This window comes from Mangifera indica, chromosome 10 (genome assembly GCF_011075055.1).
Source record: "Mangifera indica cultivar Alphonso chromosome 10, CATAS_Mindica_2.1, whole genome shotgun sequence".
Taxonomy (NCBI): Eukaryota; Viridiplantae; Streptophyta; class Magnoliopsida; order Sapindales; family Anacardiaceae; genus Mangifera; species Mangifera indica.
The window spans coordinates 6833704-6905792 of record NC_058146.1 but is presented as its reverse complement, the minus strand read 5'-3'; the positions used below and the strand labels follow the sequence as shown (position 1 = coordinate 6905792).

Genomic DNA, 72089 nt, shown 5'->3' with positions numbered 1-72089 from the left:
CTAATGATTATTTGTCTTCATTTACAAAAATTAATTAATTAATTAATTAATTAATCATTATCATGTCAATTATTTTGTTAACACTTAAAACGTACAAAAATATAAGTCTGACTTTGACAATTGGCTTCAAGCCACACAAAAATGGGTATTTCATAAGGTATTTAAGATTTGGAATAATCTTGGCGAGTATATTAATATTTCATTTATTTTAAAATTAAAATAAAATAAGATTAATTTTAAACTTGAGCTAAAAATAAGGGGAGATACTTAATTTTTTTTTTTTTTGGGTTCGAATTTTACAAATATGATATACATATTAAAAATAATTAATAAAATTCGAATCATAATGGGTTTCTACCATATTTGGAATGGGATTCCGTGTTAATTCAATTATCAGCCTTCATAAAACTGGTCAAATTAAATTTTAAATTAAAGAAAAATATTTTTGTAAAAAAAGGAAATAGCTTAAAGTTATCAAATCAATAAATAATTTCATCGTTCCTTCACGACACAACAAGCTATATCCAGCTTGCAATTTGCGAATTTGTACTGCAGCTATAAATATACCATTATTCCCAAAGGCTATTTTGGTAATTTTCATTACTACCCTATTCTCAAAATAAAAATAAAAATGTAATTTTTTAGCCTAAAAGAATTCATATATAAAACCTTTTTAAGGGTTTTGGAAAATAGTAAAAGATAATAAAACTTTATATGGTCCTAAATTTATCAATCTCCTTTTAAATTTAATATTTTTCCCAAAAAGAATAAGGTAACCCTTTAATTTATTAGTAATTATAGTGAATTTGCATTCCCAATATTATGCATGTGAATTAACTTCAAAAAATGGAAAAACAAAATAAACAAAATAAATAAACAGCTTGAATTTGCTGTCCATCAGGGCTTTGGGTCAGCTTCACCTTTTGTTGACAACAACCTGACTTAGCCGAGAACTTATCTTATGCACAAGAGTCCAGTTATTAAGCATAGAGGCTTCCAACGATTTATCCTTTATGAATAATATACACTTAATTTTAATTATTTAAAAAAAAATAAAAATTGGGGGAGAAAGAAAAGAATTCTTCTGTGAAATAGACGTAAAAATAATGTTGTCAATGTTTGTGATTTGTATATATCAAATAAAAATCTTTAGCATTATTTATATTGATGTGATTTCTCATTTTTAACCAATGTATATAATTTTAAGTTTTATATAAAATAAATTAAGATAACAACGATTAAAATTTAACATTTTATTTATTTATTTATTATATTGTATTAAAATACAAATTAAAAAAAAAAAAAACAGGGATAAGAAAATGAGATATAGTTTTTAATTGTTTAGGAATCACTATTTGTTTTGTTTTTTTGGGCGTTTGTCCCCTTCTTTTTACATTTTTTTCCTCTGTATTTTATACAACTCCGTGAGGAAAAGATAATTCAAAATTATAATTCTTAATTCAGTTTAAACAGAAAAAGAAATACTGCAGGTGTTTGAGACACCTTGGTAAGGAAGGTAAATATACCTTCTTGTTTGTTACGCGATATTAGAATATTTGTAATAGTTTTTGAATCGATTTTGATCGGAGCATAGTCATTATCTCAATCTAGAGAGACCTTCCTTTTTCTCTTTGAAGTGTTAAGTAGGAATGATCTAACCACTAATTTCTTGTTGAAACATCTAGAGTTTATTCAAAGACGAATCTCAAGTAGGATTACTGTATAACAATTACCCTTTAATTCTTATAGTACGAAGAGAACTTCAAGAATTTTCTATTGCAAAAGAGATTTTGTTATGTAGAAATTTATAATTAAATTTAGAATATGACATGCAAGTTGGTGCTATTATGTCTCCATATGCTTCGAGCGATATATCCATCTCATTGTTTCACTTACTTAGAGAATACGATTGGACATGCATTGGTTGCATCTTAGGATCGTTGATATGTGTTTGTAGATTAGCTCGAATTGATAGGATGAATTCTCTTTCACTCTTGTGTTTTTGTTTATAGAAGGAAAGAGAGAATGACCTAAACTACACACATCACATAAGGTCTTTTCTCTTGATTTCTTCTATATGCATCCTCACAAGTTCTCTGCAAGGTTTTCCTTTATGCAGATGAAAGTTGAGGTCTTATTCTAAGTCTAATGAAGACATTTGGAACCTGAATCCTTTATTGAAGAAAACGAGATAGAAAGTGATCTTCGCATTGACTTTCTAAGTTCATTGTTGGGTGGCTTATGTTTACCTATTGCTACACCCAATGTAATTATACACTTTCATAATCAGACATGGAGGTCTTTGCCATGATGACTTTTCTTATATGGGTGTGTAATCATCTTTCCATGAACCTTCACAATCCTAGTGCATATTTCTGTTTTGGTTTTTGCGTCAAACTTTATTTTGACTTCTCTTCAGGAAGCGATATAGGAAGTACACTCACCTTATTGAAGTAGAAGTTAGATTGCAAGTGAATATTTTGTTGAAGGTGGTTCTTATGTCTTATGCATTTCTATGTAAAATTCTCTTGTTGCATAGCGTGTTTTAAAGGCTTATATTGTACATTTATAGGCTTTCAAGTTGTGTTATCTTATTGGATAATGAGAGGGTTTGACATGAAGGTAGACCATGGATTCGTATAAAAAGTTCCTACTTATAAGGTAGAACTTGAATGACTTAGAATGGGGTTACTATATATCATATCTCATCTAAAATGGTCAGAGAAGAAATCTAAATAGAAATGTCAATACATCAAAGGCCTATGCTTGGAAACTTTCTTTCCTCATTGATTTTGGTAGAAGGTTCCCGAGGGCGAGTCTAGAGAGTGACTTCAAATTAAAGAAAAGCTCAAAAACCAAAGTCGGGGTGATTGTCATCTCTTCTTATTTATGGAGCCTTTTGTGCACTAGCTTCCTCTAGAGAGAAAAAAGGTAGGTCTTGTCAAAGAGGTTTGCTACTTCATCTTCCTTTGTATTGGTAGACTTTGTATCTTAATTCGAGTCACTTTGTGTACTTGTGGATTGAATGTAGTCACTTGTGTATTTGCGGATCAAATGTTTTTGCATATATAATTATAATTGAATTTATTTAAGTAATATTCTCGATATTTTTATCTTCATCTATTTTGTCACCACTCTTGTAAGGATTTGTTTATACACCTTTTTAAGAGATGAATGAGCATATATGAGAGATAAAAGTATGTTCAAATATGAGAATAGCTTGTGAAGGGGTAGTGTAAATTTACATAAAAATTAATAGGATTTTGGGGTGCCCCCTACTTATAAAAGAATAACAATGCATTATGTTTTTAAGAATAATTAATAGGATTTCTTGTCACTAACAGATATACGTAATTTCAATCTTTGCACAAGATAAAATACAATAGTAACAGTTAAAATTTGAGAAGACTCAGGTAAGTCTACTATGATGTATCAAAGATACATGAAAAAAAGGAAAAAAAAATAAGATACCAAATTTTTAGCATGGTTTGGTGTGATGATCGGAATGTCTACGTTTACGGTATTGTTATTGATATGAATATATTATAAGAAAGTGATAATTTAGTGATGTTTTACTGTTAAAAATACTCTGAATTACTTAAAACTCACCCATAAACTTTTTTTCAATTCATTTAAAAAATGTTAGGAGAGATAAAATTTTGGAATATATTGGGTCCCTGCTTGGAGTCATTGAGTAAAGCGATAGAGTTGTGAAGTGGACAGCCTAACATGAAAGAAGGCTAAAAAGTTTGTAAATTGAAAGGGAAAGAAGGTAGCTTATGACTTTTACACAAAGCTTCTCGGAAAGATGTGCCCAATTAAAAAGTAAAAAAAATTGTTAATGTTTGGTGAAAGATTTCAGTAAGATTTAGCTAAATCTTATCTTTGCTTCTTAGCTTTGAAGGATCGATGACATAGCATTGACGTCAGTGCTAGAAATCAATTTAAAATGAGTTTAATAAATATATTTCTTAGATATTATCAAACAATGAATATTTTTAATTTTACATTGCAATGGATAGGCCGGACTGGTTTTGACACAGTCTATCATGCCGAGTTTAAGATTTGCACAATTGTGCATTTTTGTATTGGATTAGCCTGAAAAAAAAGAAGAAAAGAGGTTCATGATACAACCTGTGCTACAATGAGACTATTTCGTGTAGGACTTTTAATGAGTCAACCTGCGAGTTTCTAGTGGGCCTGTTAAATATATATATATTTTATTTGTTTTCAATTTTTTTTATTAGATGTTTTAAATTTCTTATACTAATATTTTAATTTTCCCCATAAGAATAAAGATAAATAATTAATAAATTTAGATTATTCACATTATTTTTTGGTTTTTTTATAAAATTAATATTTAGAACATTAATGAATACTTTTAGATTTCTCATGTAAATTATTTGGATTCAATATATAATAATAAATAAATAATAAAAATTTTAAAATAATCAATAATTTTAAAATATAATTATGTGCAATATCGTATTGGACCCCCACAGGTCGTGCCAAAAAAAAGGGGTTCAACTTGGGCCTCAAGCCGACCTGGCCCTAACATATCTGTTTCTAGTTCATACATAGTTTTATAAGTAAATAATTTTGAAATAATTTTCTTTAGATAATGCATATTTAATATAATTTTAATTGAAATTTTCCAAATCTAATGAATTTACAAAATAAATTCATCAAAAATAACAATAATATTATATATAAAATAATTCCTAGATCTGTATTCAAAAACCATGATTTAAATATTCTCCTAATTTTCTAGTTTCAATTTATCATTTTAATCAAACAAAAATATTGAAAAGAGTTTTAATTAAAAATTTAAAATTCTAATGAATCACGAAATAAGTCCATTCAAATCCAAATAACAATATTACGCAAACAAAATAAACCCTAAATCCATGTTTATAGATCATGATTTACAATCCCCCAATGTTCCGATTTCAACTTTTTCATCTTCAAATTTAGATTAAATTATACATAAAATTAGAAAGTGAGATCAATTAAAAGAAAGGGAAATTAATAAAAAAGAAGCCCATTTTGTTGGGGCTAAACGATATTTGTCAACATTATATGCATTTTTCAAATATAGCCATGTTCAAAACGTAATAAGTAATTTACTTTCATTTTTATCTTTGAAAACTTTTAGTCAGACTGTTGTAGAAGTGATCAATCATATATTGTTATTTCGTCAATTTCTACTATTTTATAACTAATTTTAATTTTAAAATAATTTTTTACTTCAAATTTATATTATTATGGAAGATTCATCTGATTCTACATTATAATTTGTCAAAAACTGATTAAAACCAAATGTAGTGTAACACCCTGCCTCAAAATCCTGTCTCTTAAGGTAAAATGCTGCTTAAACATAACCAATAATCATGCATATATAGTAATTTAAACATCTAAACATCCAAAAATTATTGAAATAACCTCATGTATAAATAATCATAGCAAATAATATCATAATCCCAAGTGTCAACACTAACCAAAATCAAATAAACATTTATGATGTGTGTGTGCTGAAAATAAAAATCTAAGTTTAAACAATAATAATAACATCAAATAAAACTATCATATGGTCTACAATAAGTCTGTCCATTTTATGTTGCTTAATCACTAGCTGACTATCTCATAATCGTTACGCCTATGTCTCTCACCTGTGAAATTAAAAGAAAGAGGTCACACCAGCCTTGAACACTAGCATGAGCACAATATGAAATATTTTTATGGTGAAAGGGAGATGAGTTCTCAACCATTCATAATATCATTCTCGATTGATCAAACTCAATTAAAGTAGGGAATCAACACCCTAATCATGTGACTAATCTCTAAGGCTATTTATGTTCTAGTTATCCTACTATAGTTGTCAATTGATAGACTAACGGTTATATAAAAAACACTCAATGGATGCCAATTAATAGACTATATATGTTTTGACAAGTCTTAAGCCAATCAACAGACCCTCAATCCCAGCATGCATACTGGTTGATACCAATTGACAGACTGTCTTTTACTTTATTTATAAGTATATGTCTATATCATGAGTACCCTCTTATATCAGTTTATCCTCATATATCCAAAGTCTTATGTCTCATGAGTATCGACATGTCTTATATTTTATGGAATATCTATGTCTCTAACGATATTCAATCACTTGAAACTATAATTTTATTCATCTTAGTTGTTTCTCACATTTATTGGGTGTACATGCTTCTAATATTCATTCCCATACAAATTCTCTCTCTTAGGAACATCTCAACACTTCAACATAGCTATATTTCTTTCTTAACTCGATCAGAACATTTCTATGCATGGTTGCTCATTAAGCAGTCATGGGCATCCATCATTCATCTTCTGCATAACCATGCACTTGACCATGTACGAGTGTGCATTAATCCTTTGAATGAACGATCACAACCATTTAGTTAGTCATCCATGCTTTCCTCAATGCATGAGTGTGCATCCTTCGTGTGTACAACCATGCATCCACTCTTCATGATAATTCTACTTCTTCTTACAATTGTGCCAACTATAAAAGGTCTTTTTGTTTTTTCACAATGAGGTATGGTCATGCATCCCCTTCATGCATGAGTGTACGTCATGAACTTTGATTTCATGATTCAGTTCAAGAGTAAACGTATTGATATTCTGCATGATTGTCCACAAAAAGATTCAAGTTTATGAGAATTTTTATACAATCATGCACGTCTTGGTGCATGAGTGTATACCTGTTCTATAATCTATATTCTCACATTGATGCACGATCATGTCTGACTTTGGCATGGTCATGCATCATATTATGGGGTTGAAATTACAATCACTTGTTTGTGTTCCCCTTTTTGCTAATACTAACACAACAAGAAGCTATCATTAAATGTCCAAGGCATAACAATCTTACCAAAAACACATAACATCATATTTTTGACAAACTATTTGTCAACTATGTATAAAGATGCATTCATAATAAAATTAGGTTTTTGCAATATTAATCACTGGTGTAATTTAACACATCTTGATATTCATTCAACATAGTTAAGATCAAACCACAAGCATACAAAGAATCCATTGACCATTGCATTTTCTAGAAATTACAGATTTCTCATGCTTTCAATTTATCCATTACAACAAGTCATATAAATAATAATCAACATCAAGTTTCAACCTCTTTAGCATGCTTATAATCAAAATTTTGACTCATCCTTAGATCAAAATCAAGCAAGACAATTCTAGAATGAAACCCGTACTTAAATTTTTTCCTCTTTTTCAATCACTAGAAAGCTTCTTACTTTTGCCAGAAATCACCACCATGGTTACTAGAAGTTTAGAAGCATGGAATCTCCTACTTATTTGATTTCCAAGCAAGATGAACTTGTTTATATTAACTCTATTTTATCCTTGTCAAAAAATGTCGTGGTTGGCCAAAAATATCCTTTGTTGGTTGGATAAGAACAAAGAAAATTTCGGGTGAGAGATTGTATATGAGAAAAGTGACTAAATCATATCTAGCATACCACTTTATAATTTTTCAAGTTGTAATCCTTAGAAGGGCATTCACTCAATGTGAATGGTTGTTTGCCCATTTAAAATATTCCTATGCAGCATTTTATTTGTTTAGTCCACTTGGCACAACGTGAATAGGAATGCATCTTTCATGCATGGTCATTTGACAACTGAAAATTCATATCTTTAATACTTAATCATTTCCAACAATATTAAATAACTTAATTAAGTGTAAAAAGATAGAAAAACCTTTGCTATGTACCTATGGGTGTCACACATCATCTTCATACCTGGTGAGGTGCAAAACAACAACAAACATAATGACATAAACACATATTTTATTTGCAAAGGACCATAAAATATCATCATGAAGAACACTCTTTACATTATCTACTTTCACAAAAGCGTTAGATTATGAGCTTCCCTCATTTATCATACTCAAGAAGAGATAATCAAGGATGATTTGTGAAGCATCTAAAAGAAAAATTCATTGAAGACTTACAAACATGACTCCTCTGTTTATAGACAAGATACATCCATCGTGGTAGTTCAAATGACAATGGAAGACGTGTCGGTCATACCATAATGCAAACAATACATGTCCAATCATATTCAACAAGAAAACTAAAGTGAAAAGATTGATAAACCAGTTAAAATGTACAAGATTATGATAACATTAGCTTGCATTATCCAAAAATATGATAAGATCTCCATGTGGCAACAAAACTCCTAGAGTTGCAGCAAAACTCTTATAGTTTTTGAAGTCCTCCACAAACTACAAGAACTGGGGGGCAAATGTTATGAGATAAAAAATGAATGGTACTAAATCAACCCTCTCTAAGTACAAACGGATGTAGCAGACAACAAATCAACTCTTCAACTCAAAATCTTAAAAATGAGCAACTAGACAATTTGAAATACGTAGAGGTTTTTTAGCTGTTATCAAAGAATGACATAGACTAGATCTTATATTACAACATCTTCATAATGGTATCTAATAAGATGCTAACTTTTACTTAAATGTCCTATCATCAATATTGATACAAATTCATCAATTTAAATTCAAAATAATGGGTTGAGTCTCGAAGAAAATGGACAATTTAAAAGACCCTTTTTCCCTCCAAAATAATCTATATATAAAGAAAAGGGGACGATAGGCAATAAGAAGAATTCATGTACTACACAAAGAGAGAAGTGAAAAATAGATAGAGAAAACAATATTGTATCATTTTTGTATTACATTACAAACTAGCGAAAACACTATAAACATCTGCATTCCAATCATTATATTAAACCACATAAAAGTTTTGTTATCGTATCTCTTCTTTTACTCAGTCTTCACTTATCTTCATATTAATTTTCATAAGTTTATAGTATACTTACCCAAGTGTTTTTAAACTTTTATCATTGCTAACATAACCTATCTTATGCATAACTTTAAATTACGAATAACTATTAGTGAAAAGAAAGTGCATCAGTAATATTTATTTATTTCATCTAGAAAATTTTAATAGCCAAGTCTACGTGTGTCTATCCAACAACGATGCACATTAAATATTAAAAATTTTAAAATGTTATAATTAGTTGGAAATACAAACAACCCTTTCGCAAAAGAAATCTTGTGCAAAGTTTTGGATCATCTTGGCAATTATATTTTGGATGGAACATTATTAGATTCTGACACTGACTCAACATAATCAATCAAAATTATTTATGCTCAATAAATGAATGCAATAATAGTCTTAACCTGCAGACCCTACATATATAACATCTCCAAAAGAATATAAAGTGTCATAAGCAACTTACAACATGCAACACTACAGACATCATTGAACTTCAAACTTTAAGAACCTAAAATACAATTGCTAGGACTCTTTTCTTCAACCTCCAACCATGACTTCGTCCGGCAGAATCTCAGTGTTGACAATCGGTCCATCACTAGGAGCAGGATGTTTCTGGTTTGCATCCTGGCATTCAGGATGGACCGAAGATTGGTTCTGGCTTTCTTCAGGTTTTCCACTGCATCCTTCCAGGTTTTTGTTCCCCACAGCTTTTGCGGTCTTCGGTTTTGACTTAATAGCCTTTGGTTCAGATTTCGCTCGTGCAGTATCCTGCGACTGAAATTTAGTTTGAGACTTCCTGATGGGAGTCTTCGAGGTGGTGGAGTCTTTGTTGAAATTTGTTGTGATCCCCTTGGTGGAATTGCTTGGTTCTTGGTTCACTTCTGGGCTAAGAGAAGACTCTCCATTTCCCAAAGAGCCGTCTTTTGCAGCAATCGAGCTCTTATTCCTCCCAAGCTTTGGCGATTTTGCACGTGTGGTTGGTATCTATGTCATAAAGACACATATTGAGTACAATGTTAATAAACAAAACAAACAAAAAAGGGTGCAAGAAAATTGAAAATTTGCTAGATATGCTTACAAAGGCAAGAACAAGTGTTTCTGAGTCGGCGTACACTTACATTCCTGTTTAAATCTTCATACTAATTGCAAATCTAGGCCCGTGACATGATGAACAAACAACATTACAACATCATGCTAGAACCAGTTTCGGCTTTAAAGATAATTCTTAGCTTCCTATCTTATCAATCGTTGTATTGAGTTGTTGGCTGTCAATCCTTCAGCCAACAACTATAACTTTCTATCAAAAAAAGAAAATGAAAGATGCAAAGTTTTGGTATATATAGAAGCTTTCAAGTCTAGCTGCAAATGACTTCATTTTGGCCGGGTTTTCAATTACAAACTTCTGGGAATTTTGTAATGCAGAAATCTTACTTTACACTATCTGTTCCATGGTTTATCACATAGATATAGAGAAATGTGAGGTACCTTCTTTAGTTCAACTTTTGGAGGAGGTTCCTTGTAAAAGCTTGGCATTGGCGCAGCTTTAAATGTCAAGCTCTTCCTCAGTAGCTTGATCTCTGCCTCCTGGTTTTCCTGAACAACGCCAAGCAATTTTAAAGATTAATCGGATTAACATGAACAAAAAACATAAAGGATAGACTAAGACAAAAAAATGTTCTTTCAAGCACAATGCAAGGTTAGTCACACTACCTTTGATTTTGCTTGCAAATTGCTTTTTTCCATTTCCTTGGCATGGATTTTCTCTTCTAGCTTTGAAAAGAACTGGTGAGCAAAGACCATAGCACAATTATTTTAGCATTCAGTATAATGAGGTAAATGCATTGGTAAAGAAATTGAATAAATATAGACAACCTCCTTTCGTTTTTCAGCACGTTCATCCAACATGAAGTTGAATCCTCTGCTGCTCCTCCGCCCAGTGGCACTCCTGTTTCAAGTACAGAAAACAATAGACTGATAAAAAAACGAACACTACAAAATAAGAAAACCAACACAAGGAGGTAAGATAAGAACAGTACGAGGTAGTGGAATGGGTATCGTCATCTTCTTTGTTCGAAAATGCAGTTGTTATAGGTTTTGAATTTTGATCAACTGATCTGCAATCACGTAAGATGTGATACAATTATAATAGACAGACGTCTCTTTTTACTTAAGTTTCTAAAAATTATTTAGCATAATGTCAGCTACTGATAGAAGAAGATTGGCATATCTATGCAATAGATGAAGAAGACTTAACTGGGAAACTTCAGGTGGAGGACATTTAGCAGCTGCATTCACTGCATCTGATTTCACCGGCTGATAAGCAAACACAAAAATGATTAAATTAAACAGAAGTTTACTGTATGTCATATGGAAAAGATGAAGGAAGAAATGAGAACATAAAAGCTTACTGCAGGTTTGTGAATGCTGGCATGAGATGCTAAACTAGTCCGCCTGGAAGAAACTCCACTGTTTGTATTCATTTCCCTTGAGTCCATTCCAGTGGATGCCCGTCTGTTGGATTGATTCGAATGGGAAACTGAAGTGACTGTTTGATTGACCCCAGAACCCTGAGCTTTTGCCCCATTTGCTCGTGCATTTTTTGTTGCGTTCTTCACTGGGTGTCCATCAATGCTCCTCTTCATACCATCTGGACGAGCTCCTCTTGCTGGATACGAAAGACTCTGAGAAAGGACTGGCTTCTGGATATGAGTAAACGGAGCTCCGCCTTTCAGATCTGTTTTATCCTTGGCCATTTTACAGGTTTTTGAATTACCACCATTAGTAATGCCAGGTTCCTGAAAACACTGATACACAAAAACAAATTCAAAAGACATACTTTTTATATGACAATAACTAGTCACAATCGAACAGATCAACAGAAGAAAATGAACAAAAGATTCAAGGTACCTTCTTCAAGGGTTTTGAGATTTTACTTTCTGAAACACCTTCACCATCTTTTGCATTCTGTTTTTCTTTCTCTGTTTCAAGAGCAGACCCTTCTACTTGAATTTTCGCGGTCACAGCATTCTCCTCCTCCATCACAACACCATTATCAGACTCCATTCTTTAACAGAATGTTACAGGAAAGAAAACCAAGACCTGAAAATTTGCAATTGCTATACCACCTTAAAGGTTGCCTTAGTGAAAATGTTGAGTGACTTGAAACAATCACCAGAAACACAGTTAATGTGATATTCTTTTCCCATGTGTATCAAATTAATTTCTATTTTTCTGGTTGCTAAAAGATCCAAAAATCAATCTTACACATCAGGAATCAAAACTAACACAATTAATAACTTAAGATTCAAACTTTCATTCCCACTTTAGGTCACATTATCTCCAAATCAAACAAGAACTCACATTAGAGATCCAACAACTTGAACAAGAAAACAAAGCAAAAACTTAGTTTTGTTCACTAAAACTTAATTAAGCAGAATCTAAAAATAAAAAATTCAAGTAATTGGAACCCAAGAAAGACCATGAATTGAAATTTCAACAATTAGCTTAAACTCAAATTCATCCATAATTTGCATATTTTTCCACTTGAATTCTATATCATTCTACTTCACATAAAAAGACAAACCCAATTTAAGAAGAATATCAAGATTCTACAGTCATTTCTTTCTCATTTCTGAGGAATCAAAGAATAGGAAAAGCATTGAATTTCAAAAAGATCCAACAGAACTCATCATCAAGAACACCAATTCAGAAGAAGTTGGCAAACTAAACTATTCTAAAAACCTTTAAAGATTCAAAATTCAACCAACCCCACATAAAAAAACACTCCAAATTACCATCTTGCATCACAAAACTTAAAAAAAATAACCTTGTGAACCGAGTCTGAAGCAATGAACTAAAATAAAACAAACTGAAACAGGGCAATGGTGAAGAGATCGAAAAGGTAGAATTTTGAATACTTTTTTGTTGTCTGAAGATTAATCAAGATGGGATTGTGAAAGAAGGTTGATGAGGTGAGTAAGTGGTAATCAGTGTGTGTTCTGAGAGCTTGAAGAAGACAATGGCATAGAAGTAAGCCAATGGGGTTGGCAATGGGAACTCTTCAATGAAGTAGATTTGCATAGTAGAGGTTGAGTGATGGAAGATGTGGAATTACTAAAATGCACCTGGCATGATTGGGGGTGGTTTTGTCATTTTCTGAAATTATGAATGTTGGGCAGGGGGTATGAAATTTGACACCCGTAAATGGTGGGTGAATAACAAGGTGAAATTTTGATTAGACAAAGTTGACTTCAAATATTTAAAAAAAAAAAAAAGAAAATTGGATTGAGTTTGAAAAATAAACGATATTTCGGAAAATTTTTAAGAGTAATTCACCTCAAAATATTTTGAGTCAAATGTCATCAAATTGGATTCGAATTAAATCATATCTAATCACGAACTGATTCAAGTTTAATTTAGATTTTTTTATAACAAAGTTAACGCAAACTTAAATTAAATTCAAACTTATCAAAAGTATCATCAAAAAATCATTAACAAAATAAATGTAATAATTGATGAGATAAATAGTGTTATGCGGTGGGTCGAATGGTATCATTGATGGATAAATAATATCATCAAAAAAAAATTTGAATTAAATTTAAACTGAATTACTTAAATTTAATTAAAGTATTAAAGTGCATTTTAAGAATTTGATCATAAAATCTTACAAATATAACTTTCCCATTAATATATACCCATAATTACAACATAAATTTACATACCTAAAACAGAATAGAAAATGATATAAAAACCTTTTTTTAAATAAATAATAAAAAAAATCATTTCTAAAATTTAAAAAATGTGTGAAATTATGGGATATTTTTCAAGAATCAATTATACATGCATATATTTTGATGGACTAATTTAAAAAAAAATGAGCAATGCTATGTGTACCTATTTTTGGTACACAATTCATGTACACAGTGATGTGTCATTATGTAATTAGTTGATTTTAAAATATATGTAATCATATAATAAAGAAATATCCAATTACATGATAATATCTCATTTGTGTATACAAATTGTATATAAAAAATGGGTACATATAATTTTATTGAAAAAAAATCTCCCAAATTTTAGTTACCTTTCTCTTATTTTACACTCTTTCAATATTTGATGTTTGGTGAAGATAATTAATCAGAAAATATCTCTCACATTGAAGATAATAAAAAATCTCTCTGAAATTATGTAAAACAAAAAAAATTATATGAAAATAAAGTTGACTTGTTAAGTTTTCTAAATTAATTATAGTCGTTCATACTTTTGTTAAAACTTTTATCTTTATACTAATAATACAGAGGAAACTCCGTATATAAGAGAATATATATTTAAGTTTTCTTTGATTATATATCAAAATCATACTCTTGATTTACTTGATTAAGTGATTGTAAGATCGATCATTGTATTTAGAGTTTGTCATGTATAGTGTGATTGGTTCAATCCGATAGTAACGATCCCGTTTGAATGGGTTCATCCTAAAAAAAAAAAAAATAATTAGATTAAATTATATTGTAATTAAAATTAATTAAATAACTAGTTGGTAGCCTCTCAAAATCAAATCTCAATTGCAATCAAAAGCTCGGATTGTTCAAAGATTGCACAGCCGATCAACTTTATCACTTCTCATAATTTTTTCTTTTAATTTTTAACATTATAACAATAAATAAATAATATATCAATTTAATCAAATTCTGTTATATATTTAAACTATGGCAGAAAAAGTACTTGGTGAGAGTAAAATCCTTAATTTAAGAGATTGAAAATAGAAGATAAGGGCAAAACGGTCAATAATGAAAAACAAATGATTGGATACAACAGATAGCACTGTTTGAGAACGTGGGTAGAAGGATTTGTTATAATCTGAGGGGCTTTTTCATGCAAACCCCTTGAGGGATTATTTAAGATAAACCCAAACTTTTTGAAGATTATTAAAAGCCCCCTTGAGATGGGGGTGACTTTTAAGGATTTCATCTAGGGCGTGTACAATTCAGTTTAAATTATAAAATCAAAATGAACTATATAAAAATTATGGTTTGGCTTGTACAATGGTTCGGTTTGGATTGATCAATTTTTAAAGTTTTTAATTTGAGTTACGATTTAGATAATTTTTAAACAAAAAACCATACACTGTATTGTTTTAAAATAAATATATAAAACCATATTTAATAGAATTTTTTAATAAACAAGTAGGTGTATAACTATTGTATATATATTTATATTTATTTTTTATATTTATATTATGTTTTTTAAAATTATAATTCAGTTAATTTTATTAAATAATATATATCTAAAAACAAATTATTTAATAAATTCAAACTATAATATAAATTAAAAAAATCATATTTTTTTAATTTAATTTAAGACTTAAAATGGTTTAATTTGTTTGAAATTTTTCAAATTATCTTTTTTGTTTAATTTAAAAAAACTTTTAGATCATATCAAATTGAGTCATGTACACTAATATTTCTGGAGGCCTTTTGTCATGCCCAAAATATTGGGTTAGGTTAAATTTTAAAAATTAAAAAGGGTCTAATAAATATTGGTGAAGTGTGTGGACAACGGACATTCCGGTGACAAACGGGTGTCTCTCCAATAGTTTCATTTGCTGACGTGGCAAGACATTCAAACATGATTGGTTTCACGTCAGGCCAACCTTAACTTCTGACCCCACCTTTACCAACTGCGCGTGAGCTGTCAATAACGTTGGTTGAAGTACCAAGAGTAATACAAACAGAAATCCTAGTGGCCTTGACAGATAATCTCAGCCGTCTGATTCTACCCAATCGTTTTCCACGTTGTTGTTGACCTCTGGATTTTGTGGGTATGCGTTGTATTCAAGTTCAGGGTTGGCTTGAAGTGTCATCTTGATCATGTCTTCATAACGTGCACACGCGCTTCCACGATTTTGATCGAATATAATTTGTAATATTTCAATCAACTAGGAAGTCTTGTGTACACACATCCGACATGCCATTGTGCCGGTCTCATGTCCATCTCGACAGGCGAAACAGAGTAACAAGGAGGTTCCTGTATGCCATGAGCTGTAATATAATAGAAGGCCAAAAGACTTATTTCTACCCAAGGTTTGTTGAAAACCCAAACAATTACTTATTAAGTAATAAAAATTCGAATTTTTATTAACAAGATATTAAAATTAATAGAATCAGTTAGTTTCAATGACAAAATTATTATTTAATTATAATATATTAAAAATAATAAAATTTTATCTCCTTTGTCCACTTGGTTTAGAAAACTAACAATTTCTTACAATACTAAACTTTAAAAAGTTCTATTTTTCTATTTAAGGTTTTATTATTTTCCTTCCTTTTCTGGTGATCAGACTCTAGACATGACTGCCTTCATCCCATCTTTCTCCCTTTGTCGTTGACAATGAAGGTCGATGACAAACGAAGAAATGTTAGCGTATGACAAATATAAGATGACTCGTCCAAAGCCAAATCATTGAATCGGCTCTAAATGACGATGCTCCCCTTTGGTGATCAATGATGCATTGACGAAGGAGGAAGGAGATGGTCGATTCATTGATGCTCATTTTCAGCCGACAACGTTGGTGTTCACACAAGGAACGTCATGGTTCTTTTCTTCAAGTTTCTTTTTTTGATTTGCTCATAACACTATCAATTTTCTTTGTCAGTCGTAGATGAAGGGAGTAGTTGCTGGAGTTTCTTGGAATTCTTCATCAATCGAAGATGAGGGGAGAAGTTGCTAATGTTGTTTGTGAAAATGGTGGAAGACAAGATGCAAGTGTAATATTTCTAAGCATTGGGGGGTGGCTGAAGATAAAATTTTAAATAATATAAAACCCTACAATAAGGGTAAAATAATAATTTTCAATTAAATTAACGGATTTTGATGGCAAATGGATATTTGAATTTTCAAAAGTTAACAAATATAAGTTTAGAGATTCAACAAACCTTGGGTAGGAACCATGAATATAGTAATAGGGTCTTTATTTGTCCACACAAAGACAACCATGAACATATGAATGTGTGAAAAGGTGCTTAGGGCTCAAGTGATTACTAGAGCATCTTAATTTTTGTGAATGTGTTTCAAGAAAGATAGAGAGAAAATTTCTCTTGAATGATTCACTCCTTGTGCACTTAGACTCTAATCCATCTTCCAATAATTACATTCTAACCCCAAAATAGTTGGAATATTATCATTTGACTCTAATGGGGTAATCCTATTCAATTAGGTCCAATAATAAGCAAGATATTCATCATGATATAACTGGATCCATATTTACTTATTAATAAAGCTCTAAATCATGGTGTTCATATGTGATTCACTTTATATGTAAGTAACCCATAATATTTTAATCATGACTATCAACCCTCTATTGTGTGTAATTTATAGGTTCTTTATCATATAAAAAATGAATAAATTCATGATTAATTTACAATTAATCATAATTTATTCATAAACCATGAACGATCTCTAATAAGATATTATGACTTCCTAATCGATAAAGAAACAATGAAAGACTAATGTTAACTTTTCAATGATATAATTGTTGTGCATTCAAGTCCTTTAATCAACTGACATCTCATCAAATGTAACACCTACATGTGCGTTTCAAAGGCAAAATGGTCTTTGTGCATGCTTTAATGATTATATGTAAATGTGGAGTAAGTTAAAAATTGAAATAAATGTTTTTATTAAAATTTTAAGTTAATGAACAACTATACATAAAGGGTGCACACTATGCATCCAATGCCACTTTAATAGGGTGGATAATGTGCCACGATATAATTTTTGAAAGAACGCATAATCATGCATGCCTAGGATGCATGCCTGTGCAATCCACTATGAAAAAAGTCTTTAAATAAGACATGTTATAACACCTTTGAGGGATTTCAGCCCATAATTTTTATACATGTTATTATCCCCTTGAGAGAGAGAAATTTGATTTATGTGATTTTGGTGACGTTGATTGTTCTAACATCAGAGGAGTGGTATTTCAATTTTTCAAAAGGTGTAGAATGGCAACAAAACATCTAACAATGCATCCAAGTAATAATAAGAAATTTTAGGTCTTGTTATTATATTTATACGTGCTTAGATGTTTAAGTTGTGATATGAAAGTGTAGTTGGGCGTTTTGATTAGTTTTTCATGATGAAATATGTGTTTAACAAAAATGATGAATGATTTAATAAAGACATGGGAATGAGTATAGTCATGGTATGCATGTTAAATTATATAATCTTTGTATTGAAGAGAGGTAAGAAAGAAGATAAATTAGGTTGATATGGTTAATTAGATTGATGTAAAGATTGATTTGTGATGGTTTTTCTATATGTTTATATTCTAGATGAAAGTGTTGGCGTGAAATCTGTAGGAAAATACCCTGAAATTATGGTTGCAGACATGCATGTGTGGTCATCCCAAGGACAAACATAACTTTGACATACATATAATTTTATGATCCATACATCACGTACAATCGTGCAAAAAGGTATGCACACCTAGAAGCCTAACACCTTAAGTTTTTCAATAGCAAGCAAATGCTCATACAAAGGACATACACATCCATCTATGACATGTAGACTAGGTCATGATAAATGATCATATAAAAAGGGTGTATGGTTGTTTACAAAGTAAAATGACAAAATTACCTCAGGATTTTAGCATAGTCATGAGGAAGAAGAAGGTAGTCGTTCATGGGAAATGATTTATGCCTATGCATAAAGACATTCATGCCTATACGTAATGTCATAACTAGTAGTACCCTACCAACTTATTTGGAAAGTCATAGTGAAACTCATCTATCACTCATTTTCCCTCTAAAAAGGACTCTAACTATTCTTTTGCCATGCTAAAACAAATGTCTCTATTCTCACTAGCTTAAAGAAAATTGAACACATCAATATCTATATAATTAAAGATTCTCAAGATTGAGTAACTAATCGTGTTATAAGCCGGTGATAATATTCCTTTGATCAACAAGAAAACAAGACTATTAAAAGACCTATAGAAATAAAACGAGAAGAAGACTTTGTGAAATGTAAGAAACTTGAACCAACCTTCTCACCACTTGTGGCCAGGACAAAGGAGCAAATATGAGCCAATCATAGTCATTTAGTCTAACCCTCAAACACATGTTGGTCATCTTGTGATGTAAATAGCGTAATACCAATCACATTTCTTATGAGAGTAGAACAATTGGATTGATATGCGGCTTAAAACATATAGAGTCATTATGATGTCAGCTAGCATGTCCTTACCATGAAGACATGGAAGTCTCCACATGGAAGTAACCCATGCATGAATAATAATGATCAAATTTTTTATGTCCCTCTTATACTCTGAGAACTGGAGACAATTATTATATATTATTCTCCAACTTGCAAGATATGTACCCAAAGGAGCACCTCCTTAAAGTTTGAGCCATCTTGACCAATGATCAATTACAACACTAACAATCAAGAAGGACAGGTTGGTATTTTAGCTTGAGACAATGAGAAGACCTTCACTTAGCGAGGAATTTATTCAAAATCTCTTACAAAGATTTTCTTATATCTCATTTGTGACAATAAAGAGAAGTTATTTTTATATTTCCAATCAAGATGCTTATGATATTATAATATGAATAAATATTTAAAATCATATTTGAACTAAGAATATTCTAATTATCTTAATTTAAATGTAATTTCTTCTCATCAGTCTTATAAATATAAGAACCTCCTTATAGAGAAAGGGAAAAAATCATAACTAAAGATTAGACATTCTAAGACTAAGTGTTATCTATCTATACACTAGAACATTTACTATTTATTGTATCAATTCTCTATAAAATGCACATTTGTTAGTAGCTTCACCATAGACATAAGCTTCCAATATTAAGTCAAATCACACTTGAAATTTTACGTCTTATTCTCTTTATTTTACACTTTGTTTTTTTTTTTTTTTATATCCATATTGCATCATCGTAAACATTGATGTCTTATCCTAATTTAATCGTTAATATCATAGTCTAATTTGTATAAGACATTTAAAATGCATGCATCAATTGATTAAAAAAAATCACATCAATACAAACATACCCTAATATTTTTTATTTGAATATTATTTAATTAAAGCTCATTCCAATTAGAATTTTGTTAACTTTCTTTGTACTCTTCATTTTTTGAACAAAATAGATGGCTAAATGCTTCTTGTTTCCTATCTCTCTATCATTGAGTATTTTTCTTTGCAAAATTTTCAGTAAGAAGAATTAGTGATACTACATGTATTTATAATATTTATAAACATATGCGCAAAAAATGAATGTTTTATTATATAATTGAAAGTTATTTTATCTTTAATTTAATTATATAAGTGTTTGTATCCATTGTTAATATACGAAATATTGTTGACAAAGAAATGCAAAAATAGACACCAAAACAAAAATGGTAAAAAATAAAAGAGCAATAATAGACCTAACAATTGAATTTAGAGGTTGAAACTGGGCCAGGCGACGTTTGGTACCTATCACCCAGCATATTCCTGACAGTTTTGGGCTCAATTTGTTAATTAATCTCTCTAGAGAAGAATAATGTAGGAGATGATAGGCCCTACTGATTTATTGTGTGTTATTGTGTCATTTTGCTTATAACCCAATGCTCCCAGTTTGAATGTTAGAAGAGACACAACCCTACCTGAAAATTTTGATGTAACCTTTTTTTTTTTTTAAGTAATTCAAATTGAAATTTTACAAATGTGATAGAGATTCAAATCTAGAAATTCTCCTTGAAAGTTTGTTATGTAACTTATATATTATAGAACAATCATATCTAATTCAACAAATATTGTTTAGTTTTTGTATTGAGTTTTTTTTTTTCAAATAAAATCCTCATAGCTTTATTTTTAGGCAACAAATTATTTCAACCGGTATGTTGGAAGACACATCCCTTACCCACAAATCATGATAAAGTTGGTGGTTTAAGGGAGCACAAACTATTAGTTTTTATGAGTATGTTATTGATTTATAGTTGTTAAATGGAAAACATTGATGCAAACAGTATTAATATTCAAGATTATCTTAAGATATATTTGTAAAATTGGTGAAACATTAAAACTTTTATTGAGAAGGCTTAGATTTGAACCTCATTTATACTTGCAAAACCTTGATTTGAATTTCTTAAAAGAAAAAAAAAAAAAACTTGAGAGATGATAAAAAGGTCACAAATAATGCCTATTTTATGAATCTATCAATTTATAGCTTGACTACATTATCCCTGCAAAAGCAAAATGTTCTGCAGCTTTCATTGTCTCAGTAGCACTTGTTCATTTTTCACATCAGAACACACCCAATACAGACAAAGAATTGCCTTGTCTTTAGAAATATTATGAAAATTACTACTGCTATTCAAATCACTACTGTCTTTATCATTAAAAACATCAATTATAGCATTGTAATGCTTCCTCTTTCATCAAAAGGAAAAAATAGGTATTCCATATATATATATATATATATATATATCAGACAACCCCATGTGAAGGTTCTGTGGCCAGAAATAAGGGTGATAAGAGAAAAAAGAAGATAAAGAAGAGAAGCAAATACACTTAATCAAATATTTCATTTGCATATGACATAAGAATTTGTATGTACATTAGATGGCTAAATGAATCTATTATTCCCTGGCACTAAAAATTCTAAACCTGAAAAGTGTTGATTATGATCCTGAAAATCAACCTAAAAGTAATAATGAAAAAAGAAACCTCACTAAATTTGTCAACAAACTTGTAATGCCTCCCTAAATCCAATGCCAAAGCCTCTACTATGTTCACTCTTCTTGCTCAATTCACTGTTGCTCCTTTGCATCATAGCCACAAATTCACTGTAATCTATTCGCCCATCCTGGAAATTGAAATAATCATTTGATTATTGAACATTGTATCAGAATCTTAAAACTCACATGCTGTGTAACTTGAATGACAAGTTAATGAGAATAAATGAAAATGAGCTGATGACAAAATAAAAATGCTTACGTTATCTTGATCAACCTCTCCAATCATATCTTGTAAGTGAGTATCATCTACTCCAAATTCCTTACAGGCTTGTTGAACTTCATCTGGAGTGATATAGCCACTGCCATCTTTGTCAAAATATGAAAATGCTGCAAAGAGATGATCTTCCTGGTTGACTTTGGTTAAATGCAATGTTGCGGCGATGAATTCTCCATAATCGATCGTGCCACTGTTGTCAACATCAGCCTGCAAATTCAGCAGATAGAGCAATGTTAAAAGCTATTTTATCACTTTGGTTTGGCAGATGATAGTACTATGAAATTGATGCAACTTTTGGAAATGGATCTCAATTTTTACTTACAGATTTCATTAGATTATGGATTTCAGACTCATCCAGATTAGCACCACATCTTTTCAGACCAATTTTAAGTTCTTCAAATGTGATATGACCACTATTGTCTGTGTCAATCATTTTGAACATTTCTTTTAGTCCAGCAATTTCTTCCTCTGAGAGGCTCTCTGCAATTACCTGAAATCCAAAGAAAGATATTAACTTGATTTGTTTATTCACAATATCCGATTTTAAGATAAAATTTGTATCATACTAGGAAGAGTTTGCGTATGGGTTTTGGCATATGATATATATGCAGAAACTTACTCTTAGAGCCATTTTCTTTAGCTTGTTCATAGCAGAAAACTGCTTCAAGCGGGTTAAGACAGCAGAATCAAGAGGCTTGTCTGGAGCAACTCCATTTTCCTGAACCCAAGGATGGCCTGCAAGAAACCAAAACAAACATTACTTTTGGGCTGCAACAATGAATCGGCTAGTTGGATTGAGCATTTGACAATCAAAATGCAGTAAAAAAGAAGGTCAAGGTCAATTTGCCACTGCTTATCTCAAGCATCTGAAACAAATTAGCGTTTCTGGAAAGAACTTTCCCTATTTTATTCCTGAGTGTTGCAAACTAGTCCTTTATGTCTCAATGCATAATATAGAAAGTAAACTGTAACTTACACAGAACTTCATGTACCGTCAACCGCTTTTTGGGGTCTCGAACAAGCATTCTCCCAACTAAATCTTTTGCACCTTCAGAGATACTAGGCCAGGGATTCGATGTGAAGTCAAGGTCACCGTGCAGAACTTCTTCAAATATCTCATTCTCAGTTTCTGGAAAACAAAGAGTTCACAAGATGACCAGTTAGTCATAACAGGTAAAAAGTATGATCACAATATAATGACTAAATTCATCAAACAGCAGAGATCTCAAGGCTCTCACCACCCCAAAATGGAGGAACACCACATAATAGAATATAAATCATGACACCAGCACTCCAAACGTCTGCTTCTTGACCATAATGCTTGCGCAACACTTCAGGTGCGACGTAATATGGACTTCCAACCACGTCAGTAAAAATGTCCCCTGAAATGTAAGCCCCTCAATGATGAAATTGATACAGCAATCATAGATGACAAGCATTGCATGCATCTTAAACTCTTTTCAGTCTATGCATACAACATTAACCAGTGTAGCCATCCAAGGGAACGCAAATAGTTCATAAAATCAATAAAAATTGCCAACAACATTCAAATTTTCCGAAAATTTCATAAGCAAATTTACTCACACTCATAAACGTAAAGACAATCAAGGTGAAAGGTAAAGTTTCAGAATGACTGCATACCGGGCTTGAAGAATATTGATAATCCGAAGTCTATTGCCTTGAGAGGTGATTCCTCCTCCTCATTGACGAACAGGAAATTCTCAGGCTTAAGATCACGATGCATAACCCCTAAAGAGTGGCAGGTTTCTACAAAACCAACTATAGTCCTAGCTAGTTGAGCTGCTTTTCTTTCAGTATAATGCCCCCTCTGAACAATCCTATCAAATAGCTCCCCACCTTGGCACAACTCCATCACAACATGAACAGCGACAGAGTCCTCATAAGCCCCTTTGATTGTAACCACATTAGAATGACCTGCTAAATGATGCATGATCTGAACTTCCCTCCTCACATCTTCCACATCATCAATTGTGAGCAATTTCCTCTTTGCAATTGACTTGCAAGCATACTCTTTTCCAGTCCCTTTCTCTGTAACGAGAAAAGTAGTCCCAAATTGTCCACTTCCTAGCTTTTGCCCCAAGTTATAGTGCTCCTTCAGGTGACATGTTTTCGTTTGCAGAACTGAATCTGTGCAAAGCCCTGCACTCGCCATTCTCCTCACTTTGTGAGGCCTCTTTGGTTTTGCAGGATCATCAGGCCTAATATTCTCATGATCCTGCTTCTTTATTGAAGTCTTTTGCATAGATTTCTTAGTCAGTTGCTTAACCTCTAAGTTAGCTTCTTTAACTATCTTCATTGGTGATGGAGGCTTCTGTGAATTATCACTATGGTCTTCAGATTCTTTAGTCACAGATTTTTTTTTAACTCTTCTTTTCTTGGGATGATATATGAATTCAAATGTTGATTTCGACCACCAAAGTGAGTTCGAAATTGGTTGATGAATACAATCCTTTAAAGGCCTTGCAACACAATGATTTCCCATTTAAAAAAAGCCAAGTCTCCACACTATATTCTTTTTGACACAAAAACAAACAGTTTCAAATCACACAATTACTACAGCACCAACAACAGCAAAAACAAAAACAACCTCATCTCCAATCTCCCAAAAGGGTCCAAAATTCTGTATCTATAACATTAAAATGAACCCTCTTTGAGCAAATTCTCACAAATGCATATAAAAAATATATAAATTAATCCCAATTGGGACACCAATTCTTCTTAAAAAATCTTGGACACCTCAAATCATGCAAAAGTTTATATAAATAATATTTCCAAAATATTATCAAACAAAGATTAATTTGACGGATTCCAAGCCAAATTTAATGATTTAAAAAGCAGAAGAATCCAAGAACAGAGTGGAAATAATAATAAATAAGAAAAAGAAAGGAGGAAGAAGAAGTGAAAAGTTTACCAAATCTTGATGAGAGAGAAAGATTATGAAGAGGGTTTTGAGAAGATTAAAATAAAGAAGAAGGGATTTGTCTGGTTTTCGATTTGATGTTCTTCATAATTTGTTTTTTTCATGCACGAAATGGTACGAAATACCGGTATTTCTGTTACTTCAATAAAAATAAATTTAAAAAGAAGCTATTAAATTCTTATTTTATTTATTTATAAAATTTTAATTTATGAGTTGGTCGAAGCTGTGATAAGCCTGATTTACTGTTGCCGGCAGGCCGGCCAACGGCGGCTCTTACAAGAATATTTTTAAATATAAAAAAAAAATCAAAACTAATTTCTTGTAATTAAATAATAATCACTTTGCTAGGATTTTCTTTTAAAAAATTATATTTGATAATTAAAATTATTATAGAAAAAAATTAAAATAATAAGTTTAACATAATAATAAATTTAAACCTCTAATAATAAGACCATATTTTATAATTAATATTTAATTTTACAAATATAACATATTTCAGTTATAAGTGAGACTTTACAACACACAATTAAACCTGGGTCAAAAATTGTTATCAATAGTCCAAATTATTTTCTAAAATATTTTGTCTAAAATAGAAAATTACTTTTTTGAGATTAAAATTGGTTTTAATTTAGTTTTTTTCCCCGAAAAACATGAAAATCTTTTTTTACTAGAAATTTCCATATTTTTGTACCGAGACAATAGAATAAAAATAATTTGAAAACTATTTGACAGATGAAATCAGAATAAAAAGAATTTAAAAAATTCAGTTAATTTCAATACAAGGTATTTTGTTCCAGCTTGAATTATTTGAATTTATGGTGAATTTTTAATGAATTTTAATAGTTGATCAAAAATATTTATCTTATTATTATTAAGTCTATCAATGCAGCGGTTTGAACTTGGTCAAACTTGTTTAAACTCAAATTTGAGGTTTAACTTGTTTAAACTTGAATTTGAAAAAAATTTTGAGTTTGGGCTTTGGGCATACCCATTCGAACCTTAGAATTTTTGTTTGAGTTTGACTCTAATATTTTAGAAAAGGCCAAAGGACTTGTTCACACCTAAAATTCATTATATTTCCAAATTGGTATCTCTTAATAATTGAAAATTTAAACACCCACATATAAGCAATAAAAATCAATGAAATTAGTTAAGTTCTAGAAGTAAAATCGTCATTTAATATTAAAAACTATAAAATGTTATCTGTTGTCTCTTTAGGTTTAGAAAACTGACAATTTCTCCCATAAATTAAACTTTAAAATGTTATCATTTCTCTTTTTTCCAACACTGACACTGTCACCGATTGGTTCTCTCTCCCTCCCCTTTTTCTTCTTTTCCAATGCCTTCTCCTTATCTTTGTCATCAGACAAAGACGTTTGATCATGAAACGATGTCTTCATCTTCTTCTTCTTGCAATGACAAAGACATCATCTTTATCACTAGATGAAAATGATTCAATTCATTTTTGTCACTGAAAGAAGACAAAGATGAGGAGAAGGCACTGAAAAAGGAAAAGGAGAGAGAATTAGCCGGTGATGGTGTTGGAAAAAAAGGAGAGAAAAAAAAAATCCTATAGGCAAAATGTAACATTTCAAAGTTTAATCTTGGGGAAAATTATTAGTTTTCTAAATCTAAGGAGAAAATAGATAATGTTAACTGGTGTCGTTAATTTTAATCACTTATAAGTGGGTATTTAGGTTTTCAATTATTAAGAGGTACCAATTGGGAATGTAATAAACTTTGGGTGGGAATAAGTCCTTTGGCCTTTAAAAAATTGTAAAAGTACTCTTACAATTTTAAAGTCCTATAAAATAACCCCTGAAGTAGCTAGCTAAAAAATTACCAACTCAAACAACCATAAACTACTATTATATTTAATTTTCATTGAGACCCACAAAAAAAAGAATAATAAAAGAGTTTCATACATCAAATCAGACATAGCAAGGACTGAGCTTAGCACGACCCATTGTGTTGATGGGTCAGGGCATGCCAAGACCAACTACATAGATGAAGAGGGCCCTTGACATGGCCTATAACCTCTTGGGTCGTGTTGTGTCAAACCCTTAACAAGGTCAGTTTGCATGCTTTTGCGAAGCAACCCACTAAATTATTATATTTTAATAAAATTTTAATTTAATTAATATTTAAGTATTATTAATTTTCTAATAATTTTTCATAGGCCGTGTTGAGCCGACCCATGGGCCTTACCTAAAAGTGTGCACTGTTCGGTTGGATGTAGTTTAAGAGCTTTTTCAAACTAAACTAAAAAAAAAAACAAATTAAAAATTTTTCAAACTAAACCAAAACATTTAAGATTTCAAACCAAATTGAAAAAAATATAATTTGCTCCGATTTGGATTATAGTTTGAATATATTAAAACTATTTACTTCTAAAATATATTATTGAATAAAATTAATTGAATTATAATTTTTTAGAACATAATATGAACATGTAAAATAAATATGAACTGTAACCAAAACTAAAAACCATTTTTCAAAAATTTATCAACTAAACCAAACTAAACTATAATTTTTAAACGATTAGATCTAGTTTTATAGTTTAAATCAAATTATGCACACTCTAACTTTACCCTAAGGCCTTGACGCAACCCACCATAATAGGAGAGTAGATTGACCTAAGCACCTTAACATGTCTACGTCAAATTAATGTATAAATCAATTAAATCATGAAATATAAAAAATTTAAAAGAAATTATAATTAGAGAAGTCTCCTAATTTCATTGAATATATAAAAGAGTCCAACCATAAATATAGAAAATTTAGCTTTAGTTAGACTTTTGTATGCAACATTTAAACTTATTTCAAATTTATTTTGTTTCAAATATGAAACAAAATAACAAACACTATCTAAATAAAATATTATATGTCATATCATCATTTATTGTTCTTTTATAATCTTTTAGCTACCAACATTACGCTCATATGATTAATTCAAGTAGTTGATAATAAAATTGTTAATCTAATCTCAAATTCATGATAGAAACCGTAAAACACTTTACAATAGTCTAAAATAGATGCATTATAAAAATACACTTAAAAAAATTGAACATACTTTTGTCTATTATGAGCATTATTGATGATGATATCATGAAAAAATACGAGTTTCTTTTATATATTTTCTAAATTTTTATAATTGCAAACGTGATAGATTCTTTTTACAAATATTGAGAGAGAAATATGACAATTTAAATATTCATTCATTATTTTAATGTGTAATTGTCACACGCTTTAAAGCTTTTTGGTGGAGTTCTTGTAATATTAGTTAAATTTTAAATAGATCATTTTAATATTCTCCCACTTGGCTCGATTAAAAATTAATAGATTGTAATTATGAAAATGATGAAATAATTAATTTTTTTAATTAAAAAAATGTACTTTAGTTTCATATGTTTGGCAGAGAATTATTTGTTTTACCATAAATTTTGGGTGGCATACTATATGAATTATGGCTTTAAAGTAGGCAATAAACTCTACTTTCATGGTAGATAAATCAACAACAAACTGTTTTGCATTTTTCAATGAAATTGCTTTAGAGAAATAAAAACAGATAAGCAAAAGAGGATTTTCTACGGTCAAAACATCTAACAAAGTCTAAAGCCAAGTATTCAATTACCTTTGGTTGATCAGAGCTCTTACATATGAGCATGTAACTCTTTGATCCTTGATAATACTTTAAAACTTCCTTTGTAGTCTTTGAGTAATCAATTTTTTGGGTTAGATCACGAAGCTTATATTCAGTGTAGTATTGGTCCATAGATACATTAAACTTCCAACAATAAAAGTGTGAGGAATTGATTTTATTTCTTTTCACGCTAGTTTATTCTTTGAATATTATGTTAGACTAAATTCATCACCCTTTTGTATGGGAACAACCTGGGGTGGATATTTATTGATTTTCTCTCATTGATCTTTTGGCATATACAACAATATATAATTTTTTTTTTTTAATCAAACGATGTAATAATGATATTGAATTTAATGTACCATAGTTAAGAAGTTTGTTTTAGTCTTTATATTGACTTCTTGAGTTTATACACCATTTGACCTTTTGCTTCGTATGGAAAAACTTCCTCCCTTGGATTCCCATTAAGAAACTTCCTCGTTTGGATCACCATACAAAAAAACAAATTTCAAATCCATTTGGTGCATCTCCAAATCATATTAAACCACCAATGCTATAATTATTTTGAATGAATCTTTCTTTGATATATGAAAAAATGTCTTTGTATTGCTAATAATGTCTTTTTAAGTGTAACCCTTGATAGCAAGTCTGGTTTTATAACGTTCTATCATGCCTTTGGCGTAGCACTTAGTCTTAATGACTCATTTGCAACCAACTTTTTTGTACTCTTAAGGTAGCTAAATGAGATCTCAAACTATTATGTTGCATGGATTTCAACTTTTCTTTTATAGCATCAATCAATTTATTAGATTCTAAGCTTTCTGTGGCTTGTCAAAAGGTACCAAATCTTTATCAAATCCGAGATCAAGATTTGATTTCTAAAATAAATAGTCTTTTGAAGCAGCTAATCTCCTTTTCCTTGGAGATCTTCTTAACGTAATTTCCTATGATTCATTTGTATTTGACTTTCTATGATTAAGTCGAATATCGTACCTAAGTCAACATTAGGTTGAATATCACATCTTTGATTTTCAATGAGTCTTATATCCAGTTATAAAGGTGTATTATCATTTAAATGTTGATCAATATTGTTTAATCATTCTACAAATAATGGGACAACATTTATTTTTATTAAAGTTAAATAACTTCACCCCTCAAACTTTATTAAACACATTTCAACCCTATTTTATAAAAGATATTAAACTTTAAAATAGTTATCAATGGACATTCATTGTCAGTGATCATTTAATCACACCAAACTTGTGGGATTCCAATTGAAATGGTGCAATTCATGTTAAAATCACGTTGGTTCAATGCGATTCAATCAAAATCGCATTATATTGATGTGATTTCAACTAAAATCACATCGAAACAACATCATTCTAGTATGATTCTAGTTGAAATCACATTGAATTGGTGTGATTACGTTAGAATCGCATTGAGATGGTATGATTTCGATTGAATCACACTATTTTTATGCAATTTAGCTAAACTGTACCTTTTCAGTGTGATTTCAACCCTAATTTCAATCATAATTGGTGTAATTATACGTTTAAGATTAACTGAAGTTAGGGTTTTGATTTTTATCAATTGAATATAGGGGTCCAAGTGATAACTTTTAAAATTGGTGAAAGAAAACATTTTTTTTATATTTTAAGGGTAAAAATTATATTAATCTTATAATATTTACACAAATACCCTCTAACTATTAAAAATAACATTTGACTTTTGATGTAAAGTGAAAAAAGAGATATTAGTAATTTTAACCAACTTTTTTCCACCTTATATATATCTAGCAAACTTTTTTCCATTATACATATTTAGCCACACATACAAAAAATCCAAAATACCACTGAGAAGCTGGCCAAGCATCCAAAAACTCTTGGCCAAGCTCTTAAAAAACAAGTTAATAGTCGATTTACCAAAACCAACGCCAACAAGCCAAGCTACCGGCCGTTCGTGGACAGATCAAGACAACTAACACGTTGTTAACGCTAGCAATTTGCTGACAAGCCAGTTTTCATTAGATTTCAAGAAACCCATCATTGATCCCACTGATTTCCACTCATCTTTGTTGGTTTTCATAAGATTTTAGGCGTAAATGCCTGAAAAATAGCATATCAGGTAAGTATTAGACCAAATATTCATAGATTTCCACTCATCTTCATTGGTTTTGCTTAGGTTTATTCAGGTTTCTTATATTTGGGTTTATTACAATAAAATAATGTTTTGGTAGATAGAAATGGTTTATCTGAGTTGGAAAATTATTTGTGATGTATGATTTAGTTGATTTGTTGGTAAAAATTTGAGAAAAAGGTTGGTTGATTGACCAAACACTCGATCAACTAATTTTTTTTTTAAATTTGATTGACTAGTCGATCAAACATCTAACCAACAACCACTTTTTTTTTTCAAAAATTGATTTGGTTGGTTGACGAACACTAGACCAACCATTTAGAAATTTAGAAAGTGAATGAAATTATTCAAAAGGTCACATAAATTATTTAAAAAGTGATTAATTACATAAATTATGACCAAAAACACATAAATTAATTATTTAACAAAGAAAATTAAGAATTTTGTTTGTTTTTTCTAACTTTGTTGTTCTTTTTGTGGTTCATTTAAGAGATTTCATGTCAATGAGTGGGATGGTGAGTTTAGGTTCCATATTGCCCACAGATTTTGGAGTCGTGTAATTGTCAAAGTGCACCTAAAAACAGTTACAAGAATCTACACTAGGCTAAATATGACTTAAAGACAAATGTTCAGAGCAACATATTTTGGACATTTTGTAAGCATGGAAGGGCATGGAAACAACTCCATACTCATGCACTCGATGTTATTCCATTATTATTATCATCATTCAGATTATCCAATTATTTATCCTCTGGGATACTCTGTGGTTGTGCTCAATCGAATGTCGGATCATTTTTCAATTGTTCTTCCTCAGCTTGTTCTTCATCCAAATTATCTCTTTCTTTGAATTGACTCTTTGTAACATAAAGACATATCGGTAATACTTTTTACCTTGCTACTATCATAAAAAATTTAATATCATCATCATCTTGGAGCTCATATGGGTTCTCAAGCGCTGTCAAATCATTGTCCGTATAGATATAGACATTTGATTGTCTTCAATTAATTTTAAGACAATAGTAGGCTTTCTTGACCAATCATTCGAAATCAACTCTTATATAAACCATTAACCGTCTTTCATTTTAGCCAAACCCAAAACCCAAATCACAATAGTTACATTTTTATTTTCTCCCAAATTTTGACCACAAAAACATTTGTGTTCTATTTGATCTATTGAATCTTTCCAGATAATTAATCAATACTTGAATTGATTTAACTTTGAAACAATAACTTATGTCAAACAATCCTAAATTATCTTACAAAATCACATTATACATGCTCTATGGATTCCAAATCTCTAACAAAATAAATAACATTATAAAAGTTTAGATTTATACTTACTTGGATCTTTCTAATTTTGATGTAAGATTTCAACATTTTTGCTTTTATTTCTTTTTGCTAAAGTGGCTGAAGTTGGACCATATTGTTGGTTGAGCTCTTCTCATTTTAAAAAAGAAATCAAATCAAAATATGGCTAAATATATATAGTAAAAAAAAAAAAGGTAACTCCATATGTATAGGAAAAAAAAGGGCTTAAAATAATTAATATTCCATAAAAAAATATCATTTTTCATGAGAATTTGTCGTTTGGACATTTTCAAAGTCGGAAATAGTCACTCACCCAATATTTGTTTGATTTGAGCTTTTTTTTCATCATCAAAAATGAAATTTACTACTACCTTAAATGGGGTTATACAATATTTTATATATATATATATATTTTAATCTTTTTGCTCTCTGCCAGTCGGACAATGAGTTAGTGAGAGATAAAATGGTTCCAAAAAAATTATAACAAATTTAACTTAGAGAAAATAACTCTCCCTATTTGACATTCCCCCCTGGTCAAAGATAAAAATATTCATTGATTTTTAAACAAAGAAATGAGAGACTCCCACGATATTCTTGGCATTTTATTTATCAATAAAATTATATATATTTATTTTAAAAATATAAATATATATATTTGATATATATTATTAAATAATTAAATAATTTTAAATAATTTATAAAATAATATTTAACTATATAATTATATATAATAAATATATATTTATTTATATATTTAAAATGAATATGCGTAATAATACTGTTTATTCATTAATCTAAGTAAGTTTCACTTGCACAAATAAGTTGGTATGAAATAATGGAATTCAATTGAATAAAATGATAACAATTAGGGAAGTCTCCCTTTGAGTTAGTTATTTTATGCGGCGGGAACGGGCGTTGGTTTATAAACAGCCGGTAAATGAAGTTTTAGGCATTTAAAAGTCACCAAAGAATGCGATACTTAAGCAGATTCAAATCCTTGTTTTCAGATTCAAGCTGTAAACTCAGAAAATCTCAGCTCTGTAGACTTAGGATTTCTCATCTTTCAAGCTTTGTCAAGTCATCTAAACCTTCTCAACCTAAAAAGGCCCAGCCGCACCACCACCCTTTAAACAGCCGAGCAGATGGAATTTCTACACTTTTTAGCGAGATAACTGAAATTTTAGGTGCTGAAAATGTAGCACCAGATGAAACCCCATGTGGGTTTTCGATATTGCGAGAAGCGGAGGGAAAGTGAGTGGGGTTCGTGGAAATCTTACTTCTTTCTCACCAACTGTTCGGGGAAATGCTCAAGAGGAGAAAATTTCAGTATTGGGAGATACGCAGATGAAGAATTTGGTTAATATTGATGTCAGCCCTGCGGTTCATGAGATTACGGAGATTGTTAGGGCTGAAAATTGTGTCATTTCAATGGAGGATAGGTTAGAGACTTCGGGCATTCAGTTTCATCCTGAGGTTGTTGAGAAGGTTTTGAAACGATGCTTTAAAGTGCCACATTTGGCTTTAAGGTTTTTCAGTTGGGTGAAGGTAAGAGAAGGGTTTCATAGTACGACTGAAATTTATAATACCATGTTGTCAATAGCTGGGGAAGCGAAAGAGTTTGGGCTGATGGAGGAGTTGGCAAAAGATATGGAGATAAAATCATGTGAGAAGAGTATCAAGACTTGGACAATTCTTGTATCACAGTATGGAAAGGCGAAGTTGATAGGGAAAGCTCTGTTGGTCTTTGATAATATGAAGAAATGTGGTTGTGAACCTGATGCAGCAGCTTACAAAATGATGATACGATCTCTTTGTAATGCCGGTAAAAGGGACGTAGCTTTGGAGTTCTATAAAGAGGCAGCGCAGAAGAATATTATGCTCGATTTGAATTTGTACAAGATGGTAATGAATTCTGCAGCAAAATTGGGAGATGTTGATGTGGTCCACTCTGTTGCTGATGATATGTTAAAAAACTCTCAGATTCCAGAGCATGCTGTTTACATTTACATGCTGAAGGGTTTTTGCGCTGCTGAGAGAATTAAGGAAGCTTTGGAATTGATTCGAAACCTCAATAGTAAGGAGGTATCAATTGACAATGATTATTTCGAGACTTTGGTGAAAGGACTGTGCAGGGCTGGCCGGATTTCGGATGCTTTAGAGATTCTTGACATTATGAAGAAAAGAAATTTGGTTAATGGTAAGGTATATGGGTTTATTGTCAGTGGATACTTGAGGAAAAATGATCTTTCTAAAGCTCTCGTTCTGTTTCAAGAAATGAAAGAATGTGGATATTTGGCATTGGCTTCTACCTATACAGAACTAATGCAATGCCTCTTCAAATTAAATGAGTATCAGAAAGGCTGTGAACTATACAGTGAGATGCAGCAATGTGGAATCCAGCTAGATAGCGTGGTGATCACCGCAATGGTTGCAGGACATGTTCGCCAAAATCATATATCTGAAGCTTGGAAAACATTAGAGAGCATGGAAGATTACGGTGTCAGACTCACTTGGAAATCTTATTCTGTGTTCGTCAAGGAGCTTTGTAGAGTTTATAGGACAGATGAGATCTTAAAGGTTTTGAACAAAATGCAGGATTCCAAAATAGTTATTGGGGATGAAATATTTCAATGGGCTGTGTTTTGTATGGAGAAGAAGGGAGAGATGGATAATGTTGAAAAAGTAAAGCAGATGCGAAGAATTTCTAAACTTCCTTCCCAAGGTGAGTTTCTTAATAATGATGCATCTACTAGACAAAAGTTCCATTCAAAGTTGAACCATAATCGAATAGAGCAAGAGAAAATGAATTCTGACTTGGTGAAGCTACATTCAAAGGCTTACAGCGAGCAGCATTTACAAGAAATTTGTGGGTTGTTATCATCATCAAATGACTGGTGCTTCGTTCAAGAAGCTTTAGAGAAATGCACTGTCCAGTTCACACCAGAACTTGTTCTGGAAATTTTGCGTAACTGTGAGACAAATGGTAACACAGCTCAGCAATTTTTCTCATGGGTGGGTAAACGAGCTGGTTATCAACACAGTACAGATACATACAACATGGCGATCAAGATCGCAGGACGTGGGAAAGATTTTAATCACATGAGAAACTTATTTTTTGAAATGAGAAGAAATCGTTTCATAATCACAACAGATACATGGACAATCATGATAATGCAATACGGTCGAGCAGGTCTAACAGAGATTGCCCTGAGGATCTTTGGGGAGATGAAAGCTAGTGGCTGCAATCCAACATGTAGTACCTATAAGTATTTAGTCATATTGCTTTGTGGGAGAAAAGGTAGGAAGGTAGACAACGCCGTAAAAGTATTTCAAGAGATGATTCATGCAGGATATACTCCAGATAAGGAATTGATCGAAACATACCTTGGTTGTTTATGCAAAGTTAGTAAGCTGCAGGCAGCTAGAAGTTGCATGGAATCACTCTGCAAAGTTGGTTTCACACGCCCACTGAGTTATTCCTTGTATATTCGAGCTCTTTGTCGAGCAGGAAGATTGGAAGAAGCTTTAGCATTAGTCAATGAAGTTGAAGAAGATCGATCTAAGCTGGATCAGTATATCTATGGCAGCGTTGTTCATGGACTATTGCGAAGGGGACAAACAGAACAAGCATTGGCAAAGGTAGAGTCGATGAAGCAGGTAGGCATTCTACCAAATGTCCATGTTTACACATCCTTAATAGTCCATTTCTTCAAAGAAAAGCAAGTAGGAAGAGCTTTGGAAACTTTTGCAGAAATGCAAGAAAAGGGTTGTAAACCAACAGTGGTTACTTATTCTGCATTGATTCGTGGATACATGGACTCGAGCAAGATTACCGAAGCTTGGGATGTCTTTAACCACATGAAAGAGAAAGGACCTTACCCTGATTTTAAGACTTATTCAATGTTCATAAGTTGTCTGTGTAAGGTAGGGAAATCTGCAGAAGCCCTGCAACTTATATCAGAAATGTTAGACAAAGGAATTGTTCCTAGTAATATTAACTTTCGAACGATATTTTTTGGGCTCAACAGGGAGGGTAAGCAAGATTTAGCTCGCTCTGTACTACACAAAAAGTCTGCTTTAATACGCAGACGCAAATTCTTGAACTGATTATTTTGGGACTCTGTTACATTGTATATTACTTTTCTTAATAAGTAATAATATAGATTCATTCTTGCTTACATTGTGTGCAACTTGAAATAATTTAAAATCCCAAACCTTTCGTCATTACTTCTTAATGCTTTTATAAGAACTACAATTTCTACTTATTGGTGAGATCTCGTTATTTCCAATGAGAATCTCAGTCAGTCACAACTTAATTAGGTTCGAATTTGCAAGCTCGATAAGACCCTGCAAGTCAAGCAAGATGAATCAATATCTACTCCGGCGCGACTGAAAATACATCGTAGTTGGTATTATTAAAGTTGTTATATTAAAGGTTAATATTACAAGGTCTGAAAAACGCACAGTAGGTGATGGACAGTGTGTGAAAGAAGTTGGAATCTGTCGAGATGTTCAGTTAACACTGCAGGAGATGGAAATTACTCGAGATTTTTCCCCATTAATCAGGGAAACATAAATGTAATTCTCAGTGTGAATTGGTTGAAGACACTATGCAAAGTACGAAGCAGCTAGAAAACACGACCTATGTGTTCCGAATGGCAGGGACAAGTACAATTATAGGGCGACCCATCTTTAATCACCATAGAGACATCATTCAAGGAGATGTGGAAATCCATTAAAAAGAGGATGATGGTTTCAGGTTGGTGTTTGGGGGCATGAAAACATAGAATTGGAAGCTTCAGTAACCCACCGATTGAGAGATGTCCAACATTTATTTAGTGAGTCGTCCAAACTTTCTCCTTGATGACCCAATGATCATGCTTGGTAGAGGGAGCTCAACTAGTATATCCATATTACCGAGAAATGAAGTGGAGCGATTAGTTCGCACGATGGTCCAAGTTGGGATTATAAGGCGAGTATCAACCCTTTCTTTAGTCAAATTCTGCTAGTCCAGAATAAAGATGACTGGTGGCTGGTTTTTGCATCAACTATAGTGCACTTAACAACCTTACAATTCTAATTACATTCTCTATTCTTGCTATTGATGAATTATTAAATGAATTGAGTATTATTACTATCTAGTAAACTTAACTTGATACCATCAGATATAGGTATTAGAGTCATTACAAGTTTCCTGTAATGTTTTTTGGTTTATTTAAAGCTCTTTTCACTTTTAAAGCATTGAGAATAAAGTTTTTCATGATAATTTGCGGTGGTTTATATTGATTTTCTTTTATGGCACGGACAGAACGCTTGATGCACTTAGAAAAGACACTAAAACTCGTCCGAGCATCAATTGGTGTTGAGTAAAAATAAATGTTCCTTGCTCGTAAAAAAATTAGAGTACTTGGGTTGCATAATTTCACTGTTGGTGCAGTGACAAACCTAAAGAAAATACAATGCCTGGTAGATTGGCCCCAACCAAGAGATATTAAGGAATTGAGAGGTTTTCCAGCAGGTCATACAAGGTATTAATGGAGGTTTGTAAGATGTTAAGACCGCATCACAACTCCCTTAACTTGGCAACAAAAAAAAATTCATTTGGTTGGAGTGGTAAAGCAATGATGCTTTTCACCCACGACAGAGCAATTATGACAATCCTGATCTTAACCATACCTAATTTTACTAAGAAATTCATTATTAAGACGGATGCTCCCAAGAGTAGTTTAGGGGCACTATCGATGCAAAAGGAGTAGCCCAATACATTCATGAGCCAAGCATTGCCCGCTAGAGGCCAAGTGATATTAGTGTACGAATGGGAGTTAATGACACTTATTTTCCCCTCGCAAAGACGGAGAGGCAGGAACCTTAAAATTCAAACTAACCAAAAGATTTTGAAACACCCGGAACAAAAGATAATTAAGAGTGATCAACAGAAATAAGTAATTAAACTATTGGGTTAGACTTTGAAGTTTAACAGACCTGAGGTGGAGAACGAAAGTTGTTGCTGCCTTATCTAGAATGCCCAACAATTCAACAACCGTGGCAACCATTTCAGCTGGGCATTGGTTAGAAGGGAAAAAATTGATGAGAAGGTACACCCAAATGAATACGGAAGTTTAATATAAGATTTGTTGTGAGATCCCACGTGGAACAGTAACTACCAATTGAAAAATGAGGCATTATTGTATAAGGGCAGGTTGGTTTTATTGCATGTTTCGCTCTTATTCCCTCAATATTAGTTGAGTTCCATTCTACTGCTTTTGGCGGGCATTTGGGGTTCTCTCAGACATAGATTAAGGTTTCGATTTGTGATTATGTTGCCAATTGTAAGGTTTGTCGACACAGTAAGCATTAAGCTATGAGTCCAACCAGATTGTTGTGGCCACCCTCAATACTTGGAGAAAGTATGAGGGAATATTTCTACAGACTTAATGAGGGGCTTCTACGAAAAAGGCTACACAATTTTGGTCATGGTGGATTGATTAATTAAAAATTGTCACTTTATCGTGCTCCATTATCTATACTCAAGAAAGAAGGTAGATGACGTTTTGGATGAAGAGGTGATTAAGCTTCATGGGTATCCTTGGTCAATTATCTCCAACCACAACCGCGTTTTAATAAGTCAAGTTTGGACTAGATTGTTCCACAACACGAGTACCACGTTCGAATTTAGTAGTTCTTACCACCACATATAGATGACCAAATTGAAGTGGTTAACCGGAACTTAAAAGACTTACATGTTTTTGGGCACAACAGCCCAAAGGACTCATTGGCTTTCTTGGACAGAATACTGTTGTAACACAACCTTTCATAATGCCACAAGAATGACACTCTTCAAAGCCTTATATGGTAGGAAACCTCCAACCCTACTCCGTTGGAGCCCAAATAAATAAACCAAGGTTGACCAGGTTGAAAACTTTCAGCAGTCAGGATCAGATCTTGTCTCAACTAAAAAACATCGGACTCGTGCCCAAGAAAAATTTGAAAAAATATGCAGATTTGAAAAGAAGGGAAGTCCAATTTGCTTCTGGTAATATAGTTTTTCTAAACTTACTGCCTTCCAAATTCAGAAATTTAGAAAAAAAAAAGACTAATGAAAAGATGAGCCCTAAATTCTATGGCCCCTCAAGATCTTGGAGAAATTTGGGACTGTCGCATAAAGTTAGAGCTGCCCTCAATTCCTAAGTACATCTTGTTTTCCATGTCTCTCAACTAAAGACGATGATAGAAACCAATATCCATCTACAACCTCTCACATCTTGCTTAACTGACAACCTCGAATTGCAATTACAACCTGAGCAATTGATCAGCACCAGATTTTCCTCAACAGTCCTCTCTAAGGTTGATTGAGATTCACTCTTTATTGGTTGTTGAGGTGTGGAAACTCTGCTGTTAGTTGATTATCTGCTGAGAGGTGCATTGACTTGTAACTGTTTCAGGTGGTGAATTGAGAAGAATCAAACAGGTACAGAACAGTTAAATTACTGGCAAGACAGTGATGTTAACTCTAGCACAAGAATTTATTATTTGTCAATGTCATACATTTCATGCTTCAACTGAAATATTTGCAGTCTGTTCGGTGTTAGATTACTAGCAAGACAGATGATATTAACTCTAGAAATAATATCTGTCTAACTAGTAATCTCTGTCAGACCAATAACATTATTGAATACAAAATTACAAATGATTAATGTTGCTGAATGAATTTGTAAACAATGCAATAACTTTTCTATTTTCTCTCTGTATTTTTTTCTCTCAATTGTAAACAGTAGCATTTGTAACCCTCTTGCCTATGTATGAATGATTTTCTAGAAGAAAAGCTTGGATGTAGTACCTGCATCAAAGCTTCTTTTCGATTTCTTCATTTACACGATCATAGTAGGTCATTCTTTGGATACATGTTAAAGCTTCGTCAAATTTCTGATTTTGAAATGCACTAGCAAAGGACTTAGACCAATGCATCAACTTCTCTTGCATCTGAATAAACAAGGAAAATCAAAGAAAGTTAAAAACAAAATGTAGAAAACAACAATAGTGGTTACATCAAATATGTCTGCCGATTTCCATTGAAGTAACACTTAAATTCAATAAACATCCAAGCTTTTCTTACGTAAACTGATCCCAGGCAGAGTTGCAAAGGACATGGCCACCAATCAGGGACCATGTTCCAACACAACCATCCCATTCAAGATCCTTGATCTGGCAATTATCTTCCATGTTTTCAGACAGTCTATAAATGTGATTTAAAAGACTCAGACCACAGAATAGATGCTTGCACGGCTAGTTTACTGAGTGTGGGCTTATCTCCCACGCTTTCAAACAGTCTATAAATGTAATTTAAAAATCCAGGCCATAGAATAGATGATTGCACAGCTAGGTTCCATCAGTGCTCTCTAAAGGCCGCACTCAGCAACTGATATATGCATATTACATATAGGAAAATGTTGATGCAACCATTACAAACAAGTGACTCTATACTCACATAGCATATCTCTAGATCAAGAGCTTATCATACCATAGACTTCATTTGATTTAAAGCCTGAGAATCAGTTGCATCTTCTACAGCTTCCCTGATCTCCATAATCTGTGATTATATTCAGAAACCAACAGTCAGTATTTTTAATAAAAAAGGAGATTCAACATAAGGTTCAAACAGCCAAAAAGGTCCGTTCCACTCTCCCCCCCCCCCCACCCACCACCACCCCCCCCCCCCCCCCCCCCCCCCCCCCCCAACCCCGCATTTTAATCAGAAGCATCAGAAATTTATCAACTAACTAAGTGAGAAGAAAAAGTGGCACTATTTGTAAGTAAGAATGTGAAAAACACTCTTCCCCATTTTTCTTTATCTTCTAATAAACCTTCTAATTGTGAGAGAAAAAAAAATTTCTCTGAAGGGAACTTCAGATAAATCTATAAAGACTTGAAGCTTCAGATTTACATCAAACAAGGCACCAACACATACCTCAGTAAGCAACTGTGGGTCTGAAAGTGTCTCTTCTTCATTAACATCTACACCTTCAAGCCTCATCTGTAAAGCAAATTGTAAAATTTTAATTCATAAGCAATTAGAGGCGAACTAAAATAATGGGTATATATGAAAGACGAAAGAAGCATTGTTGGAAAGTGTAATGAAAGAAACTAAAAGGATGCTAATAAATCACTCCTAAGTACATCAATAGCTTCTCAAAAACATTCATTAAATCCACAAAGATTCAATCATCCACCAGTGAGTAGTAAGCTAATCCATTGCTCATGCACACTCAAGTCTCAGTTTCCCTTACAATTATACTAATACATATATCTGCTAATTATTTAGAAAAATAAAGTGTAAACATTTTTATATCTTAGATAGCCTTGATATTTTTCTGTGTGTGTGATAAAATCAACAAGAAGCTCATCCTAATGATGCTTAAAGTAATCTTACAATGTATATTGCCCGAGACAATGCATTCCTAAGTGTGTGGTAGGCTTCAATTACCCGAGCAGACTGTTCAGCAGCATACTCTCTCTCCCTCTAATTAAAAAAAAAAAAAAAGAGAGCATATAAACATTTAACCATAAGATATCGAAAAACTATTATTTTCAAGAGCTTCAAAAATATTTGAACAGACCTCAGATTTTGAATGAACTAGATCAGGATGTAACTTTTTCTGCCAGTCTTTGTACTTTCCCTCCAGATTCCTATCCTCAATTTCATACCTTTTCGCTCTGTTATGAATTAGGCAAAAAATAACAGGGGCTACTAAATTCAAAATAGAACTAAAGAAACAATAACAAACTCCGCTTAACGGACTTTAATATACAGCTAGCTACTAAAACTGATATTAGTGTTACACTAACTTTGTAAACTAGCTTTTGGGTCCAGTTGAGAACAACAGAGCTTAGTGAAGCTGAGAAAAACTACAAACTTTACATAGTTTGAATGCTTAATCGAAAATGGAAATAGAAAGAAGAGAAGATCAGAACTTCTACAATACGAAAGGTATTGACATTATATTTTTTGTGTTGAACATTATACTTACAACAAAATATCACTTGTAAAAGGTGTGACGTTTACGGAAGCAAGTATCATGTTTCACAATCGCAAAATATTCATAACTTGCAATGAAACATTAAGATAACTTGTAAATTTTACAAGCGTATCTTTCTTATAATCATCTTCCATATAGTAGCTACAAAATCTTCAGTGAAACATAAAGACAACTTATCAATAAGCGCCAGTCCAATCATGAATCCCATGTCAACACATGCAAGAGCGTGTCTATATAGCAAATTGCATATTTCAAGGAAATGTGAAATAATGAGAAAAGCTTCCATCATTGTAAAATTATCACATCCCTAAATTCTTCAGTTTCCTTGGCTTATTTCTTATCCAAACTAGCAACAAAAGATCATTACTCTCTTTGCTTATACTCTCAAACACACTAAAACAACTAGACAACAGAGCTCCTTTTTTTTGGTTCCTTTTACACTAATCTTTCTAGCAATCCAACAATCATTTGAAATAAAAACAGCAATAGCAACAGAAGAATATTTATACATACAGAAACTTATCGAAACGAAACTTTGTGTTGAATTTCAGATACTCACAATCCAAATATTTGAAAATAATCCACGGAGCAATCAACAGGCTGGACACTCCGACAGGACTCACAAAACAGAAACGGCGCCGTTTTAGGCACCGCATCGCAGTTCCAGCACGTGCCGTTGTGAGCTCTCTCGGCGGATTCCGAGCAGAAAGTTTTGGACCAAAATGAAAGGTTTGGAACAGGACAACGCCATTCGGACGGAGGAGAGAAAGAAGATGAATTGAGAAAGCGACTCTGTGGGGTTGAAGTGTAAATGTAATTTGAAACCTCAAAATGACACGTCGTACGAAGCGCTCGGCGGAGAATGGCAGAGAAAGGCTTCCGAAGCTTCCCTGATTTATTCATCTTTCCGTCCCCCGAAAGATTTGAGAACGTGAAAGGAAAATGAATGGGGACCCAAAAAATTTACCAATGCCCAAAAGGGAGAAGAACTTTGTCCCACCCAGCTTTTGATGCGATCTTAATCCCACCCACGGCAGATGGAAAACCATTTTTCCCACCCATAAGCCATTAATATAGATGATATATGTTTGCATAAGGATAAAATGTCTATTTTACCCTTATTAGATGAAATAACAAAAATACCCCTCAATTTAATCTGTAGGCATAAGGGTTTGATTGAAATTACCAATTTACCCCGTAGAATGGAAACTACCAATTTACGTTAGAGAATGATGTTTTTATGCCTTCAAGATTTCAATTATCTTTTGTTCAATTCATAAGCTCATTTTAATGGGATTTCAGACTAATACTTTTCTACATTTCAAATTCCAGATTGATGCTTTTCTGCATTTCAAATTCTAGACTGTAAATGCAGAAACCGAAATCCAAAATTCCAGACTGAAAATGTAGAACAAAAATCTAGAAACAAGAAAATGAAGAAACCAAATTGTGTATTTTGCATTTCATTTACGTTAAGAGACTGATATTTTTCTGCATTTTAAATTCTAGATTGAATGCAAAAACCAAAATCTAGAAACAAAAAAATGAAAAAGCCAAATTGTAAACATAACCCTAGAAAATAAATTAATCTCACATAAACCTAAAGAAAATGTAGAAAATTTCCAAAAACAGGAAAATGCAGTAAATTACCAAATGATAATCAGAACCCTGGAAAATAATCAGCTTTCAACAAGAAAATGCAGAAAAAACCAAATAAACTTTTAGAAACTAAAAGAAAATGCAGAAAACCAAGGAAACCATAAGCTGGAAAACAATAATTCTGCAGAAACAAAAAGAAAATGCAGAAAACTAAATTGTAAACTGTAAGCTGGAAAACAATAAACTGTCAGAAACCAAAAAAACCAAGCAAAAAACAAATTGGAACCTTTAAGTGCAGAAACCATATGTCAACATTACCAATGCAACACCAATTATCAACAGAAACCAATGTAAGTGCAGTTATCAACAGAATCCATTAAATTCCAAAATCTAAATTTTAACATATTACTGCATAAACCCTAAAACAGTTATTAACATATTACTACATAAACCACAAAAGCAAGCACTAATGCAGTAAATCAGCACAACATTACCAAAACAAATATCATTACTACAATTACGATAAGATGAAATGTCAATAGTAGTATATCAAAAAATAAAAAATATTCTACTCCAAAATTATTTATGAGTGTTGCATATTACAAACTACTTATGAGCGCTGCATATTACAAACTACTTAATGAGCGCTGCATATAAAAAAAAATAAATTATCTTATCATTTTTCAAAGTTCTGCCAAAAATACCCAATGCAGTGAACTCTTCATGAAGGCTACAGAGAATAGGCTTGATGCAGTTACTTGAATTGGACCTCTGGAAACAAAATTTACACTAGTTAAACCTTTTTGGTTCAGCATTTATCAACCTGGCCAACAGAAAGAAAAATAAAAAAAATAAATTGACTACGAAGATGTATTCCATTGCATAAATATCTAGATCATTAATATCATATTGTGAGGGTTGGTTGGAAAAAGTTTCCGCAAATTGTGCCCGTGCTGAGTAAGTTGTCATGCTTAGTATTGTCTTTCTCTGTTAACAAAACAAAAAATTGAAGAATTAGTTAAGGAATAATAAACCAGAGGGTATGATAAAATAATGAAAAATGATGTATAATAATTACCTTTTGATTTCTTCTGTTTGCAGCAGCAGGATTATTTTTAGGCCAAAAGACTATTTCCCACCCAAGGTATGCTATAATCTCAAGTTTCTACCCTTTAACTATAGAAATACCAAATACCTATCCATGAGCAGTTAAAATTAACGATGGTAAGGGTAAAATCATCATTTTCTCTATAATATTAAAAAATAAACTAAAATATAATTTATTTTTGCTTCTCTAAAATTTAAAAACTAAAATTTTTCTCTAACCTAAGTTTTAAAAAATGGCAGTTTCACCATAGGGTTTCGTTTTGAAATCTCCGACGACATCTCCGACGAAACCCTAAGGTGAAACTGCCATTTTTTAAAACTTAGCTAGGGAAAAATTTTAGTTTTTAAAGTTTAAGGGGGCAAAAAGAGATAAAATTTTCAGGCGTTAGGATTCTTTTAAATTTAACCGGCCATGGGTGAGTAAACGGTATTTCTATAGTTAAATGGTGGAAACTTGAGATTACAGCATACCTTGGGTGGAAAATAGTCATTTGGCCCTTATTTTTACATGACCTCTTGTTGTGACCAATTTCCTAGCATAAACTGCATTTGACAGTGGACATTTGTTTTCTCTTTGGTCATTCATCAGGGTCTCTTCTTCTCATTTTTCTTGCCTTGCCACAGGTTGGTTGTTTATGGGGTAGGAGCAGCTTGCTTTCAGAGGGGGCAGGCCAATTCCTTTTATCTGAAACTGGATGAATTATTCCACTATATGTTGTCATATATGCTAGAATTCTGAGTTTCTCATCAACAAATAATTCAAATAAAGAAAAATTCATATGCAGTATGAAGCACACTATATGTTGACATGGGACACCAGAAATCTGCCATATGCCACAATCACAACTTCTCTTTTGAAGATCCAATGTGTATGTTCCACTTGGCAAAACAGACATATCAATGACTTCGAACTCCATCAGACTAGCATGAAGAATCCTCACATTTCTAGCAGATTTAATATTCTTATTCAACTTGGCTAACAACAACGGTGGTAGTGGGGTAACCCACTCTCTGGTTGCCTTGAGCCTATTATGAATTCTTGTCATTATTCTCCTCCGATAAAGTTCCAACAAACTCAAAATTGACATCTCTCTATCTTCTCCAAGCTAGCTGTTGAAGGATTCACTCATGTTGTTAGTGATATGAGCAGATTTGACATTTGTATCAAATCCAAACCTAGACCACTGATCGGGTTCATTTTCGATGATCCATTTATGTGACGTCTAATCAACCTCCCGTACTTTTGTTAATACATGTTGGAAATTAACCTTATTAGATGTTTTACAAACAGCCCAAAAAAGGTTCTTCATGCATATCCTGGGAAAAATTTTCCTAAAGTTTGTATAAACATGCCTTAAACAGAATCTGCTTTTGGCGCTCGGCCATTGTGTTTGTAAAGAATTTATTAACCCTTTTTGCCTATCACTCATGAAAGTGATAAGCTTGATATCCCCCAAAACATCATGCAGTAAATTGATGAAATACCCCCATGTGTCACTATTCTCAACCTCACACACACAAATAGCGAATGGGAATATCCCACCATTGGCATCAATGCAACTACAGACAGAAGAACTCCCCCAAAATGACCCTTGAGATGGCAACCATCTACTCTCACAAAATGACGACATCCATCGATAAATCCCCTTTTTTGTGCTGCAAAGCTCATAAAAAACCTATGGAATCTTGGAGTTGATGGGATTTCTTCCCTAATGACTTTCAAAACAACCCTTGAATCAAGATTACTAACCAACAAAATGTTACAATACCCAAACAACCAATTGAATGAGTCAGAATGCTTATTTACTGTCATATTAGTTGCAATTTTCCTAACCCTATAGAATTTTTTATTACTAATCTTTAATAAATGATCCATTTCTAGTTGGTCAGCCAAAGGCTTAATGGTTGACCCTCTTTGTGACCAAATAAAACACCTCATTTTCTTTGTTATCTAAGAAGCAGTAGTTTTTGAGTTGTTCTGAACCTTCAAACAAGTGTGTGTGGGTTCATATATTCTTATTTGGAAAGACTGCTGATCAACCATCATGGTTGCATAAAAATGGTATAGATAACCCTTTATTGCACAAACTAATTTGATTCTCTTCTTTCATTATATATTTTTCTCAATTGGAAGCCCCTCTGAAGTGTGTACTCTCTTAATACCTCCCTAAAATAATCAACACTTTCAAAAATTTATCTAACCTCAAAATTAACTTTCCCATTTACACTATATGTGAATGTTTTTCCCTTCATAAACCTAGACAACCTTGTAACAAGATCACATGCAGAACTCGATGAATCAGAACTTTCATTTCTTCACCATTAGATAGACCCCTAGCTGTCTCATTGTTCACACCTTCAATTGTCTCTTCATTGGTATTGGCAATAACTACTGCAGATGTATCTTCATTTATATTTTCCACATCATCATTAACATCGTTAAATTGTGCATCTTCATGAGAGGCATCACTCCAATGACAGTCATCGTCACTACATTCAATATTAGAGATTTCTCCTTCATACTCATCAAATCCATGATCCCAATCAGATGGTTGTTGGGGAGATTGTTCTGATGGTTGTCTAGGGTGCTGTGAGAGATGGGGAGGCTATTGTGAGTGATGTGCAGGCTGCTGTGAGGGTTGGGAAGGGTGTTCCGAGGGATGTGCAGGTTGGTGTGAGGGTTGTGGTGGTTGAGTAGGCTGTTGTGAGGGTTGGGGAAGTTGCTATGAGGCTTTTGTAGGCTACTGTGAGGGTTAGGGTGGCTGTTGTAAGGCTTCTATAGGCTGTTGTGAGGGTTGTGAGGCTTTTGCATGCTATTGTGAAGGTTGGGGTGGTTGTTGTGAGGCTTCTGCAGGTTACTATTCAAGTGGCAAAGGGGTCATATTTCCAACTGTTGCAATTAGAAAGAATTATACAAACATGTCAATATCTTTTAGCCCAACCCTAGTATACTTTTCAAACATATAACACATATCTTCATCACAGTCTATAATATATCTCCCTACCCCATTAGACTTTTTTGTTTGAATCTTTATTTTCTCCTTCACATACAACTCCATTATTTCATCTTCATTGGCTATACAATTTTCAAGTCTTTGATAAAGACAATGTAGCTATACTTATCTAGATCAACATTGTGAATTTCACACGGAATATCACAAGCATCGAATCGTAAATTAAACCGCATCGTGGGCAACATCCTATGTGTGACATATCCCCAATATACCAAATATTGCATGTTCAATATGCATCCATTAAACAACATACATGTTCATCCATTAACCAAATAATGTATGTTCACAACCATAAAAAAATATTCAAACATCCAACAATACATAGGTGAGCATGTTACAGCAAATATGACAGCATGTAAACAACATGCAACCATGTGAACTGTTCATCTATTATGTGATCATAATACAGTGACAATGCAAACATGCAATTTGCAAAGAATCAATAAACTTCAAACAACACGCATTTATTTACATTATTGGTACGGGGCGCTGTTAAACCAGGAGACTTAAAGGTAATACCCTTTCTTATTGCGCCAGTAGCATTGCACTCCTAGATGTCCAGCCAATATACCAAATAATGCATGTTCACACCCCTCAAACAATATTCAAGCATAAAATAGATTAACAATATGCATGCTCAATTCATATGTTATAATACATTATATAAGCATGTTACAAATAGCATAAAAATATGTAATACAATTTACACATACGTATTACATGTAAACAGTATGAATATATTATATAGTACACAGTATACATATAACCATATATACTATAACAATAAACATGTAACAACTCTTCATGTAATCATATTTAATCCATATTCAATCATATTATTAATATAAGTAAGTTTATTCAATAGCAAAGAAACCTTAATCAGAAGTTTTATTTACAATCAATAGTTAATTAAAAACATCAGATCCATCTCGAACCACCCATTTTTTCATGTAAAACAACAAAATAGTTAACGAATCCAATGAAGAAAAACAAACCCTACGTACACAACAGTACCTAGGGAAGCATGCAAAACCCACACGTAAAATTGTTAGGCCTACTATATATGTAAAATGAATCACCATAACATTAACCCTAAACCAACATAGCAGAAAAATCATAAAACCAACCGTTTAACATAAACAAACACCAACACATTTAATCTTTTTACCAACACAATAGACCATCATAAACGATATAATGTTAAAACACTATGAACGAAACAATGAGACATGGACAGATCAAACCTCGAGGCCAAAGAACTTCTATAGCCCTTGGTTGGTGTACTCTTCGTCATCGTTGTTGCTTCAAACAATGTGAAAAACCATTATCGTTGGTGTAGGTTCAAAGGTAGTGGTTGAAAACCCTTCACGTTGTCGTTGGTCGAAACACTACTTCGTTCACTCTTAAAGATGTTGTCGTTACTGTCGTCATCAATGTTTTGCAGTCGTCGTTGGCCATTGTTAGTTTTTGGAACTCACAGGACTTTTACACTCCAGAGAAATAACGTAAGGCAATGCAGCTATTTGAGAATGAAATGAAACCCTTCGTTCTCTTTCCCTCATTCAAAATGGCGTTTCAAATTACCCGGCCATGCGTCGCTTTTTCATTCGCTCTCAATATAATAAAAAATTATTTTTTCCATCGATATTTATTTAAAACCCCATTAAATGACAAAAACGCCCTAACATATGTCCATATTTGATTGGCTTATCGATTTTGAAATTCCTCATAGTCGTTGATTTCTATCTAAGCAATATTAACCGTTGATTTTGAAATCATTGCGTATTTATTTCTCTGCAGGTGCTGCGTACGAGCACACCGAAATGCGCCTCCTTATCGTTTTAAAATCGGTGCCATATTCTTTTTCCTTCTACGTGTCCTCATTTCCTTTCGTCACATCATCCATCATAAACATATCGCCAATTATTTCGCTTTAACTAGCCAATAAAGCTTCCTTCCACCGTAAGTTTCGCCACGCGTCAAGCATTGGTGGATGGCATGTGACAGAAAAGTCGGCCGCATTTAATTTTTACGGAAAAGTGTTTAATAAACAATTTTTTATTATTCCGCTTTTATAAAACGGACATAACATTTGAGATTACTAAAATACCCCTTCACTCAAACGGATTCTTGTAACGTTAACGGCTCATGGGTGGGAAAAATGGTTTTCCATCTGCCATGGGTGACATTTTAAGAACGCATCAAAAGTTGGATGGGAAATAATCCTTCTCCCTGCATAAAAATATACTATAATTTCCAGATAATTGGTTGCAGGTAAAAGAGATGGCCCCGTAAATTAGAGATTATAAATTCAAGTTTTATTTTTAATGATTCTTTGATTGGAAAATTTCCAACAACTAAAAATAATCAATAATTAGTGTAACATAATAGCAACCAAAAGACAAGAACAAAATTTACAATAAAATGGTTATTTAAAATTTACAACAAATTTTAGGGAAATTAAAGAATTAGCCTAAACAATAGGAGCATAGGTGAAATTACTCTAAAAGTTAAAAATTAAGCAAAAATATCATATTTAGCTGCAATGACCAAAATGCCCTCGTATATAAACCAAAAAATTTTCATATCTCTACCCAAATTTCCCCCAAATTCATTGTTGGAATTTAGAGAAAATCCTGAGTCTCCCACAGGTTCAGTATTCATTTAACTTCTTTGAAATTTCGTCAACATTTTTTGTGTTTTCGATAACGAAAATAACAAAGAAAGTTAGTACATCATTCTTACTCTTATTTGAATTATTTTATTGTTAAGATTATTTTGATTCGATGAAGATTTTAAATGTTGAATGTTTAGAGTTTCGATTTTGAATAATGCATAAAATGTGTTGATTCTTGCTTGTTTTGGTTGAATATTTTTAGGCTATTATGTTATAGGATGTGTAGATATGATAGTTGTTAAAATTGGAGATTGAAATGATGATTTTTTATCGGAAAATAGCTTAGTTTCACCTGTGATCAAACCTAGAGGGCCTTGGGATTCCCCAGGGTGAATAAAATCTTCCCCAAGTTGGAACGATGTCACATGGGGTGGGGGAGAATGTGATTTTTGAAACAGTAAAGACCCGGGGGAGAGCGAGGGAAAACCCCCGAGGGGAGGGGGTATTTGAACAATAAGCTGGTGGTGCTTCAAGGAACTCGAGGGAATTCGAGGGTTGGGGGGAAATTAATTTTTTGAAACTATAAGACATGTGAGAGATAAGAAAATTGATGAGTGAGCAAACAAAAACTATAGGACTTGTGAGAGAGTAAAACATATATAAGGGGGAAAATTGATATTTTTTCACTACTTAGGTTTTTAGACGTGTAGTTTTTGAATTTCATATTCATTTTTCCTATTTTAAAGTTTTTTTGACGAATAGTTTTCGAATTTCAAGTTCGTTTCTTAATTTTCTTGGCTTTTCTATGCCTATTTTTTTGAAGTAATTTTTGAATTTTTGATCGATTTTTTTGTTTTTATCATACTAAGCTATTTTAATGTTTAGTTTTCAAATTTTATGTTCATTTTTATTGTTTTAGGGTTCTTCGACTTGTAGTTTTCAAATTTTAAGTCTGTTTCTTTATTTTTGTGTTTTCTAAACCCATTTTCTTATCTAATTTTCAAATTTCAAATTGATTTTTTAATTTTTGCATTTCTAAAAAATTTCAACGTTTATTTTTTGAAATTCAAATTTATTTTTTTCCTTTTGTCATTTTAGGGAATTTCGCATTGTAATTTTCGAATTTTTGTTTGATATTTCAGTTTTTATCATTTTAGATATTTTAACATGTAGTTTTCGAATTTTAGGTACATTTTTCGATAGTTATCATCTTAAGGTTTTTGGACGTGTAGTTTTCAAATTTTACTTTAGTTTTTTTTAGTTTTCAAATATTTTTCTAATATTTTTTTAACCCCCTAAAATATTATCAAATATCCAAATACCCCCTTCATATAACATTCGAATTTGATTTAACAAATAAAATTAAGTTTTGAGTTAAAATTCGTATAAATACATTTTTCTCACAAATTAATTTCTTTTGCCTCGAATTCAGAAATATGAATTTTTTCTTTCGAACGAACCCACAGTATCAAATATTGAGTAAAAATGAAAGTAAAAGTGAGTGTTTGAATAATGTGAGAAATGTATGTAAGTAAAAGTTTATATAAAAGTTGTGAAGGATAGTTTTGGTATTTTAAAAAAAATTTGGGACATTTTTGCTTAAAACTTTGAAATGGGGCATTTTTGCTTAGAAATAGGAAAAAAAAATCATTTTTGCTTAAAAGGGGGCAAAAGGGGTATTTACTTTAATTCCCCAAATTTTATAACCAAAGAATTGTATTGTAAAATTGATTACTTTTCCCAATAAAATGGTTGGAAAATGATTATTTTTACAGCACATACAACAAACACAAAAACAAATTTGATTTTCTTATTGTCACTATTCACCTCTAACAATTCTTAATACTTTAAGTAGTAGAGATTTACTTGTAGAAAAAGAAAAAACATACATAAAAATAATTGTTAAATACATATATATTCTACCCCAAATTAAAGTTAAATTAAAAGTTAGAGGTAAAGTTACAGACAAAATTACACGAAGAAAGAAATAGTTAGTAAAGTGAAAAATGGTTCGAAAATTGAAAATACAAAATAAAAAAAATGTCCTGAGACAAGAGTTGAAATAAAATAATATAAAATGTCTTTTGGCCTAACCGATTGGCCAAACGACTATTTCCCACCCAAGGTTTGATGTTTTCTCAACAGTCTCTCATTTAACTATGAAAACACCAAACACCGACCTATGACCGGTTAGATTTAACCAAACCCTAACGGTGGTAGGGGTAAAATCGTCATTTTTGCTATAATATTAAAAATAAACTAAAATAGAATCTAATTTTATCCCCTTAAACTTTAAAAACTAAAATTTTCCCCCAGCCTAAGTTTTAAAAAATGACAGTTTCACCCTAGGGTTTGGTTTTGAAATCTCCGGCGACCGTTCCGGCTCCATTGTCGACGGCCTCTCCCTCCCGAAGCAGCCTCTCCTTCCGGCGAATGCTTTCCTCCCATTTGGAGGCTCGATCGGCATCGGAAACGCCTTGGGAGACGAAGACGTCTTCCCAGACGAAGACGACGGGCGTTTTCGACGCCGATCGAGCCTCCAAATGGGAGGAAAGCATTCGCCGGAAGGAGAGGCTGCTTCGGGAGGGAGAGGTCGTCAACAATGGAGCCGGAACGGTCGCCGGAGATTTCAAAACCAAACCCTAGGGTGAAACTGCCATTTTTTAAAACTTAGGCTGGAGGAAAATTTTAGTTTTTAAAGTTTAGGGGGGCAAAAAGAGATAAAATTTTCAGGCGTTAGGGTTTAGTTAAATCTAACTGGTCATGAGTGGGTATTTGGTGTTTCCATAATTAAAAGGGGGACTTTTGAGAAAACATCAAACCTTGGGTGGGAAATAGTCGTTTGGCCTAACCGATTTTACAAAGTATCATAACCATCATGGCAGAGTGGGATTGATTATTTAAATTGGAGCAAAATAGTAACAACTTTAATTTAAAATCATTTCTTAAATTACAAATTTATTGAACTAAGAAAAAATATATATATATAAATATATTTGTAAATGAATCCCCGAATGGGGTCACAAAGAGGCTTCAGAAAATTGCATAAAAGAAAGTGTAGTCTGTAACCAAGATTTTGTGTAACATGTTACAGATTCATTCTCAGGTTTATGCATTCATTTTTATTGATGCTGAAAATCTTCTTCTTCCAAGGCATTATTTAAGCAGAATTCAAGGGGAAGAAGCAACTGAACCTATGCTTTTTTGGCCGGCTTAATTTCTTCGTATCAGTTCGATTGTTTTTGCGGATGTCATTTGCTTCTGTGCTTGTTTGCTTGGTATTAGCATGCATGTTTTGGTCTGAAATAGGTGTTGTTACCACTGTCCCATTCTGGGGGGAACTCGAAGAAACCTGGTTGGTCTCAGCGCCAATTGGAAGATCATCTACTGGTGATGCCGGCGCTATCCTGTTATGGTTCACCTCCCCTCTGCAAAGAACGATCAAATCAGTGTTAGTTCATAGTATAATCCGCTTATGTTTAACTGGGTAAACTCATACGGAAATGTACCTAACATCTTGTATTCCGGTGCTATTTCTGGATTCATGACCGGTTTTCTCTGTTGATTCTTTTTCAGATGTTGTACAGACTTCAACTTCTGAAGAATTTGCATCATTTTCATCATGGTTTTCCATGTTTGGAGGTTTTTTATACGTAAGACTGAGCGATGAACTGTTTTGGCCGTTAAACCCATGCTCACGAACAATATATATGGCCTTCTCTAATGTTTCTAGAGCTTGCTGCACAAGAGGACTGACAGAAACATTTGTTTTTCCATTCACATGATGAGTTTCTGGGGTCTTAATGGTAAAGGTTTGATGCATAGCTTTGTCATCCCCTTCTAAGACCACACTTTCATCGCTCTCTTCTTCCTCTATCTCATTAACAACATTGCTCTTTGTAACTTGTGTGTTACTTGGCAAAGATTCACTGGCATGGTTAACATTATGAACATTCTGTTCAACATCACTCAGGCCATCCTGCAAACCTCCAATGAGATGTTGTTCTGGCAGATTACGGGAATAATTCCTGAGCTCCTTTGCTCTCAGAGACTCCTCAATCTGACTGACAACTTTTCTCTCTGTAACTAATGTGCTGTTCAGCAAAGACTCATGGGCATGGTTAATATTAACAACATTCTGTTCCACATCACTTAGGCCATCTTGAGTAACTTCAATCAGATGTTCTTCAGGCACAACAGCCGTATCATTCTTCAGCTCTTCTGCTTTCAAAGTTTCCTTGGACTCGTTCTTGGAATAAAGAACTTCATGTATTCGAGCATAAAGTGGCTCCTTCAAGGCCTTGCTGTAATCTTCACTATCATTAAGAACAGAAGCCACTGCCTGAAATGAAAATTAAACAGCTGAATTAGGAGGTGACATCAGTAGCATGGCACATAGCAAACAAGACACTCACATGCTCAAGATAAAACATTGCTGAATAAATTGAATAACCTTTTGATAGAGCCTGAAACCACTTCCAATGAGCTGCCTGGAAATGAAATTTATGAGAGAAGGAGGGACAAAGTCAAACTTCACATCCATATGTGCTATAGTCCTACAAAAATTTGGCAGAAGTCAAAATTTTGTAACAAAAGAGCACCAAAAACAGATTATTGTTGCATGGTAAACAGATTTTTTCTTTTTCTCCTCTGGTGCTTTTACTATTAGCAATTAGAAGCAATCCACCAGCAATCTCAATATTTATGGAAACTTCATTAGTTTTGTCATCTGCTCCATATAGATTATCAAGCAACACAAACTTTGGTCTTATGTAGCCTTAATTATGTCCTGTGCTATTTTTCAATGTTGGAAAAAAAAACGATGCAGCTCAACCCATTATTTAGGCGTCCACTGAGGTAATATAGCCATTTAAAGATGAACTCACCTAAGGTAGCTTCTTTCCTGGGTCACCTTTTGCATAGCAACCCCTCCCTCCAACTCAATCCTTATGACATCCTTTTCTTCAGGAATGCCATCATTACTAAACCCATGAGTATTTTTATCAATGCTCTTCACATCATCAATCTGAAAGTAAAAATGATAACAAAATTCTTTAGTTTAGCCATTAGTCAGGCAGAAGTAGATTAAGAATCTCATGAAAATAAATTCCAACACACTATATAAATGAAACATACTGTGTTAAATAGAACAAGGATGAGATCATCTTGAAAATACTCTAACATAAAATAGTGCACAATGGCCTCTCGGGCAGACAGTGGCCAAGTAATCTTCACCCTTTCTTCCGAAAACATAAGGAAAAATCAGCATCTTGAATTTACAGAATTAAGGGGAGTGAAGGAATCAAATATAGCAAAATTTCAAACAAATGATGCATTTTTGTCGTGGACAAACCTCACTAAAGATATCTGTTCACAAATCCGGACCTTTTGCAAACATTGTAACGAAGTGATTTTGAAGGGCGGAAAATTATACTGAGGCCACCTGGGAGAAAGTAAGGAAATAGAAAAGAGTAAATTATATTCTGACTACAATAACTGCAATTCACATCAAAGGTTCTCTGAGAAACCATCTTGATTTCAACCATATAAATCAAACTAGCTCTTAAACTTTCTTGGTTGCACCAAACATTGTTTAAGTTTAGATGCAAGAGTATATATAATTGTCTACAGAAGATGTGCAGGAAAGAATATGACGAATATTAGAAGCAACAACTCTTCATTTTGTAATCATTATCCATAACCAACAAACTTTTCCCAGAGTGGGAATAGAAACAAGCTTCACATCATGTCACAATCAAGCACACAAGCGGGTAATACTAGACTAGCTCACTAAAGCAGGAGTAAATGGCAAAATCCAGCACAAAGTTAACAAAGTCATACTTTCAGAAGTCCAGGAAAATGATAGCATCTATAGAAATATCAGGATGATAAGATGCTACATCTAGAACTCTTGGTTATGCCATAAGAAAAGTTGAGGAAGAAAAAGGCCAATTGTTCTCATAGAAGCAGTCAGACAAGCAATAAATAAATCATAAGCACAAGTTTTTCAAAACTGAGGGAGAAGAAAAAGAAGACAATAAGATGATTCAACCAAGTATAGAAGTTGTAACCACATTTTGTTGGAAAAGAAAAAATGAAAAGACAAAGAGAAGAGACAATGTGATTCACATACTACATCAACTAATACATTCCCCATATATTAGAAAGATATTATACAAAGGGCAAAATCAACAATGATGGAAAGAAGTCTCACCATTTGTTGTAGAGGGTTGACTCCCAAGCAACACAAAAACCTGCAATGAAGTACAGATCTTAAAAAAGAGCTCCAAAATTGATAAATAAAAGAGTGATTTACCCAGTTTTTTTCTCATCAATTTAGAATTCTATGATGAAGCCCAAAATTCTCTCAAGTACTTCAGTGAAACTCACAAGCATCTAAGGGCCCCTCTACATAGCCTTCAACAAGTAATGAGTGAAGAGGAGTGCCCTCAGGTCCTTCACGATACATAACACGGAACTCTTCGTTATCCTGTTTTAACTGTCAAAAGTGATAGGCATCAACAACGTCAATATCTAGAAGCCACTTTTCAATGACCAATAATCTTGATCAAAGACAAAACACAAGAAATTTAATGAAGTAATGCATTTTTATTAACATGTTCAGCATACAGGGAACCCTAGTTCATCTGAAAGGCAGTAAAATTTAAAACCCCAGAAAAGGAAAATTGAAAGCAATGGTTCTCTGGCAGATGAGGTCCAACTGAACATCAAAAGATGATAAAAAAGGTGATGATATATATTGCTCATCTTCCAAGATTTCTCTCTTCCAGATAGAAAAGTATTTAAGGATATGAAAAAAGTATAATTATCCAGCATTCCAGTTGGGTGAGCATACTTTCCATTCACCATGTGATCCCTCGGTAGTTTTTGAAACCTCATCATCATCTACAGAAGCACTCCTCAGCATGTCAAGAAACTTGGAGACTTCAGCAGTCTTCTTTTCTACTACACTTTCACTACAACCTGCCCAACCCAAAGTCATGAATTACAAACTACTTTTCAATCAGATTACAAAACGGTCCACAATAGCTTATATCAACTATAATAACAACAATTCACATGAAAGTTTTGAGGAGATACTAACCTCCTAAACCATTGGAGGAAGAATTTAGGAGTTGATTTTTCACCAAATTTCTGAGGTTCTCCTCATTTGTCAATTCCGAAGATGCCAATGTCCTGTCAAGCCTCTCTCTATAGTGAGAAATCTTCCCCTTCTTTCCCATCTTACTATCCCCAAGAAAACCACAAAGACTTTACATTGGATACCGCATACTCATTTCGCTACGAGCCCCCTAAAATTTCAATCGCAAAATAATAATGTTCATGTTCTTTAATAAACATAAGCTTAACCAAACAAATAAATTCTCTTGACATCAAAATACCAAATAATAAAAATATATGAATTCATTGTCTTCTGCATTAAATACCTGCAAATTTACCAGAAATAGCAAACAAGCAAGTGAATGGAAAAGTTATCATCAAAATCTGTTTATCTTGATTGAGATAAGTTCACTAGTTGAGTATGATCTTTAAGATTCTGTGCATGAATAAATATTCAAATTTCAGCAAGATAAAAAGCATCAAATTTTCAAACTTCATAACTTCAAATACCATAAAATTTCTCATACAACTTTCCCAGCATAAAATAACATTAAAAAAAATCATAACACAGAAAAGAAAATGAAAAGGAATATCAAAGTTTATGGTAATTTTCATCCAACTCACAAGAAGCTCATGAAGAGACAAACCCAGCTGGAGTTATGGAATTCTGAAGTCAACCCAGCGTCAAAAATCATAAATTCCCGCAACCAAAATGCGGATCTCGATATAATTTAGTAAAAATCACCGCCAAAAATGAACACGGAAATGAAGTCTCTTCCTCTGCGTAACCAATTCCAGACATAAAAGAGAATCAGATTCGGTAAAATATCATAACTTCAGCAATAAGAAAACAAAAAAACTGTTTTATTAATTTATTCATTACTTATAAAAGCCATTAAAATATTTTTTTTTGAAGATATTTTTTCATAAAGGAGAAACCAAATCTGGACCTTTCGTTCTTGCTTGCCAGCATTTAGATTTGGTCCAATAATAAAGGCGTAATTACCATCGAAAATCTTTAATTAATATTAAAACATCTCTGATCATGACAAAAATATGAAATCAATTACATGATCCCGGGGCCTTAAAGCAAATCTGTAGTTTAATTAAGGTGGGGTGGGAGACAGGGAATTGCAAGGCAAGGCAAGGCAAGCTGAAATGAAAGTAGGAAAGCAACTGGAATTAGATTCGGTGCGGAGAAAAATTTAAATAAATAAATAAAAGAAACAGCTTTGGTTCTATCGGACAAGACACGTGGGGCTCCGATTACATAGTTGATTGCCTTAGCTTTGGCTATCTGGCGTTGCCTTTAAGCCAATTTTATCGCCGATTCTAGATTCTCGATCGCGGTCTTGTTAAAGATTGGCTAATCAAATATGCGCCTTATAATTGTCTTGTCCTAATTTCGTTTCAATTTTTGCTAACAAATTTTATTTTATAATATCAAAATTACATAATTGGATAAAAACGGTGAAATCCAGCTCAATTTAATCGTTTTTTAATGTAGTTATCAATTTTCAATAATATAATTTTATATAAGAAAAAGATAATACATATCATAAAATATATTAAATTAATACGATATAATAAATATATCATATAATACAAAACGTATATCACTATATAATATATTTTATCAATATAAATTAATATATTTTTTTAAATAAAATAATAATGTGATTGGACAAAAACAGTAAAATCCAGCTCAACATTTTTTATTTTTTGAAAGGCCAAAAGACCTATTCCCACCTAAGGATCAGTGAAATCCAAAATTCCTATATATTAACTTTAAAAAACTTAAATATCATTTTTTTATAAAAATATTATCTAGTTAAAAATATTTTTAAAATAAAAATTTATCATATTTTTTCTTTCTTAATTTAAAAATCTATTGTTTCTTTTCTCTCCATTGAATGTCTGAAAAGTAGTCAATTCTCTTTAGAGTTTTTTTTCTTACCACTTTTCAGCGAACTTCACCATCTTCGACGAATTCTCTCTCCCTCCCTCTTTAACCATTTTCATCTTAAATGAAAATGAAATCGTCGTTGTTTGAGAGACAATCATTTTTATTTTTTTCTCAAATTAGGTTTTTGATTTACGATTCAACTACTATGACTAATAACATAATATTCAAATAATTTATTAAATTGTAGTCAAAACATATTGATCAATAACCCTAAACTTTTGATTAGAGAGTGAATAAGGTTTCCTTTATAGTCAAAAATATTTTTGTTGAAATTGGGAAAATGCTATTGGTTAAGAGAGAAAGCAAAAAGTGAATAGAAAGTGGAGTGTCATTTCTCAATTCCAAGAGAAATTAAATGGGATTGCAACTTTAACTTTTTGTATCACCATATGGCTTTGCCAAATTTCACCCCTCCTTTACAATTTAGAATTGAGAATTCAATAAAGACAATCTCTTTTCACTAGCTGCATCTCCACTTTATCTCTACTTTTGAGAACCAAACATATCACCAACATTTCCTCTTCAAATCTCATGATTATATGTTTGAACTCCTTTGCAATATCTTTTTTTTTTTTAACATTTTTGCATATTAAATCTGTAGTAAAATTATACGTACGTATTTTTTATATATAATTTAGATATATAAATGATATATTATCGTATAATTAAATGATTTTAAATTAAAAATAAAATAACACTCAATCATATGATGACATATTAAATTTCTTTGTTCATAATTTCTTTTCCCTCCCCACAATTGATTTAGTGTAAACACGTTAAAAAATTTTGTGACATGGAGAAGCACTTTCTTTATGGATTTGTTTATGCATTTGAAGAGAGGAAAAAAGTAAGTATGAATGTTTGAAAGTTGAACGAAGTATATGATTATTGAAAATTGAAGAATTTTGATGAACTTTTTTAAACTTCAAAACTACATATTAATTGAATTCGGTTATATTTGGCCATTTTTTCGGTCCAAGGTTGAAGACAACAAAAAATGATTAAAATTAGCGTAAACCAAACCAATATGGGGGTATTAAACACTTTCATGCATATAGAGAGGTTCCTTTAATTTTTACCAAGGTTTTCAAAATTAGATTAGACTAGTTAGTTTACCTAGTTGAATCGAAAATCGACTTTAAGTTTGATTTAATTCACATTAAAAAATGGGTTGTTTATTGACTCAGTCAAAATCGATCAAAATTGGTAAATCGGTTAACCCAATTAAAATTAGCAGAACCAGATTTGACCAAAGTTAATGAAATTTTGTTTCATAATTCTTATTTTTGATGATAGTGGTTTTGCAAAAGTTTTAAATATCTTGAAACTGATAAATCAGTTTGATTATTTTAGATTAGGCTAAATTAATTTTTAAAAGTTTATAAAGAAAACATAAGACCAAAAATAAAATAAAAAAGAAAAAAAATTAAAAAGTTTGATATTAAGTTTAACTTTTATTAATATAAGTATTTTTTATTGTGTGACGGAGAAATGAATCAACCCATTATAAAAAGTATTTAACTTTTTATAATAAAATAAACAATTTTTAAAAATTTAAAATATCATAATATTATGTGACATGAACTAGTGAATCGATTGGTCAAACCCAATAATTTTCAACCAATTTGATCTAGTGGTTGTTGTTGGATGTGATGGTGAGAATGGATTTAATTTAACTTCACACATGGGTTAATCAATTATATTTTGAATTTTCAGCTTTCATTGCATGGAAAATCTTCAAATAAAAGAATCCAAAAACAAATTTATGGTAGAAGTACAGATGAACGTGAAAAGTCTTAATTAATTGTAGTCCTCATAATATACTACATTAAATGACAATTGGTTCAATATGCAAATAGAAAAAAAATTGAATAAAAAGAGGTAGATGGAGCTATCAAAACCATTGACAATTCAATAGACTATATTTAAAAAAACAAAAACAAAATTGGCCAAAATAGCCTATATGACCAAATCAGCCAAAATCATTTATGAAAGAAATTAATATAATTTGGAATATGTTGTTTTGGTAAGATTTGATTGACGGAAATACTTTACTTAACATTATCAAATTTTGGTCGTCGAATGAGGATGTCAATTGAATTCATCTCTTTCTCCTCGCTTCTCACATGTTTTGGCCAAAAAAACATAGAATTAGTTTTTTACGTTTATGCCCACCTTTCACATCCAATCAATGAAAATAAAACTGATAACACAATATTCAAATTATGGATTAAATCTTAACCTAAACCTAAAAAATACGATTATATATTTCTAGAAACACAATTAATGATTGAATACTTGTTAAATTAACCAACCTTCAATTAATTAAGAGGTAAAGATAAAGTTAGAAAATGAAAAAGATGTGTTGAGGTTATCAGAGCCAAAGATAGAGTGAAGATGAGGTCATAGAAAATGAATTATTTTTATCGAAGGATATTTTTGATATTAAATTGAGAAAAAAATTTGAGAAGAATTTGACAAAATGCAATATTGTGTGACAAAAAATTTGAAAAAGATATTTCCCTTCCCAGCTCTTTATCCCAAGGGATATTTGGTTAGAGTTTTATAAAAATTATTCTAATACTCTATTTTTTATTACTTACACTGTTTTGTTTGATTTTTAAGTAATAAAATATTTTAATAATATTTTATTATTAATAATAATATAACAGATAATATAAAAAATAATCTGATTATCATATTTTACTTACGTATTAAAAAATTATTATGATAATCTTGATTTTATTATAACTATATATTTATTTATTAATTTTTTTAAAACAAAAATAATCTAATTCTTAATTAATATAACAAACAATATAAAAAATATTTTAGAATAATTATATCCGAAAATATTTAGTAAAATAATATGTTAGTATTATTTTATTACTTCTAATTAAACATAATAATTATTTATACTTATTTAATTTTATCAAATTTAATTAATTATAATAATAAATTATATCCTAATTTTTAAATTTTTTTTAAATTTTAATAATAAAATATTCACAAATCAAAGGTAGAATTAACATCTTCCGTTTTGTTAGTTGAACTGAACGATATTCATTTTTGGTTGGGGAGCAGATAATAATTAAAAGATAATTACAAGTGGGGCAGAGAAGAGACGGTAGTGGGTAGCCCAGCCAAGCCAACCTTTCCCAATTTAATTTAATTTGCAGATGTGCCCAATCTCCTATGGCCCTCAGAAGATGGCACCATTAATGCCCACCCGATGACTGAAATGTACTTGCACCTCACCATGAATTTTTTATAATTATATTTAATACTGTGCTATCATGCAAGTAATTTAATGGAAAATGACAACTCGGGAGAGGCCCCATGAGCAATGAGACAACCAATTTCTCTCTCGCCCGACTCGATCCTATTGTCATGGGTGAACACCATATGAGGATCAAATTTGATGAGATGAATGACATTATCTTCTGCGATGTTTAATCATAACTAATCAAAAAAGTTGAATCCTTGGGTTTTCATGCAAGGCTTCCCTCTAGGGTTTATCAACCATATCTCACATTATTTCAACGTAGGTTCAATCAACAACATAACATTCAAGCTATATATTAAATTTTAGTCAGAAACATATTGATCAATAACCCTAAAATTTAATGTTGATTTATAAAATTATGACTATAAGGATTTCAACACTTGAAATCTTGAAATACAATAGTCTGGAAGAAAAGAAAAGTTGATTACGTTTAATTCCAATGGATTGTCACTTTTCATTTGTAATCTTCATGGTAGACTAGTTTAAAAGACAATTGATTTAATATACAAATAGAAGAAAATTGACTGAAAAAAGAATGATCGAATTATCAAAACCATTGACAATTCAATCAACTATATCTAAAAAAAAATTTGGCCGAAATAGGCTATACCACAAAATCAACCAACCATATTTGAAAGAAATTAGCATAATCTGGATTATATTGTTTTGGTAAGATTTGATTAATTTTTTTCAAATCTATTTGGTTGGAAGCTAAAGTTTTTATCTAAATTTGGTGAAATACCCTAGTTTAACATTATCAAACTTTGGACGAATGGGGATGTCGAACGAATTCGACTCTTCCTCCTTGCTTTTTACATGTTTCAACCAAAAAAACATAGGGTTAGTTTAGAGTTTTACACCCACATTTCACATCCAATCAATATTTAAATGGTGGATTAAATCTAAACCTAAACGTAAAAAATATGATTATATTTTTCCAGAAAAACAATTAATGATTCAATACTTGTTAAATTAACCAACTCTCAATTAATTAAGAAGTAACGATGAAGTTAGAAAATGAAAAAGATGTGTGGTTTTTAGAGGTAAAGATAGAGTGAAGATGAAGTTGTAGAAAATGAATTATTTTCGTTTAATAAAATTTTTGTTATTTAATTGGAAAAGAAAACAAAGGAGAATTTTACAAAATGTAATATTGTGAGACAAAATTTGAAAGAGAATCTTATCAATCCTCTATCCTAAGGGGCGTTTGATTGAGAAGATTAAATATTATTTTAAAAATTTATTTTTTATTATTTATATTATTTTATTTAATTAGTAATTTTATATTACTAATTGTAATACAACAGATAATACAAGAGATAATCTGATTATCACTTCCACTTTAAATAATAAAATATTACTAAATTAATGTTAATTTTATTATAACTATATCTTTATTTATTAATTTAAAAAACTCTTATTTTTAACCAATATAATAAATAATATAAAAATATTTTAAAATAATTATACTAAAAAAAATTAAATAAAATAATATATTAGTATTCTTTTACTACTTCTAATCAAATACAATAATTATTTATATATATTAATTTTATCAAATTTTATATTTATAATTAATAATTTTTAAAATAATTTATCTTTAAAATAATTTTTTAGTTTTAATAATAAACCATCACCATAACCAAACTCTTCAAAATAGCAGCAATAATATGTCCATTTTGTTAGGTCAACTGTCAATCAATGACCTCTATTTTTGGTAGGGGAGCAGATAATAATTAAAAAATAATTTATAAGTGGGGCCCTGAACATATAGTTAAAAGAGGGCCAAAGGACTATTTCCCACCTAAGGTTATGATACATTTTCAAGTGTCTCCCTTTAATTTTGATAATCTCAAATATCTACTTATAAGTAGTTAAAATTAACAGTAGTAAAGATAAAATAATCATTTTCTCTATAATATTAAAAATAAATTAAAATATAATTTCTTTTTACCGTCTTAAACTTTGAAAATTAAAAATTTTTTCTAGCTTAAATTTTAAAAAATAATAGTTTTCTCTTAGAGTTTCATTTCGAGATCTTCGATGTCATCTTTGATGTCATTGCTGGTAACCTCTCCCTCCCAAAGCTTACTCTCCCTCCGATGGTCTCTTTTCTCCCATTTGGACGTTCGATCGATGTCGAAGGATCCATTTAGGAAGATAAAGAACTTCATCTTTTTCGACGAAGTTCTTCGTCTTTCACTGCTCTTCCGACGTCAATTGAATGTCCAAATAGGTAGAGAGAGACAGTCGAAGGGAGAGAAAGCTTCGATAGGAAGATGCCGCCAGCAATGGAGCTAAAGATAATGTCGAAGATCTCGAAATGAAACTTTAAGAGAAAACTGTCATTTTTTTAAACTTAGGTTGGGAAAAACCTTTATTTTTTAAAGTTTAAAAGAGCAAAAAGAGGTAAAATTTTAAAGAATTAGAGTTTTATTAATTTTAATTACTTATAAATAGATATTTAAAATTATTAAAATTAAAAAGAGAAAATTTAGGAATACAACCTACCTTTGGGTGGAAAATAGTCCTTTGGCCATAAAGGAAAGTAGTCGGCAGCCATTGCCAGCCCAAGCTTTCCTAATTTAGTTTGCAGATGTGGACAATATCATACGGGCCTCAGAATCTGAACCAGTAATGCCCACCGTCGTACTCAAATCTACGTACACCTCATCATCAATCCTTCATGTACCGCTTTAGCCTGTTTTTTGACAATTACATTAATTCTTGAACTTCGAAACTCAAACATTACATTTTCAAAGCCCAATAGTTAATAAAATTAATAAAGTAATAAAATTTAAAAAAAAATATTTAAATTCAAGTTTTTACAATATTTATGAAAATTTAACTTACTTAATATAGTATTTATAGATTCGATTACTATATTTAAATTTATTCACTTAATAAATACAGACAAAATTTTCGATTATAAAAAAAAATTACATTTCCAAAGTTTATCTTAACTTGTGCTTCTATTATAGAAAATCCATAAAAACTATTGAAAAAATATTATATAATAAGGGTAATGTTCTGTATATATAGTTTAAGTATATAAATGAGTAAATAGATAATATATCATCATGTATTTGAATATTATTTTATTATTTATTTAAAATTATTTAATTATATAATAACACATTATTTATTTATTTATTTATGTATTTAAAAGTGTATATATATAGTTTTATTGATATAATAAAACATGAAAAAATCAAATTTTTGTTTTGCAATGACCTTAACATTTGCTAAAAAACTAATATGGAAAAATCCCAAAAAAATTTTGCATATTAAAAGCTTAACAAATTTAATATTTGATATAAAAGTTTAATGAAACAAAGATAAGTTATATCATTCTAAAGAAATTGAGCCCAAGTAAAAACAGTATAGACCCATTAACCCCTTCGTCTGTGCTCCTGTCTTTTTCGTTCATCTTGTGTATTCTTTGTTTCTCGAGCTTTCCATCTGAATGCGTTGCAATTTGTTTCAGATTATTTGATATATGAGCAGTACTATATATACCTATTTTAAATACATAAATTTATATATATTTATGTATGTCATCATATGATTAAATATTATTTTATCTTAAATTTAAAATCGTTAAATTACGTGATGACATATATAAGTATGTGTATGTTTGTTTATTGTTTGTGCTTTGTCCAGTTGGAAAAAGGGTGGAACATAATTTTACTCCATCTAGCAACTTTTCCTGTTTGTCTTGCTTGGAGTCCTCTTTTTTGCCCGGTTAGTGTATTGCAATTTCTCTCTTTGTGGGATATTATGAAATCTCCCTCTTGATGGAGAAATATCAACAACCGCTTTTAAAATTCCCTGGTTCTTTATTGCTTCAACTTTTGCAGGTCAGTTACCACAGGTACTAAAGCTCTGGAAATCACCTTGATCCAACATCCCAAGGCCTTTATCTCAGTATTTGCAACAATTCATAATACTTGCATGCCCTTTCAATTTCATTTTATGTGATTGAAGAAAATTTCAGAAATTTGCTTGATTGATCCTATATGGTCATGTTTTGCTGCAGCTTATGTAATCAAGTCTTAGCCAAGGACCATGAAAGCAAAACATTATGCCAATCTACTTAGAACAAATTATCAGGATTAATTCAAGTTTCATCACTTAGATCTTCAAACTCAAATCTTCCATGTCATTCATTAATGTTAGGGAAATTATAAAAAATAGGCAAAAGTAAGGGGGTTTAAGCGAAATTGCCCAAAAAATTCATATTAAAGTAAAAATGCCCAACTTTTGTGAAATACCAAAACTGCCTATATATAAAAAAAATGCCCAACTTTTGTGAAATACCGAAACTGCCCATATATAAACCCAACAAATTTCTCATGTTCCCACTGTGAAATCACTATTCAAAAACAAGGGAAAATTTGAAATTTCCCCTGTCCCATTGTCAGCTGGATTTCCAACCATTTTCGTGGGTTTCGACAACCGAAAATGACACAGCGCGTTAAAATATCTTTCGTCATCTTGTTTGAATCAAGTTATTATTCATATTATTGAGATTTGAGTGAGATTTTGCGGTTTAGGGTTTAGGTTTCGATTTTGAACAATGCTTGAAATGTTTTGATTCTTGGTTGATTTCGTTGAATTGGTTGAGGGGTTTTGTGTTATAGTCTATGTAGATTTGATTTGTGTTGAAATTGGAGGCTGAAACGACGAATTTTGGCAGAAAATTCCTTCCGAAACATTCGGCAGTTTGACAGTGGGAACAGTGTTTCACATTGTCGGACGATTTCTCCCACTGTTGACAGTGGGTTAAGGGGCTTACTTAGTGTTTTCAAAATATTAGGGAGTTGTGTGAGAGTCCTCATTCCACTGTAGACTTTTTTGAAATTTGTCACATGACAGTGGGCTGTTGGGTGGAAATTAACTTTTTTAAAACTATAGGGTTTATATGAGACGGACTTTGAACAGTCATAACTTTTGATCCGGGAGGAGTTACGAGGCCTATAATATATCAACGCGAAGCTCGTTTCGAGCTCTATAACGACAACTAGCTTCGCTGGTTGCACTGAATTTGGAGGCCAAAATAAAACTGTTTCAATGTGTATTATGCAGTTTTATTATTTTATCAAATTTAGGATTTTCGGTTTTTATGATTTTGAGTTTGTTTGTGACCAGACTAGACTTTTTTCATATGTAATTTTCAAATTTGATATTTGTAATTATGATGTGCTTTTTTAGACATATTTTACGATGTAATTACGAAATTTTTGATCGATTTTTCGGTTTTCTCGTTCATAAGCTATTTGAACATATAGTTTTATAAATTTAGATCTGTTTTTTAGATTTTCAAGTAATTTTTTAATTATTGGCATTCTAAGATATTTCAATATATTTATTTATTCATAACATGTTATTCGAGTTTATATATCCTAAAACGGTAAAATTCGAGAAAACAGAACTGAAATTCGAATTCTAAAACTTGAAATACCCTAGAATGGTAACAATCAAAAAATTCTTCGAAAATCTAGAAAATACGAGTCGATATATCGTAAAACGGTGAAATTCGAAAAAACGAAACTGAAATTCGAATTCTAAAAGTTAAAATACCCTAGATTGGCAACAATCGAAAAATTCTTCAAAAATCTAAAAAATACGAATCGATATATCATAAAACGGTGAAATTCGAAAAAACAGAATTGAAATTCAAATTCTAAAAGTTGAAATACCCTATAATGGCAACAATTGAAAAATTCTTCGAAAATCTGAAAAATACGAGTCGATATATCATAAAACGGTGAAATTCTAAAAGTTGAACTGAAATTTCATTTATAATGCTACTACAATGTTTACTATCAAAATACTCCTCAATTATCTATTCCTAAAATTTCATTGAGAAATTTATAATGCTCTTACAATGTTTAATATCAAAATACCCCTCTAATTTTAATAAAATTTCATTTCACCCCTTATAATGAGTGAAGAGGGTTTATACAAATAAGGAGAAGGGTAATTTTGACATTTTAGAAAAAATCATAGGCATTTTTGCTTAGAAATAGTGAATTTGAGCATTTTTGCTTGAAAATAGTGACTTTGGGCATTTTTGCTTAGTGGGAGGGTATTTTGGCCATTTTTTATAATTTCCCTTAATGTTAAGACCAATTAGATTCAACAATAACAAAATTTAACTTTGAACCATCACCAACTGAGGTTTTCAGAAGTTTGGTGAAGAAAAAAATAAAACTGCAAGAAAATACAAAAGAAATGCTGGATGTTCATGTGAATTCCAAGTGCCTAGCACTTGGGTCCATCAATATTTCTGTATCTAAGGATCTCAACCCCAAGGTAGTCAAGAGGACCATGAACAGCAACATGAGGCTTCCCAACCTTTACTCTTACGGCAGAAATTTGAGAGTGTTTTGACAGAGTGTTTGAAGCAATGAGTTGTGCCACCGACTCGAGAAGATTATGAGGTTGTCCTTCCACAACTTCCTCAACTATGCTGTTAGTTCACCAGTTCAAACCATCAAAAGTAACTTATGTCAAAGAAGGCATACACTTACTAATCCAAGCAACCAAAATACAAACATGTCAATGAACAAGATCCCATTAAAATTCACTTCAGGTGTTTAGTAAAATATTTCAAAGAACCCTTTTGGAAAAATCATCCTTTCTGATAGTAGGTTTAAGAAGTAGAGGAATATGTATAACATTAAAAATATAGAATTTTCCATTGGCACCACTTATTTGATAAAAAATACGGTACCAAATTTTGAGTTGTTAGATGGTGCAATTGGTTGATTGAGATTCATTCTAAAAATGCATAATGATTACACCTTTTCAACGACATAAATTAGAACCAACCTTAGTCATTCAAAATAAATTATTCTAATAGCTAAATTTTTTGTGTTAAAATTGGTATAATAAAAATGGAACCACAATCCTTACCCAAAGCAGAATTTACCAAAGTCATATACAGTATTTCTGAAACTCAAAAGCACATTTGAAAGCAAAATTTACCAATCACTCACAACCAATATTACTACTTTGTAATGTTAACGATCACTCAAATTGTTCACATTTAGCACAATTCAATGCTCCACAAACACATCAATTGAAATATTAACAATCAAATGCATATATTTAGAGAAAGCATCATTATCATAATATAAACAATTTCAAGAAACATAGACAAGGATGTCAAAAATTTTCACTTACCGATAAATGTCTGTATAACTAACAGTATCTGACAGGCAATCAGTTTTGCCAGCAGTTCTAAGATCCATCCAAGCATCTACATCAATCAAAAACTTCTGGCCTAGTTTTCTTTCTTCAGGCTTCACCCCATGAAAGCCATGAAACTTCAACCCCCTTAACATGAGTTTGTCACCTCTCAATAACTCAGCTTGTTCCATCAATGCTCCTAATCAATTTGATTAATCTTACAATTAGTTACAAACTCAATACATAATAATTTAATTTCTCAATTGCATTTCATCAAACACTTGATTGCATAAATTAAGTACTCTAATTTTACACAGTGAGAAATAAATTCACATGATTCGGTCTAATGTGGAGAATTAACGAAAGAAAAGATGAAATTGAAACTCAATGACGTAGTACTTTGAGTTCTTATAGGCATTTCAACAAACACTAGAGGTAAAAACAAAGTACTCTAATTTTACACAGAAAGTAACTGTAAAATCAAATGAAATCGACAATTTTGAAGAATCAAGAGAAAATAAATGCTAAAATTGAGAGGAAATAAAAGTACCCACAACCCATCAATCATGTAAAAGACAGATAATAGAATAACCCAGAAAATTACTGAAGTGGAAACTTGAGCAAACAGAAAAAAAAAAAAAAAAAAAACTTTTGGATAGTATAGAAAAAAAATAGATACCTTATAATTAAGATGCAGAGTTGTTTTGGCGATAAAATGAGAGGCTCGTTTGCGAATTTTAGTGGGATGAGAGGTTGGTGGCAAGAAGAATTAAAAGATAAGGATGTAGTTGGCAGTTTTAAAACTATAATTGGTAGCATAATTTTCTTAAAGTTGAGGGTTTTAAGAGAAATCATGTGAGTTCCGTGTGCGATAAATGGACTAATAAAATTATAATATATCGCCACGTTACTAGCATTTTTGGTAACAAGGATATAATTAATATAATATTATATGGGTAATTGATTTTAAATTAGAGGTAGGTTAATATTTATAATATATTAATTATATTATTAATTATGTGTTGAAAAATGGTTAAAGGACTATTTCTTACCTAAAGTTTGGTGTAAGGACAAATATATATTTGTAAAATTTTAAAAATTTAAAAATTTATCTATGGTTTAGTCTATTTTCATATACCTAAAAATTTTTTGTTAGATTAAGGATAAAATTATTATTTTATCAGTAATATTAAAATAAATAAAATTACATGTCATTTTTCTTTTTTGATTTAAAAAACTAACTATCTTTTCTAGAATTAAATTATGAAAAAGTCACATTTTCCCTTAGAGTTTGGAAAACAAATCTGGTAAATGGCGACCTCCCTCTCTAGTGTTTCTCTCTTGATAATGCGCTATCATGACAACTCTTTCTCTCGTGACGACAAAGGACAAAACTTTTATCTGAATGATGCTTTTATCGTCTGGTTTGTTATCCAAAGCTGGATAATAAACATTGTCTTTTGTTATCCTTTCATTTGCATTTGATGGTAATGACAAGAAAAGAGAGAGACGACGACAAAAATGATAATTGGGTTTAGGGTGAAAAGAGGCAACCGTCAATGGTAAGAGAAGAGAAAGAAAAAACCTAAATTTGGTAGAGAAATTTGGTTTTTCAAAAATTGAAAAATTTAGACAAAAATAAAATTGATAATTTTTAAAATTCGAGAAAAAAATAAGATAAAATTTTAATAATATTATTAAAATAATAATTTTATTCTTATATTTAATATCAATTTTAATGAAAATTTAAGAATAAATAAATATTTGAATTTATAAAATCTCATAAATATATATTTAAAAATAAATTAAATTTTGGGTGAAAACTACTCCATCGGCTCAAAAAATATGTACTTATTTCATTGCTCTTTCTAGGAGAAACGTGGCGATGAATTGCTAATTCTGACATGTGTTTTGCGTTTTGGCAGCGTGTTATGGGTTGAGCTGGGCTGCTTGTTGAACTGCTCCACCTGTTTGCATGAGTTCATTGGAGCTCGCACGTTTTAATAGAGTCCGTTAATTAGATGTGGTTTAATAATAATTAAAAAAAAAAGGTTAACATTTTTTTTTAATTTTTAGATGAAATTTAGTTGGATAAACCAAAGATAATTTAAAACTAAATTAGATTATATGTAGAATGATATAAGAGAGTTTTTATTTTCAATTTATATAAATTCTTATTGTAAAATGGTGAATTTCGTTTTTATTAAGGTTAGAGAATTTAATCTCTATTCTGTGTAAAGGTTAATACCATTTTA

At 31.6% G+C, this 72089-nt stretch overlaps 6 protein-coding genes across 17 annotated transcripts; 1 reads left to right on the top strand and 5 right to left on the bottom strand.

The window, feature by feature from the left end:
* Positions 1-9206: 9206 nt before the first annotated feature.
* Positions 9207-12914, bottom strand: LOC123226682 (protein WVD2-like 4). 3 transcript variants are annotated; one of them, XM_044651207.1, is made up of 9 exons: positions 12773-12914; positions 11763-11954; positions 11264-11659; positions 11110-11168; positions 10892-10969; positions 10728-10800; positions 10566-10637; positions 10341-10448; positions 9207-9839 (listed from the first exon to the last, which is right to left on the bottom strand). In XM_044651207.1, the coding sequence occupies exons 2-9, from the start codon at positions 11916-11918 to the stop codon at positions 9393-9395; spliced, it is 1389 nt and encodes a 462-aa protein (XP_044507142.1). In that variant the 5' UTR covers positions 11919-11954; positions 12773-12914; the 3' UTR covers positions 9207-9392. The 3 variants fall into 3 exon arrangements, with proteins under 3 accessions (XP_044507142.1, XP_044507140.1, XP_044507139.1); XM_044651205.1 differs by having other exon boundaries at positions 12650-12910; XM_044651204.1 differs by having other exon boundaries at positions 12682-12910.
* Positions 12915-21415: 8501 nt separating this feature from the next.
* LOC123226694 (calcium-dependent protein kinase 26-like) lies at positions 21416-24579 on the bottom strand. The gene is made up of 7 exons (XM_044651222.1): positions 23506-24579; positions 23103-23246; positions 22841-22993; positions 22484-22599; positions 22187-22354; positions 21847-22071; positions 21416-21715 (listed from the first exon to the last, which is right to left on the bottom strand). Exons 1-7 carry the CDS (start codon positions 24365-24367, stop codon positions 21590-21592), a joined length of 1794 nt encoding a protein of 597 aa, XP_044507157.1. The 5' UTR covers positions 24368-24579; the 3' UTR covers positions 21416-21589.
* An 8180-nt stretch (positions 24580-32759) lies between these two features.
* On the top strand, positions 32760-36070 carry LOC123226691 (putative pentatricopeptide repeat-containing protein At5g06400, mitochondrial). The gene is given in 2 exon segments (XM_044651215.1): positions 32760-33136; positions 33139-36070. Coding segments are annotated over 2 exon segments (3135 nt in total). The 5' UTR covers positions 32760-32862; the 3' UTR covers positions 36000-36070.
* Positions 36071-38893: 2823 nt separating this feature from the next.
* Positions 38894-42930, bottom strand: LOC123226695 (iron-sulfur cluster co-chaperone protein HscB homolog). Of its 4 annotated transcripts, none has more exons than XM_044651224.1 (7): positions 42486-42929; positions 41507-41603; positions 41320-41409; positions 40858-40923; positions 40411-40479; positions 39730-39872; positions 38894-39325 (listed from the first exon to the last, which is right to left on the bottom strand). In XM_044651224.1, the coding sequence occupies exons 1-6, from the start codon at positions 42827-42829 to the stop codon at positions 39735-39737; spliced, it is 804 nt and encodes a 267-aa protein (XP_044507159.1). In that variant the 5' UTR covers positions 42830-42929; the 3' UTR covers positions 38894-39325; positions 39730-39734. The 4 variants fall into 4 exon arrangements, with proteins under 4 accessions (XP_044507159.1, XP_044507160.1, XP_044507158.1 ...); XM_044651225.1 differs by having other exon boundaries at positions 38894-39299; XM_044651223.1 differs by lacking the exon at positions 38894-39325 and having other exon boundaries at positions 39392-39872.
* A 10174-nt stretch (positions 42931-53104) lies between these two features.
* Positions 53105-58586, bottom strand: LOC123226692. Of its 6 annotated transcripts, none has more exons than XM_044651217.1 (12): positions 58456-58586; positions 58010-58165; positions 57369-57576; positions 57120-57247; positions 56654-56762; positions 56478-56517; positions 55617-55706; positions 55400-55499; positions 55150-55289; positions 54717-54819; positions 53773-54605; positions 53105-53691 (listed from the first exon to the last, which is right to left on the bottom strand). In XM_044651217.1, the coding sequence occupies exons 3-12, from the start codon at positions 57505-57507 to the stop codon at positions 53424-53426; spliced, it is 1950 nt and encodes a 649-aa protein (XP_044507152.1). In that variant the 5' UTR covers positions 57508-57576; positions 58010-58165; positions 58456-58586; the 3' UTR covers positions 53105-53423. The 6 variants fall into 6 exon arrangements, with proteins under 6 accessions (XP_044507152.1, XP_044507153.1, XP_044507151.1 ...); XM_044651218.1 differs by having other exon boundaries at positions 58392-58544; XM_044651216.1 differs by having other exon boundaries at positions 58336-58465.
* Positions 58587-68777: 10191 nt separating this feature from the next.
* LOC123226697 (dihydroneopterin aldolase 1-like) lies at positions 68778-70666 on the bottom strand. Of its 2 annotated transcripts, none has more exons than XM_044651228.1 (3): positions 70514-70666; positions 69829-70033; positions 68778-69112 (listed from the first exon to the last, which is right to left on the bottom strand). In XM_044651228.1, the coding sequence occupies exons 2-3, from the start codon at positions 70023-70025 to the stop codon at positions 68905-68907; spliced, it is 405 nt and encodes a 134-aa protein (XP_044507163.1). In that variant the 5' UTR covers positions 70026-70033; positions 70514-70666; the 3' UTR covers positions 68778-68904. The 2 variants fall into 2 exon arrangements, with proteins under 2 accessions (XP_044507163.1, XP_044507164.1); XM_044651229.1 differs by lacking the exon at positions 70514-70666 and adding an exon at positions 70385-70405.
* Positions 70667-72089: the final 1423 nt, after the last annotated feature.

Bases quoted from the DNA above. Each gene is read 5' to 3' on its own strand.
- LOC123226692 (XM_044651217.1), bottom strand. From the start codon at position 57,507: ATGGGAAAGAAGGGGAAGATTTCTCACTATAGAGAGAGGCTTGACAGG. The intron at 56,518-56,653 runs GTGAGTTTCACT...ACTTCATTGCAG, and splicing joins AGAGGGGCCCTTAGATGCTT to GTTTTTGTGTTGCTTGGGAG. The intron at 54,606-54,716 runs GTTATTCAATTT...TTTTCATTTCAG, and splicing joins GTTTCAGGCTCTATCAAAAG to GCAGTGGCTTCTGTTCTTAA.
- LOC123226682 (XM_044651207.1), bottom strand. From the start codon at position 11,918: ATGGAGTCTGATAATGGTGTTGTGATGGAGGAGGAGAATGCTGTGACC. The intron at 10,801-10,891 runs GTACTGTTCTTA...TACTTGAAACAG, and splicing joins GATACCCATTCCACTACCTC to GAGTGCCACTGGGCGGAGGA. The intron at 10,638-10,727 runs GTTGTCTATATT...TTTGCTCACCAG, and splicing joins GTGCTGAAAAACGAAAGGAG to TTCTTTTCAAAGCTAGAAGA.
- LOC123226694 (XM_044651222.1), bottom strand. From the start codon at position 24,367: ATGGGAAATCATTGTGTTGCAAGGCCTTTAAAGGATTGTATTCATCAA. The intron at 22,994-23,102 runs GTGAGAGCCTTG...TTTGTTTTCCAG, and splicing joins TGTTCCTCCATTTTGGGGTG to AAACTGAGAATGAGATATTT. The intron at 22,600-22,840 runs GTAAGTTACAGT...GGTTTCTTGCAG, and splicing joins GACGGTACATGAAGTTCTGT to GCCATCCTTGGGTTCAGGAA.
- LOC123226695 (XM_044651224.1), bottom strand. From the start codon at position 42,829: ATGAATAAATCAGGGAAGCTTCGGAAGCCTTTCTCTGCCATTCTCCGC. The intron at 41,604-42,485 runs GTGAGTATCTGA...AATTCATAACAG, and splicing joins TATTTTCAAATATTTGGATT to AGCGAAAAGGTATGAAATTG. The intron at 40,924-41,319 runs GTAAGATTACTT...TTTGCTTTACAG, and splicing joins TGTCTCGGGCAATATACATT to ATGAGGCTTGAAGGTGTAGA.
- LOC123226697 (XM_044651228.1), bottom strand. From the start codon at position 70,025: ATGGAACAAGCTGAGTTATTGAGAGGTGACAAACTCATGTTAAGGGGG. The intron at 69,113-69,828 runs GTAAGTGAAAAT...GTGAACTAACAG, and splicing joins AGTTATACAGACATTTATCG to CATAGTTGAGGAAGTTGTGG.